Source organism: Excalfactoria chinensis, chromosome 1, assembly GCF_039878825.1.
Source record: "Excalfactoria chinensis isolate bCotChi1 chromosome 1, bCotChi1.hap2, whole genome shotgun sequence".
NCBI classification, from domain to species: Eukaryota; Metazoa; Chordata; class Aves; order Galliformes; family Phasianidae; genus Excalfactoria; species Excalfactoria chinensis.
The window spans coordinates 29,422,491-29,494,579 of NC_092825.1; the positions used below are offsets into that span (position 1 = coordinate 29,422,491).

The 72,089-nt window shown below is 38.7% G+C and overlaps 1 protein-coding gene across 2 annotated transcripts; it reads right to left on the reverse strand.

Annotated features, from left to right (window-relative positions):
- Window positions 1–13,524: 13,524 nt before the first annotated feature.
- On the reverse strand, window positions 13,525–45,697 carry SLC38A4 (solute carrier family 38 member 4). Of its 2 annotated transcripts, none has more exons than XM_072353201.1 (16): window positions 45,628–45,697; window positions 31,240–31,466; window positions 30,521–30,611; window positions 29,303–29,418; window positions 26,151–26,224; window positions 25,922–26,014; window positions 24,766–24,847; window positions 24,589–24,671; window positions 24,421–24,479; window positions 23,756–24,034; window positions 23,556–23,635; window positions 22,336–22,436; window positions 21,285–21,409; window positions 18,852–18,996; window positions 17,688–17,785; window positions 13,525–16,077 (listed from the first exon to the last, which is right to left on the reverse strand). In XM_072353201.1, the coding sequence occupies exons 2-16, from the start codon at window positions 31,380–31,382 to the stop codon at window positions 15,976–15,978; spliced, it is 1,671 nt and encodes a 556-aa protein (XP_072209302.1). In that variant the 5' UTR covers window positions 31,383–31,466; window positions 45,628–45,697; the 3' UTR covers window positions 13,525–15,975. The 2 variants fall into 2 exon arrangements, with proteins under 2 accessions (XP_072209302.1, XP_072209293.1); XM_072353192.1 differs by lacking the exon at window positions 45,628–45,697 and adding an exon at window positions 35,441–35,525.
- Window positions 45,698–72,089: the final 26,392 nt, after the last annotated feature.

Genomic DNA, 72,089 nt, shown 5'->3' on the forward strand with positions numbered 1-72,089 from the left:
TCTCTCAAAAACCTCCAGGGAGGTATTTAGTATTCTTCCAACCTCTTCATTTTTCTGTACTCTGGAGGAGATGAAAAGCAATTTGATATCCAGGAAGAAATGGGAAGTTTCTACACTGTTCTTCTAGAGCAATGTCAAGGTGATGCAATGATAATGCAAATGCTTTCCTTTGAACAGGTTTCAGGTAAAAGTCCTCACAGGTAGCTATGCAGTGAACAAGTGGATAAATCTAACTGGTTAAAAAACTGGGAGAAATTGATCTGATAACACAGGGATATGTCTTGACTGATGTTTTAAAAACTATTTCCTCTTAAGCTGGAAGAAGATGGAGTAATGATTGTCAGATAAAAATCTTGCCAATAGCATTTTATCTAGGTTAATATGAGCACTGTAATTCAGTAGTCAGAGGATTCCAACTAAGCCAATAAACTCAATGATACAGTAGCACATTAAATGCTGCATATACACCTGGGAAGCATAATTTATATTGGATGATTGGTAGTTACTCAGGAAATCAGATGTCATTGTGGATAACTCAGTGAAAAGAGCTGGTACATAGGATAAAAGGCAAATTCTATTTTAGGTTGGAGTACAGCATTATTGAAAGTAATATGATAACATAAATTTTCAGTCGATATTGTTTGGTAGGTTGTGTTCAGTTTCATATGCAGATGTACAGCCAAAGAAGCACAGTGGAAAGAGATATTGTCAAAGTTGGTGGTGCTGAACAAAGAGGTCAGTTCTAGGATCATGAGCTGGCTGAATTCTCTTCCTGATACTGCTATTGGACTGTGGGACTCTTACATCAAGGCACCATTTATTTATCTGCAGTAATGCAAATAATCTTGGAACTGGTTGCTTATGAATATGGCAGATATTCCAGCACTAGGAATCTTTCCAGGTCTTGATTTCTTTCCCTCACAAGATTTTAGGGATTCTTCTGCTCTGAGTTTTAATAAAGGCAAATAGCAGTCCCTAGCCTTTACATATATCTGTTGGGATGGAATAACAAGGGAAATAAAACCTAGGAGGTTTACATAAGAGATTAGGAGTATGACGTAAGAAATTCAAGATACATATTTGAAGTAGAGAAATAAATTTGGATAATTTTTATTTATTTATTTTAATGAATAAGACTATTGAATCATAGACTCAGGAGAACACTTGGGTTGCTAGTTTATCCACATTTATCTGGATGGATTACCCAGGCTTTAAATCTCCAAACCCAAAGTCTTTTGACCAAATTAGAAATCTTTTCCTTGTCCTAAAGTGAAATGCTTCTTATATGCCAAAGAAGCACCTGAACTGTTTTCACTTGTCCAGTCTATAAAGGATAACAGAAGGCTGAAATATTTCATGTGTTATTTTATTTTTTTGCAATTTTCTAGTTTTGACACAATTTTATCACTGAGGAACTCAGAGCAAATGGACTAGAAGAGCAAATTTTTTTCTCAATATTTAGCTATCGCTGTTGAACTTTGGCATGAGTTAGTGGAGATGTGCAAGTCCTAAGCAGTCTACAAGGGACGAGGATTACCATGGCAAGCAGGAGACTTCTAAATTAAATCAACTGGGAAAATATGTCAGTATGAAAGTTCATCTGACTAATGTCATTTCAGGTAATAAATGCTGTGTCTAGAGAGGCAACATCAAATGTAGCATTACCAGTAAGTTGCAAGTGTTTGTGCAATAGCAAAGCTGAAAAAGGCATCTGGGTGCTACATTGGATCACAGGCCAAACAGCAGTCAGTCACTTGTAGAGTTAGAATAAGAGGCATGGAGAGGTATTGCCCTTTCTCTGCCCTCTATAAACGAAGCAAGAATGCTGTGGGACCTGGAATAGAAAATATAGGTAGATGAGATGGAAACAAAAAGTAAGATAAACTCTTAGATGGAGACAAGAAGTGAATAAGATAAACTGTTAAAGATTAGGATAAAAACTCCTGTGAAAAAGATTGGGAATACATAATTCTTTGGATTGGATGTTCTGTTTTAGATGACTGAGAGAGAAAAAAATGAGTAGGGAATGGCCATATTAATAAGCTACTCTGAATATTTAGTTAGGATAGCACAGTCTTCAGCATTTCTTATGGAAATAAGTCCATTATGGTTGATGTCCTGCAATTGGTTAGGGCATGTGTTTCAGAGGGGCATACCATCTTAAAATAAAACCTTAGAAGGAAGACTGCACTGCTGGTGTTAATGACATGATCTCTGTTTCCTCGCAGAGAACAATTTTGAGGTTCTAGGTTTTGGTTTGGGATTTTGGCCCTTAAATGGGGGTGGGTATAGCTGATTCTGTGGCCCCTGGCTGCATGCAGCATCTAGTACCCATGACAAGGAAAAAAGAAAGTTATTTTATAGTGTTGGTGCCATATTGGTGCATCAGGAAATGGAAGTTCTTTGGCAGTGGTTTCTTCCCAAGGCAGAGTCATTAGAAGCTTGGCAGACAGTGACCACTGCTAACACATGGGATATTATCTTCAAAGGCTCTTTTTAGGTTATTTTGTGTACTGAAGTTAAATAACTCAGGAGAAGGATATGTAAAATCTAAAGGGGTTACGTTGACAATTACACGCTGTTTGAAGACTGTTCAGCAACAGCTTGCTCTGGAGTGGTCAACCTTACATAGCCTGGGAGACTGAAAACAAAATAATTAAATAGCATTAAAAGATGATGAGTCTTAAAACACTCAGTTTATCTTTTCATGGATGTTACAGATATGCCACATGCTATTCACTGGGTCTTTGCTCTCTTTGACTCTTTATTAAACATAGTTATTGGATGTTTATATCCACAAAATCCTGGTCTTGACTGCAAAATCATCAGATGGAGTTATCCAGAGGCAGAAGTATGAAATATTTCACCTAGGATTCATTCACCTATGATTAGTTTATCTGTGACAATTTTATTCTACCCTGCAGCACCCATAAGGCTGAAGCTCAGTACTCAAACTACTACTAACTAATACCCAGGTGTGACAGCCTCTCCTTGAAGTACTTGGACCCTACATCCTTACTTTTAAGTGCATGCACTTATTGTTTTAGCAATTCTCAGATGCTGTAAAACATGGCTTCCTCTGCTCTCCAGGCTGAAAGAATAATCTTGAGCTGTCCATCCAAATATAAACACAGCGGAGAGTAGTGCAAGCTCAGGCAGTTTTCTGCGAGGCTGACCACTGCCAAGATGCAATGCGGCCTCAAAGTGCATCAGGGATGACAGCAGTTGACGGTCAGCAGTAACACTCTTTCTACCAGGACTTTCTTCCTGTCACACTGGGGATGTGTCAGTCCCAAGGAACATGATTCAACATGTTCAGCTGGGGATCACTGAAGAAAAAAGCCTCATGTGTTGCAGTGGTTTTATTTACGACATTATTGCACACAGTGAGAAAAGCCCATGTGAGACAACAGTTACAGTGGGCTGTTGTCAGGCATTTTCAGAAGCAGTTGTTGCAGTAGTATTTCATAAAGCTGATTTGAATATTTCTCCTTGTTCTGCAAAATGCCATTTACACATGGAAAATGATGGATTCCCGTATTCAGAAGAAAGGCATACTTCTCTGAAGAATCAGACATAAAGATCTGACAGAGACTTCTGGTTACTTTTCTCAAATTTGGTCCCAATTTCAGAATGAATGTTTTTGAGATTACAGTAACCACATCAGCTGTAGGGACAGCCATCACCTGGGAACCTCTCTTCAGTCTCCTGGTGTAAAGGGCCAGTGGCTTACCCCTGAGCTGTGCAAAGTATCAGCAACCCAGGGATGGGCTGAGCTTGAGACCTGAGCTGCAGATAAAGTCATTGGTCTGGTACTCAGTGTAGTGAAGCCCAAGCTAGCTGGAGGCTTTTAGCATAGCTGCATTAAGAATGTTAATAATAAATCAGTGAATGGCTGAGACATTTGCCCTAAAAGGAAATCTTTGGAGCTCTGTTCTTTCCATCTATGTTGTTTCTGGGAGGTTGGTGTGCTGTTTTTCTACAAAAAAAGGCCCTTTTTTATGCTTAATACAAGATGCCAACTCTTGAGGTCCCACTGCTCTGAATAATTGGGAACACAAAGTCCTTTCCTACAGTGTGATTTAGGTCTTGTGATCCGTTATGGTCTTCTCATATCTGATTCTGACTTGAAATGAGCAGATTTTGAATTCTGTACAAGGCTGAATAAGTAGTTACTCATACATGCAACCTGATTTCGTTGAATGGAGCTAGCTGAGCATGACTGTTTAGCTGCTGGCATAAAGAGCTCATGACCTGCCTGAAGTGGCAGGATGGTCATTTTTAGCAACAGTAAATTTTCCTTCCTTTTCTTACTTGAGGCAAATATGTTCGTGGGTGCAGAAAAAGGAACACAGCATCTGATGTCCCTTGCAAAACAGAAGAACTGAGTAACCATAAAAAAAGGGGGAAAGAATCCACAGTGGAGTGTGTCAAACCCATGAATCAAGTTACTACCTTTCATTTTGTTTTTAAGCTGGCATGCTAACACGGTGAGTCAAGTGAACCTTACAAAGCTGAGGAGGGCAGCTTGACCTCTTCTAGCCCCTGAGGGACTCCACAGCTCTTTTTCCAAAGTGGCAGGTGTTAATTCCAGAACCCTGGAAAAATAAGAGCTTGGGATTAGATTTTACTGAATCAGTAAAAGCTTTCCTTTACTAACAGCCAGATGTATACTAAAGACAGTGTCAGGATGTGATTGCGGAGATCCTACTTAAAATCCTTTTAGGTTTCAGTTAACAAATCTATTTTGTGGCTGTTTTCCTGCCTGTAGTGTTGCTGTTGCGTTGTGCTGTGTTTCAGTCCAGAAATGGTAACGCTTGCTAGTGGCTGAAATGCCTCATCTGTTACCTCATCAGCTAAATAGGTGTTAGATAACGATACTTTGTCAGTTAAAGAGCAATCCAGGACACTTTGGGTTTCATGTGAAGATATATTTGTAGATGTTAAACCTGTTCATCAGAGTTACTTTTTTTTTTTTGGTCTTAATTTGATGATAGAAGTAAGTTTTGCGTACTCAGAAAGTATGCATATCTTGCATAACTATTGTCTGGATCCCTGTGAGAGACAGAAGACAACCTAATGGGACAAAATTGGGAACAGAGGTATCTGGGAATTACTCAATGTGAATTCTCCCTATTATCAAATTTCCTTGTTGGTCCCACAGCCAATAGAAAGCTCTCTATCTATAGAAAAGCTTATGGACAGCTGCCAGTAGATGGTTCCTGGAAAACAAGAATGGGACAGCTGGTGTGGAATACTTGACCTTGCTTTATATGATCCTGATTTATATATATATAAAAAAAACACGCTGCAAATCTCAAGGCTCCCATAACTCCAGTGGGAATCACCACTTCCAGCTAGTGGAGCAAACTTCTTGCATGATCCAGAAGCCACAAGCAAAGTTTTCCATGTTCACGGGAGCCTTTCTTACAATTGATTCACACCTCCAATGGAAATATCAAAGATGCTCATTGCCAGTGTTAGATTTTTTGCAAAACTTTTGTTAGAGACATGTAATAAGCCATGAAAATGAAGCTTGAGTAAATATACCTCATAGTCATGCAACAGATTCAGCACATTACATGCACGGTGAGATTTAAAAAATCTCAGCATATAATCTGCGTGGCACAAGCATTTTCAGAGGTGTGTAAATAATGAAAATAGTAAATAGGGTACATTGAATATAACATACAATGAAGTGTATAGGAGTTCTCCAATTACTTAAGGTACAGCTGTTAAGCAAAAAAATCCACCATTATAATTCCCCTCTTTCTCCTTCATCCTATGCTGCTTTGGTCTCTCTTCTCAGTCAGACAAAAATAGCTGAGAAAAATTGAACACTTCAGATTAAATTCCAGAATTCCTGGGCTTTCCAGTAGAGGGAAGTATTGTTTCATTTCCATTTGGCTTTGAAAGATTTTGCCAAGGTAATAAGGCAAAAGTATAAAGTAGATGATCGATATTATACAGAACCACAGATGAAAATGGTTACTTAGATCTTAGGAGCGTGTATGCCATGTTGTCTAGCAGGAGCAGACACTCAACATAAAAGAAGGCATAGAAGCTTCAGGATCAGGCCCCTCATCATTTAATGTGCATATGAAGGATGGAGAAACTATACCAAACAAAATTCCTGCAATGGAAGATGGAAAAACAAATTAAAGTTCTATTTCTTCTACAATAAGTTATTTCCTGGGTGACAATTGGTGTCTTAAGCTACGACTTGTTTCCTTACTGCTGTGGATATATCCTATAAGAATTTTACTATTTAAGGATAAGTGGGTCTGGAAGACCCTCCCAATACAAGCATTACAGTTTCCTGAGGTGGCTCTGCATAAAGCCAGCTTGAATTTCTGCACTGTGCTGCTAGAAGTGCTTGTTTGAGGAGGATGTCCCATCTGTCCTGTGGGTGCTAGGAGGCTGTCTCACATGGGCCCAGAGACATTGTTCCAGAGAAAATTATTTTTATATTTATGTACATATTTGTAAATGTCCTCCTGCCACAGAACACAAGGGAACAGGGTGTAACAGTACAGAGGTAGCTCAGGTTCATATGCTCCTGGGGCTGTGGATGTGCTGATACCAGCTGGCTCAGCCTACAGAAAGCTGATTTAGGAACATCAATGGGACTGAAAATATTAGGGAAAGAACATAGGCCTGGACAGCTGCCCTTATTTATTCAAGTGCTACTCTGCTAATTATCAGTCCTGCCAAGCAAGGTGAACTGAGACAGCTTGGAGGGTGTGGGCTGGTGAACATCCCTGGAGGCAGTACGGATATGATCATCTTGCCTGGATATGGAAGTGAATTTGTCACAGCATCACAATGGCTGAGGCTGGACGGGACCTCTGGAGGTCATCTGGTACAACCCCTCTGCCCAAGCAGGGCTGCCTAGAGCAGTTGCCCATGTGAACATGAGCTGTACAGTTCTGCTTGTTCTTGGGTATATCTCAGAGCCATTTTCTGTGCTAATGTAGCCACAGACACATTACTCTTAGTAGGGCCAGCTTGGGTGTTTCTTTCCTGGAATGTTCTGTCTGTAGAGGAGATAATGCAGGCTGGCAATGGAAAGCTGTCCAAATTGTTGTTGCTTCTGACGAGGGGAAGCCAGGAAACAGCTTCTCTGGGCCCTGCATGATTGTACCCTATGTGGCCTCACCTTTTCAGGTGCTGATATAACATGAGCCCCTGAAATATGGGCTGCAAACCTGACCTGGCACCCTGGGTATGCTCTGGAGGGCAAGCTGCCTGGGGATCCCTTCTTCTGCAACCCTCTCTGCATGGCTATAGCTTTTATTATCCTGCCCAGCCACTCTACTGCACAGCTCATTGAGGCCCTAAGTAGTGTTTAAGCAAATATCCCACTCTAATTTATTATTTTTTCTTAACTTGGCAAGTATTGAACACAGTCAGACAGGAACTGTCTTCTTCTCAGAGAGTCAAGATAGACTCACCTGTTCCCTCCTAGTTTAATAGTACATGAGCCAGGATTTAATAGTGCATAATATAATAGTGCGTAATATAATAGTGCATAATATAATATAATAGTGCATAACCTACACCCAGGAGGGGAGTAAACTCTTTGAAAGAGCTGACAATAGCAGGACTAGGAAATTTTTTTATTTTATTTTTTTTCCTTCTAGCAACTATTGTGTTAAATTTGTCATTTTAAATTCAGCTTTGTTTCTACCACACCTGTGTTGACTGCCTGATGCCTCAGGAGTGATGTGAATGACCCTTGCCACATGATGCAGAATCCTCAAAACATGAGTCAAAGTGTTGGACGGACAGCAACCACTGCTCTCTGCAAGCTGGTACAGAACAACAGTGACTATGTGTGATCTGTCATCGTAACATTCAATTAAATGTTGATGCTGTTAAGGATAGGAGTGGATATGGCAGAAATTCCTCCTCAGATTATTTGTAGTAGACTTTAGAATTAGTAAATCATGCTCCGTTGGAACTCAAGAACTTGTTGTGCTCTTTACATGAGCATGAGTAATCAGGAAGCAGTAATGTGGAGATTATTCAAAAGTAGTCATTTATCTCATTTACACTGTGTGTTACCATGTCTAATATTTTTGGTTTCTGACTGGGATTTTACTGATATTAAAATCTCTTTGTATGTAACTGAGCCGAATGCTTTTAAGGGACACATTGATATTATCAGTAGATTGCTGAAAACTCAATCCAAATGTACCATCTGACATTCATTTCAATTCTGGATTTGGCATAAACGTAACTATAAAGAGAGTTAAACTCAGAAGTCAAAAACACTGCACATTTTGTTCCATATGTCAGGTGCTAGGCACATCATATTTTTGGTTTATGATTTCAATGAATTCCAAAGAACGACAACACTCCAGATAAAAAGTCCAGAGGATTATGCTGTAACTCTTTATACAGGGGTGATAGGCTTTATGAAATAAAGCACATGCTTAGCATTAATCTGTATTAGTGTTTGTATGATTTTCTTCCATTAAAAGATAACATATGGGGTCTTCAGAAGGAGGGAAATTATTTCAGGAACATGTTTAGTGTGTTTCTTCTTGTGATTTGGTTGCCACTTATCTTTGGGTGCATGTGAATTTGTATGCTTGCTTTTTTTGGAGTAATCTTGTGCCAGCCAGTACTGGATATATGGTGCATGAAGTCTGCATACCTCGGCAGAGATGATCTAGTGGTTCAAAGAGAAGAGTAACTCCATATTTACTGATTCCTGTGCACTGACACAGGAGAACTTGAGTTTTCATGAATACATTTGTTATTTATTTAGTTCTGGACAGTTTTAGAAACACTGAATTTCTCTCAAATTATTTCCCATCCCTTGTTTTATTCCCAAGCGACAAGTAATTCATGCAATATACAGTGCATTGGCCATCTCACTCTCATGGGGTTGTACCTGCTCTCTTATTGGTGAGCTGAAACTTTTCATGAAGATTTGAACAAGCCTACTGGGGCTTAGACCTCTGTACAAACATATAGCAGTGTGAGCGTTGCTATAGCAAAATGTGTTTGTGTATTATACATCACTGATTGCATGTCTGCCTGAAGCAGCAGTAATCATTCTGGTGAATTCATTTGTACATCAGCACTCTCCAGGCAATCTCCGTGCACAAGAATTGTCGTCAACAAAGTATTTTTGCATCCTGGAATGAGGAGAGCAGACAGTGCATGGTTGATATTTAAACAGATGTTGGAGAATAGTTATTATTTTCCTAGTTTCCTGCCTTCTGTACTTCACCTGAAAGAAAGGAGTTTCATATCCCTTCTTCAGAGTGAGGGCTTCAGGTGGCAAAAACTGTCATTCTGATGACTTTTCACTCCTGATCATCAATTTCAACATGATTAATAGACCAGTGTGAAGGTACTTGTGGATTAACTGGAGACTGGCTCCATGGTGCTAGAGAACAATACTTAGCATGCCCTGTGAGCCCTTTTCTCTTAGAATTCACATTGTTATATTACTGATACCCCGTTAAATTCTTATTATTTGCTGACTCTGGAGCATAAGGTAATATTGAAACTGGAACAGGAGTATGCCATTTGTGAAAGGAAAAAAAACAAATTTGACAGTAGACAAGAATCTCATTCAAGCAGGCTGATTCCTCATGATAATACTGTGGTAATCCCTCAAAACATAAACTAAGTATTATAAGAAAGGTTTTCACACATGCACATAACTGTGAGGCCTTTTTCTGACTGGGCTTTGAGTCTATAAAATGATGGCTAAAGGTTTAAGTGTTCACTTGACTCCTGTATTGAGTAAGTGACCCAGCCTTCATGCTTTGCCTCAGAGTGGCTAGAGCACAGATTTAGCTGATACTAACTGCATGCTCCCAGTTCCACTGGGTGTGAGCCCTTTGCTGCTGGTGGCACAAATGTCTATAACAGAGAAACAATTTTGGTCTCATCCAGTGGAAGCTGGTGATGACATTTTCTTTTGCAAGAATGTTGAGCTTGTCCTCATCTTGCTTTTGTACCTGAAGCCACGTACAGTTCTCCCATGTAACCAAAATGTCTGTTCATAACTCTGGCAATGTGTATGAATGTCTCTAAGAAAATGAGATGCCCTTAGATAGGTTGCCTGACTCACTCCACCATAATTACAATTAGATTGAATGTAGCTTGTTGCATTTACGTAGTACTGTGAGGTCTTCAGCATTCAAGTCAATTTCCGGGTGCATTCTTAGTCATTTTGTCTTCTATTTCCCAATAGCTTTCAAGAACATGGTTGCTCTAATTGCCCACTGTTTCTTTAGCTGCACATTCTGAGGATGTTTGCACAACTCACTGTGGGTGAAGTTTGAAGCAGTACTCAGTGTCCAGCACATTCTTTATGAGCAATGCAAGAATCCACACTCTTTGTGTCAGACTAAGGTTTGACATTATTTCCTGGAGAGGATAATGTGGAATATTTATTTCTATTGAGCGTGATTATTCAAAGTACAGGTAATTCAATTTATTTATTTATTTATTTATTTTATTTTAGGGTGGATTAAAACAGGTCTGAATTGTATGATTTGTAGAAAATTTATAAAATGACTTTTAGAATTCAAAGCACTATTAAGATTACGGAGTGCATTAAGACATCAGAGGCACCATGACTAGGTTTATATTGGGTCACTCCAGATGTATGTAGTTGGTGGATGGAAACACGTGGCTCCTAATCCCTTCAACAGGGTTTTGAGGACATAAGTAGGGCACCTATTTCTGTCCACTAGCAATACATCAGGCTAAAATGCCTCTGAATGGAGAGGAGGTATTTTTGCAGGCCAAGGGGAGAACACCAACTGCCCTTTAGGAAACTAAATAACATTGGATATTCAAAAAGAGGATCTGAAAAGAGCAGCTGTTGCTTCCAGAGTTAATTCCCAAATATTAGGCGACGGTGGCTTTTTTTTATGCTAAGCCTCTGATTTTTTTGGGATGGACCAATTTAGAGGTGAGGATTCAAAGGAGAGGTGTCTATGTCAGCACTTGTATTATGTAAATGAAGCTATTAGGTTAGTTTGACCACGGCAGTGTGGGAATTGGGTCAGTTGCTTATATGAAAGCTGAATCCACCAACCCCAGGCAGAGAGGGTGGGATGAGTCAGGTGTTCGGTGGGGGGAGAGGAAGAGATTTTCCCTCAAAGAAGGGAATGAAGGCTGCCACCAACCTCCCCTGAGAGGAGGTATGGATCCTCCTTTTGTGAATAAAAAGACAGCCTGTTTATTTGCAGACAACCTGTTATTTAAGACGGGGTAACTTTCCCAATACATACATGCTGTACACAAAGATGAATGAATGCTGCAAACACTTTCCATTTGTGCATGTGGAACTTGAAGCATCCATCTTGGTGTCCCAGACACCTCTGGCCAAGCAGGCATCCCATTATATTTATTTTTGCTTCTGCTGGGAGACAAATGTCTCCTGGTTTATTGTTAGTAACAGAACAAGGTCTTCATCTCATTGTAGCAAAATTAGGGCACTATATTGGTTTCCAAAGATATTTGTCACTTTATGATGTGTTAGATTTAGCACTTAGCTCACCACATCGGCAGGGGGATTTGGGCTCTGACTGACGTAACTCCTCACACACCACGCTGGTGGGGATGGCCACCCTAAGCCCTGTGCAGTGTGTGCAGGTGGCTGTGGTGTTGTTTGTGGTGTCCCCCGAGACACTGTAGGCCACAGCTCTTTGCAGATTTTTGTGCTTGTGAGACCAGTTAGCACAGTGATTATTTTTATTTCCTTGGAGTTTTTTAAGGTCTGAAATGAGCAGCTGGAACCACTGTTGTCTGCAAATACTAACCTGGGACTTCTGCTTGATCCAAGTGTGCAGTGGAAGATTACTTGAGACTCCCTCCAGCTTCATGTCTCTTATGAAGTATTTATGATCCATGTTCAGCACAAACTTGAAAATATCTTAAATAAGTTGCCATTTCATTAGCTAAGAACAAGCAGCAGCTTCTGTTTTCCAAATGTTCTGTTTTTGTAGGATGCAACCGGAGTGCACCATACAGCACAGATGTGTTGAAGGAATTGACGCAGATGCACCAAGGCCAACTTGGGTGGCAAAAATCTGACACTGCAGGCTCACTATGGACCCCCAGCCAAAGTGCATGGGCCAGAGGATGCCACTCTTAATGGAAAACTGCTTGGGTCTGCAGGGGCTGTACCACAATTTTGTGGCAATAACACATTTTTGGGAAAAAATCCACCGAAATTCTATGTCAAATGAATGGAAAATTCCAATCTATACCATCATCTAGTCCTTTTAGTCAGTACTTGCTGACTAGCTCTAATTACTATTATGTCAGCCATTGAGAAGTAGCCAAGCAAGACAACATTTACTGAAAATTAACACCAGAGCCAGCTGCTTTGCGGCTTATCTAGCCCTGCTGCCCTTTTTTCAGATAGATGTTGTTTAACATTGTCTTTGATTATTTACGGAGTAGGGAGGACTTTGCCCTCTGATGAGTGTCCCTTGTTCTGTTTTTTTCCAAATCCAAAACCGAAATATGCATTTATTGTTTCTGTGTTTTCTTTTTCTTTTCTTTCCAAATCAATCCTAGTATTCTTGTAATGTCCATTCAGTGATATAGCTTTTTGTCTGACAGAATCTCTAACACATATTTGTTGCTTTCTTTTTTTGTCCTTGAAGTCACATTTTTTTCCTTTTCTCTAGCTACTCTCATTCACTTGCATTGACTATATGAGTTTAATGAAACAAGTTCAGGACACAGGGAATTTATAGCTCAAGGAATATGAAGACAGAGCAAAGGAGATGATGATGAAGGGAATTAAGGAGGAGTAACCACTAGGAAAAGATCCATGAGGATTTCAAGGACTTCGTGTCCCAGGCAGAGGTGGCAGGGTGCGCTTTGGAATGATGAGATGGGATGAAGGGGTGGGAGGATGATAAGGGCACCTCTTGGGTGTAGTGCAGATACCAGTAATGTTCTGAGAGTCTGGCAAGTGTCTGGGTCTGCTAGCAGGCAGCTATGGGAGCAGGATGGTTGGCATGGGTTATGTAGTTCTCACATGATCTCATTGGTGCTGCATAGACCCATGTATTTTGGGCTACGATTATACTTCAGACAAATATGTAACAGTAGGAAAATCTATAGCTGTGACGATAGGAAGTATTTATACAGAGCGGTGCCATCTGGTGCACACTCCTAACAGCAGCTAAGTATAGCTGCTGCACTGCATATCTGGGCTAATCCCATGCTCCAAAGAACGATGCATTCAGTGTCATGCAGATAGCCTCACTTTTAAATGCCAGCCGTTCTCTACCCGATGATATCTGCAAAATTCCATGAAGAAATACAAAACAGAGTATGTATCATGGTTATTGTATCAAGGGGCTGCCAATTTGCTCTCTTGTTCATCTGTAAATTCATGCATACACACCTTTCTCTCTTAAAAGGGAGCATAGCTTTAGTGATGCTCATGTCAAGGCTTAGTTTGTCTCTGCTCAATTTTCAAAATATTCCTCCTCTTTCTAGCCTGAAACAGAAGGAAAAGATCTGCAGTCCTTGAAAAATTCATTTATTGTACATCAACAGATAGTTTTGTAATAAAAATCCTCATTGTCAGCATGACAGGACAAACAAGAAAATGCATCATCCTCCATTTCCAGCAGTGCTAACAAGTTAGTGTGCACTAACAGCTGCATGTTGCTGTGAGCAATGCTTATTAACTGGAATATCTGACTTGTTACAGACTCCCCACCTTTATGCTGGACACCAATATCTTTGTGCCATCAAAAGGCAGTGATTAGAGCCATTGTTCCATAGTTTTTCAGTTACTTTTCTTGAGGTCATCTACATTTTACATGAGACATTAATTTCTAAGTTTGACATGCAGCTACAGACAATAGATGTAAGTTCTCTGAAACAGATACACAGTTATAATTCAGTTCTTCCATACATGTAACTCACTAATGCTAACAAGAAGACAGATGTTTGGGCATACTGCTATTAACTTTTGTTCACATCAAAGGCTTTGCAGTACTAATGGAACATTATTGGAATTTATCTGCTTCAAATAGAACAAAATACGGGAAACGCTAAAAAATAAATAAATGCAAAACCAGTCAGCATTCACAAGGAGGTATTCCCTAGAGTATTAACGATGCAGTACTCAAGTGGGTGTAAAATAGTGCTCAGAAAGACAGCAGTTGACATGGAATATATATCTGATACACTTTTCCAGTCAACTGGTATGCCTGCCCACACTCATATGCAGGCACGCATGCAGACAGACATGCATGATCAATTTTATGTGAAGCTTTTGTTGGCTTTCAGAGTTCACATGTGTTCATGCAACAAATTTCTAAGTCGGAAAATAGAAACACCAATTACAGGAGGCTGGATTTTCCTAAACATGCTAAACCCAATAGTTGCACCTTCCCACTCGTTCCCTCTTCTACAGAGCTCCTGTCACCTCTCTGACTATTTTTCCTTGGAGAAAAACAGTACAGAGAGCATCTGTAGAGTTCCCCACAGATCTGACAAAATACAGTCTGGAGGCTACTAGATGCTAATTAAGCATCCTTATAACATGGAACGTCACATTTTTTTTTTCCCTCTTGCACAGCTGCGTAGCACAATACTCTTGAGATTATCAGTAATATCTTTTCCTTTACATAGCTTAATTATGCATGCTTTTGAATGCTGGCATATGCATAACTGAGCTGAGATACAGCCACAGAGCAAGTTAGTCCAATTCTTGGTTCATAGTGGTAATACAGAACTTTGATGCACATATTAGAAATTCTCAAGAGGAAAACATCTTGTCATTTATTGTAACATAAGTATTAAATGTCTGAACTTGTTTGTACACAGGTAACGGCCAGCGTTTGTGGCAAGTATATTTCAAATGCTACTGAATAAAACGAGCCTTTAACAAACCCAATAATCCAAAATATTTTCTTCAAAACAATATTAAGTTTGTGGCTGTGAAAACAGAGTGATATATAAAATAAATTTAAAAAGAAAAAAAAAAAAATCAGAAATCATGTACCAGAGGGTAACATTTTTATAACTAGAAGAAAACAAAGGATTATGTACATAAATACATATATTTATACATATAGCAAATTACAGTTTCCTGCACCGAACATTTATCAAACAGACAAGTGCTGAACAATACTGGATAGGGTGCTCAGCCACACCGTGTGGTCTCCTTAAATTCCCGTGACAATGGAAGACAAGCTTCTATGGAGGATGGAACTTGTTCAGTGATGCAAGCTCAGACAAGAATTAAAAAAGCTAAGAGAACAAAAAAACCCACCCCAGAAGTGCCTAACGTTTCCAGCAGAGACATCTTTAACAACAATACATGAATGCTCAGAAGTTCTTCAGCCACAGCACAGGGGCTCCTGTGCGAGAGAGCTTTATTCCATATAACAGCCATCACATGTTGAGGTTGACAAATATGGGCAACATATCTGATGTTTGGCTTTGTCCACTGGCTTGCCAAAGCTGTCGCCTTTCTGATAGTCCAGTCCATGGGGAGAAGTCACTTTTTTGATCCCCTACAGAAATCATGTATTTTCTCTAGGAGCTGGGCAGCTGCTCCTATGTGCTTCATGTGCAAAACAAGGCACTAACTGGTTTTCTGGCCATTACCTTTCCAGTGCTCTAGGAACTGTGTTATGAATACAATGGGAGAGGACAAAAAGGGTGGGACCAAACTCTTGTTAAGGACTATGTATACAGTTACTCTTCCATTTGTTTTGAAAATATAAAGCATCCACATCACACATTTTATTCATCCTGGCTAGAAATGCTAAGCTTGGGTTCCTAATGCATAAATAACCATCTTTAGTGACATGGACTCCATTGGGTTCTAGTGTCCTACCAGAAACTGTCTTCAAAATATTGCAGTTACTAGCTAGGAGTAACTGTGCAATTTTGGTGTCCTTTAGAGCACACAATACAAACATTATGTTAAGAAAAGCACTTGATTCTTTCCACAGGTTAGTGATGTCGGGAACTTGGCGGATTGTAAATCCAGTCCATTACAATGAGAGTCATACTCACAATCATGAAGATTATGCCAACTATAAGAAAAATAAGAGCCTGTAATAGGAAAAGAAAATTGTATTAATAAAGAAAATGACTGAGAAGACTGTAGTTTAGACTTTTCCAAGAGAATCACATTTTTATAATGCCAGAGCCCTGAATTTGGGCCATTCTCTGTGACTGAATTAAAACCATACAGGGCTATATGAATCAAAGTTAATTTTATGCAAAATTTCAATCCAAAAAAGTCAAGCTTTACAAGACTAAATCTAAAAAAAAATAAAAATAACCCAACTTGGTTTATCTAAATAATATTACAAATTATAACTGAAGAACAGTTGCTTTTCCTTTAAAAACTGGACAAATTTCATTGCATATGCACTGTTTCCAGTATCAAGAACAGCTTCAGAGTTAATCCTTTACATCTTTATTAGACAAAAGATAAGCCTATCTTCCTTCTCTGAAAGCATTTCTGTATATAGTCAAGTGATCTAGGTGCTTACATTCCTCCTTTGCCTCAGTGGGGCTTTAGCTTTCAGAATCTATCCACACCTAACAATAATCTACCTCATAACACAAAGACAACTATTGTATGTGATCTTTGTGCAGTGTGTGAAATTCTAGATATGCCTAGCATAGAGTCATGAAGAATGAACAAAGAGACATGGACAAATATGCATAGTCTACCTCTCTAACAACAACTGTTCCAAGAGTTATCTACAGAAATCATTTTACGGTAACAATCCTTTTCTTTCATACTTGCGTCATGTATGAATTGAACATCTTCCATTTCCATTTCCATTTCCATTTCCATTTTCCTTCTTTCTTTCTTTCTTTCTTTCTTTCTTTCTTTCTTTCTTTCTTTCTTTCTTTCTTTCTTTCTTTCTTTCTTTCTTTCTTTCTTTCTTTCTTTCTTTCTTTCTTTCTTTCTTTCTTTCTTTCTTTCTTTCTTTCTTTCTTTCTTATGCATATAAAGCTGTACTTACATATGTCTGTTTACATTATGTTCCTGAATACATACATATTTCATCAATATATTTTGATTAATTGTTCAAAGGACATATCCTCAGTGATACTGTTCAGTTTCAGGTGACTGTTAATGTGAGCATTAATACACAGATACAAGACACTGCTGTAGCAGTCCAGTATAAAGACATGATGCGTAGAAATGATAGACCTTCATGTGTATCTCCTGTCAGTGTATAGATCTATCCCAGTGAAGAACTCTCATCCTTGTATCACTTCATTATCTTTGCAGTACAACTTCCTTCTTAACCTAGGCCTTACATCTTCCTATTAAGTCATAGATAGCCTTCAAGCATGGAACAACAGCTTTGTATGCGCAATTTACATATCATTTGTATAGGTGAAGATGTTAACTACACCTGAGATCCAATTAAATAAATTCCTTTTTATACTGTTATGAGACACCTGGACACTTAATGTTGTTAATTTAGCAGTAGCAGTAGAGCTTTAAACAATTTCACTTGCACATCCTGGCTCTTCTTGCTATGATGAATCTCATTGTTTAGTCTGTGCTTTGGTAAGCCCCTACCATTTATGATCAGCTTTCAGACAATGCAAGTAAAAGACCTTGCATCTGTGGCCAGTGGAAAGCACACACCCTCCCATCATTCTTCCTCAAAAATTGCTGCCAGCGTTCTTACCCCAATCTTCTGGGGAGACCTCATGGGCTCCTTCTTAACGAGCCGCAAGTAGAATGCAGAAGGGAGGATGAAGATCAGCATTGTGGCAGAAGAGGCACCTGGAAGCAAGAACAAAGTTGAGTACCATGTTGTGTGACACCCTGCCAGCATGGCCCATCCACAAGGTGCAAAGAGATGGGGAATATGTGTGCAGAACTCTCCTGGGGTCATTCATGACCTTCAATTTGCATGGCTTCAACTTCAGAGGGCTTGAAAGCCCCCTGCAGTAGAGCTGAGTTTCTGTTTAAGGAATAATTTCTGTGGGTTTTATGGGGACTTCCTTTTTATTTTATGGGTGGCTTCCTTTGGAGTACAGTTATTCCTGTATGCTGAGACCCATCCTCAAGTGTGGCTGAGATATCCATGTACTTGGGTGCTCAGGGCTGAAGAAGCATTAGTTGCCTGTCTGCAAGTAGATGAACTTTAAGTTCATCCAGCTCCAACCCATCTGCCACGGACTGAGTTGCCAGCCAATAGACCATGCTGCCCATGCCTGATCAATACATTTGATCCAGGTTATAAATACTTCAGAATCACAGGTGATTTAAAAATCGTATAAAAATGTGTATACCTTATCAGTTTTTATACTGAATTTATGTTGAGTTCTTGGTCATCACCACTCACTCAAGGAAAAGGTAGATGCTGCACTGAGTGACATGGTTTAGTGGGCATGATGGTGATGGGTTGATGGTTGGACTTTTTTGACCTTAATGATTCTATGATTCTATGAAAAGTGAATAGCTTTCAGCTTAACCTGTCAGCTACTTGGGACTTCACATTACCCTTTTATCTTATCCTATATAAAATCAAATTGGCGTTTATGTTATTCCATTGTAAGATCCACATGGAGACTGTCATACAGTGTGCCCCGGTGGCGCAGCGGTAGAATTGCCGCTTGCAACACTGGAGGCCCGGGATTCGAATTTCCCCTGTGGCACAAGTGGTAGAAGTGCCGCTCTGCTACACCGAGGGCTTGAATCCCGGGAGTTGGACTCGATGATCTCTAAGGTCCCTTCCAACTCGCACGATACTATGATACTATGATACTATGATGATACAGTCCACAAATGTTGTATGTTGTCAAAAGTATCAACACAATAAACAAAAGGTATTTATGAAACCTACCGATAAATCCAAATATGTCTTTAATAGTTGGGACAAAAATCACAAGCATGTTATTAAAAGCAAGAATTACTGCTGCAATCAGAAGGTGTCGTATCCAGCTGAATGGCCTTTTGGGAAACAGTAATGCACTGATAGATGAACGAATCTGGAAGACAAAAATAATCCGGGAAAGTAAAACAGTAATTATTTTATCTTTGCTTCTCACTTTTTTAATGATCTACACCAGTTACTTTTGATGTGAGAAATTCTGACCAAAGAAATGTGTTTTAGTCTTTGACTCCCTAAATGTAATCTCACTCTGGTGTAGGTTTTTGAGAACTGGGTTCACAGTTTCATGCAGAAACTCAAATATTTGCTGTGTAGGAGAAAGATGAGTAAATAGAGTGTAAAATCGGGGAGATGAAATCTGTTCAACTGAAAGATGTGGTATCAGCAAAAACAAAACCAAGAAACAACAACCACAACCAAACCAGCCCAGAGATCCCCCCACTGTGAATACTAATCAGCAGGCAAAACACGCACAGGTGAAATCTGAGCTGAGTTGCTGTATTTCTGAATCTGATTCCCCTGAAAATCTCATGGGCGATCTGCAATTTACTTCTGTGAAATAAAGAACATTTTTGTTCTACTTTCATTAAACATACACACATATACATCACAATGAAATCTCTTGCCACGTGGAAAAAAAATAAAATCAAATTCTAGATAAAAAAGCTGTTGCAAAAGATCCTTTTTCTTTGCTTCACTTTCTCACACAATAGAGTTGGTTTGGTTTTGGTTTTTTTTTGCTTTTTCATCAGTGAAAACTGAAAGTAGGAGAAAGGTCAGCTGCAAATCCCTCTGGTGGCAGTAGATAGTGTTACTGTGAAGTACTGTGATAAGCTTAGAAGATTTGAAAGGTAGAAGTTGAAACTGAGAAAAGCTCAAGGCTCGCTTCTGCTTCTAGATGAGTTTGGCTGTTCAGTATCAGTACGGAGTTCTGTCATACTCAAAGCCTGTTGTATGAAAACGCAACATCCATCTGCATATCCATGCATGCTGTGTTTTTTCAGGCTGATGTGAGCACACATTATGAAGAAGACGGGTAGCAAAACTTTCATCTGGTCCCTGAGTTGGTGTAAAACGTCTTTACGCCTCTGAAGAAACACTGCCTGCATTCCTGTTCACTTGTCAGCATCCCGTGCATTATTCCTGCTGTCATACTGCCACTGAAGTGATGTTACCAGACTAAAAATTCACACTGAATAATGGCAAATAGACAAAGTTTTTTTATAGCAATGCACTGATTTCTTTCTTTTCATTATTATTTTTTAAAGAATAATCTCTGACCACTTTACAAAAATGTATCAGTTCATAGAAAAACTGCTGGTATAACTATGCTGCTTGACTGGAGTAATTGATTTATCACCGATGCTGAACAGGCTGGCCTGATGGGCCACATAGAGTTGTTTGATATGCAGGCTTTAAATAAAATGATATTTCCTCCACATATATATATATATAGGGCAATTAACTCTGCAGTATATATCTTCTAAGCCTTTGTATATTATTCAAACATAAAAGTAATCATATAGAAAGCAAAAATCATATAGAAAGCAAAAAATGCAAAATGCTGCTTCTGACAGATAGAAGGTTTTGCAGGGCTCTCTGCTTTCCCATGAAGAGATCTCAGTTGGTTAAGAAAAATTCAAGCACTGAGTCATTGGTTAAAACACAACTTTTAGGACAGATCATCAGAGTATTCTGAGCAGAATTACTTTGAAGGGTTTACCTCAGAACATATTTTTTGTCAGGCAACCTTGAATGATGACTGCTGCTCTGAAGTATTTGTCAGTGAGCCTGGAAACAATGCAAACTGGTGTTTGCATCCAGGACAATAGGAAAGCAAAACTCCAAGGCTGCTGCTCTTGTCAGACAGTGGCAGTCATGACACAGGCCAATGGGAGCCCACCAGCACATGGTGCTGGGCTGAGGCCTGCTCCACTGAAGAGCACACCAGCCCCCCAACTCACTGGCTGACAATGTTTTCTGCCTGGATTCATTGGGAAGTCATGGTGTAAGCTGCATGCATTCCGTTGATTTTGGATGCTGTAGTGGGTACGTATTAGGAAATCTTGTAGGTGGTTTGGGTATATCCCCAGTCTTTAGTGCTTGGACTGTTAAATATAGCTCAGAAAGTGCCAGAGGGAGACAGAGCAGTTGTTCCTGATTTATTTCTGATTTATTTATACTCATTTATTTCAGTCTTTCAAAGTTTGTAACCCTAGCTGCCTAATGTGGTTGCTGTGGGCAAGCTGCACATGGGACAACTTGCCACCCTGAAACAAAACCCAGGCTTGCTTTTCTTTAGTGTTAAAGCCTGTTTTGCTAAGCGTATGAAGTTCATGTCTACAGGCTAGCCCCGATTTCATCTCCAGCAGCTCTTTTACTTACAGGGAAAAGGACAAGGGGCACAGTCAGGGTGACAGCCACCAGCACCGCGAGGCGCACAGACAGAAGGAGAGCATCAAAAGTGTACACCCTGGTGTATGTGTGAAGGAGCTCATCTTCAACTTCTCCTGCAAAAAGGAAACAGAAGGGAGCTAAGTCCCTTAAATTGTATCTGCACATGCAAAAGTGAAGCCAGACAAGATTAGCTCTCTCCCAGCTGCTGTCATCAGATCCATGTTATGGGCCGGGCGCCAAAGAGGAATTTTCCCGGCATGACTGATACAAGTCCATCATTCAGAGATGATGAGTAAAGCACATCTATGAGGTGATGCTTTGTACTTCAGCTTCTCAAATGACATTCTCAAAGTCATTGTGTGGATGTGTAACCTGAGGCAAAAAATTTCTCTGATACAAGACAAAAAATGAGTGACTGAACTGGGAAGATCCCTGAACCTCCATCCAAATCTCCCAACCCTTTTGCCACAGTTGTACTGTGTCATTTACTTCTTTGCTGTAACAGAGGAACTAATGAGGTAAAAAGATGTGGTGTTTACATAAACCAGTGTGCTAATATAGGAGCTACTCTGTTTATCTACCGATTAGTCCAGTTCATCTGTATTTTCTTTATGCTAGAATGGTTTGCTCCTGTTTTTCAGTACAGGTGAGGCTGAATTAACAGCATCAGAGCCAGGGTGGGTAGCAGCTAACAATGTCATGTAAAACTGTTGATCATCAGAGTATGTTTAGTGTTTCACTCTTGGCTTTTTCCAAGAACCAAGTTTACAGCAGTTTGCTGTCTGAGCTCACAAAGCCATGAGATGCACAGCTGAACCACCTAAGACCCTGAAGAATGAGGACTGTGTGACCTGAGAGCTCAATAAGTCTCACTGTTTATGCAGGGGGTTACATACAATCTATTACTTTTAAAGAATACTAGTGCTTGGATTAAGGCCCACAGAAAATACATCAGCACTTCTGTCTTCATGTGGTTGATCCACCTTGTCTGTTTTGAAACAAGAGGGAAAATTCTGCAGAGAGCAGGCCTTTGACCTACCATAGAAGGTAAGATATCCAAAGAGACCAGCCAGAAGATACATGATGAGCATGCCAGTGATGGAGATGTTTGAGACATTCTGCATTCGCTTTCGGGAGCGACTGGAGTAGGAGAGAAGAAGAGTAACAGTACTATTCTTATAAGACTCTGTTTGTACAAGAAGTACTCTGAGGAGTCTCTACTGACATTCCCTCATTGGCTAGAGAGTTCATAGCAGCTCTGTGCACTAGACAAAGCTCCTGGAGCTTTGCGGCAATAGCTATGCACAGAAAAGCACCGAAAAAACTTCATTTCTACTGCTTACTGAGTGACAACATGTAAACATTTTTTAATTTTATTTTTTTTTTTAAATATATCATTATTTCTATACTGTAAATTTCAAATGGTGCATTTTAAACAAAAAATGGAGTAGCTAACACTATATGGCTGGTAACAATACTGAGACAAGAGTTTTCAGACAGCTCTATATGAATATTCCTTTTCATCTACATAGCACTGTTCTGCAGGTTCAAGGATCTCCTGTAAGTCAACTCCTTTCTTCAGAGAACCCTCGGTTAAATATTTCTTTATAAGGAAATCTTCAGCTTACGGAACCTGGAAACAAATTCCAAATCATCTGATAATTTTTAATTCTGAGGTTAAGCAAGTTAAAATAGGAGGTAATAGAGCTTAAATGGCTGCTTGAGTTTTGCAACACAAACTCCTATAATATAATTCTTGTTGCTGAACAAGTGCATTTTCTTAGCTTTTCCCAACTATCAGCTCTGTGCTAGTTTAAGCAAATGCATTTGATTTTGATATTTGATAATCAAAATGGGGTGGGTTAAGAGTCTATGTAAGACACTCAAACCAACGGCATCCCAGGGAACTTTAAGAGTAAGCAACAGCTGACTCTGACGAAGAAACTCACGAAGATATTTTTAGAGACCAGAATTCTCTGTTTCAGCACTGTCTGTCGTGCAGCCAAATTCTCCATCATATTTCATGTCATTCAAAGGACTGTCCAGACTCATCCTTTCCTTAGTAAATATTAATGCAGCTCTATGAACAGCAGTTCTTTGTCAGTTCTTTGACTAAAGCATGCTGATATCTGTTTACTATGGTACAATATAAATCATTATCAGGTAGGTGTCTATACACCAGCAATCAAGGCAGAACAGGAAGAAAGTGATCTCTGCTATGGTTAACTGGAAGTACGGGACAAAATTTAAGAACCTTACTCTTTCAGTTCACTGTATATTGGTAGCACCTCAGGGTGGCATACGAATGCAAATGCCAGGATGGGTATTGCATAGGCAGTCTGTAAAATAAAGCTCCCATTAGTAAGAATGGTCACTGCTGTAAGTCTCTGACTTTTGGCAGGCAGCAGTTTAGCTGTGGTACAAATGGAAAAAAACAAATTCTACAGAATTTCCCTTACCCGTGAGTTGAATACAAAGTATTTGGGCTGACACGTATCACTGCTGTCACTGTGTGCTTCATATTCTACACCACTTCTGAGGAAAGTATCTCTAGGCTCCTCAAGGCCTGGCACATGCCCAACTGTGTTGTCCATCATGAAATTCACACCAGAACTGAGAGACTCATTTGGTAACATGACCAGGTGCATTGGCAGTGTGATGTTGGTGGCTGTCCAGTTTCCAACCCCATGATCCATGATGGGGAGAGGACAGGGTACTTGAAATTTCTTGAAGATTACCTACAAAAGAGTAGACAACGTCATCGGTAGAGTACTTCTATGTGAGACTAAATTTACAGCCATGATAAACCAACAGGAACAAAGACAGGCACAGAGGAAGGAGAAGCGAAAGAGAGGGAGCATGAAATCAAATGCTATCACTTCTCCAGCAAATAATTGTTGTTATTCTGGTTCTGCTGTTGCTCTGCTTTATGTTTTATAGTTTCAAGTGCTACTTTTTAGTTTGATCTGTTTAATTCTGGTTTTATTCAGCACTTTGTTTGTTGATTTGATTCACTTGCATGTACTATTCTAACATCCACATTAAATTGGTGAGGGATTTATTAATGCTGTGCAGTTTACAGGCTCTATATTTGCTTAGAGGCAAGTCCTGAACAACCACCTACCACACTGACAAAGAAAACCATACACGTCAGCGAAAAACCACTCGTATAACCAAGATAACCTATGAAGCAAAAAATAAATAAATAAATATATAAATATAATTCAGCTACATTTAAATTCACAATCCTAATAGAAATAGGAAAGGAGATTTAGTGGGATATTAACCCTACCTAATGTTTTTAGAAGTGAAAGGGGAAGAATAATCACAACTGTTACAAGTATGACGAGGTAGTTCCCATTTAGGTACCATTCTCTAAAGAGGGGAAATAAAAGATAACAATCATTATCATTGACATTATAGTAAAATTTTTTTTTATCTTGGGCTCAGGTTAGGCAAAGGTACCTACCCAGAATTCTCCTCGAGCTTCATAAATGCTCTGATCACTTCAGGGAGTTCGTATTTAATGATAAAGAGGTAGCTTGACATTGCTGAAAATCAAGCAAACACTTTCAGAGAAAACAGAACAACTCCAACAAAAATAATTTGTTTTAAAAAGCATTGATGCTACATGAAAAACATACAGTTTCAATAAATCAGATTTTGCTAAAATAGAGAAAGAATTTTATTCAAATCACAATGCAAATAAAGAAATGTTAAAGAGATATTTTTCTCTTATAAACATGTCCTGAATGGCATTTAGCATTTAGTTTTAGACTACAACAGCTACTACTAATTAAACACCATATTCAAATCACTGTTATGAAATTTACATCTGTAATTTTTTATTTTGTTTTTCTTCTCTACATGTTGCTTTTCCAATGGACACTGTCCACCCACGTTTTGTGGAAAATTTGGCTGTCACTTTATCCAAATCTCTTTGTCCTTCTTATCCCTTCTATTTCTAATTTCTTTCTCCAAATACTCTACTACACATGTCTAAAAAGCTGGTTTTTAAGATTGTTGGCAGAAGGATAGACTTCCATATATCTCATTTAAATATATTGGCAGACAGCAGACATTTGGCCACAGAGAGTTCTTTGGAACACAGCCTGAACAATTTGAAAACCACTGGACTACAGGAAAGAGGTATTCCTCTCAATCAGGAAAATGTACATGTTTGGAGAATGAATGGAATATCACAGAATAGGATATTTCATGAATACAGTCGAAAAAAGCGATTGCAATAGATAGATATGAACCAGCTCTGTCTAGGTAGAAGAGTAGAACTATGTGCTTCTCCTTTTAGGTGAGATTCTTTTTTTCTAACCTCAGGCAGATGGCTAGCCTGTGCCACAGTCACTGAAAAGAACTGGCCAAGCCATTTTAGTCATCTCTGAAGTACCTGCATTGCTTGTGCAGAATTCTTGGGCAACAAGCTTTTAGCAGACACCACTGTGTCATCTAAAACCAGGCAAAATTTCCTCTTGCCTTCCTTTGTTAATAACATGTATTGTATCCTGGTCATCTCTGATGACATTTAGTCAGAGAGAAGGAAGTACTTCTGTTTCGTAGAAAAGCACAGGAAGTTAGAAAACTTTTTTCTAAAACCTTTTTACCCTTACCTCCAATATTCTGCATTGTAACTGAAATGAAAACGCTACACTTCCCAGGCCATCCAAATGCCTTTTCTCCCAGTTTTTCATATATTAATGAACCTAAAACAAAACCAAAACACCAAAATAAATATGAGCCATGGGTCACTACAGTGAATGCATGTGACAAATTGCATTCCAAGATAAAAAATGTGCACACAATAGGTATTTTTTGTCAGCCATAACCTGATCTTCATACCTCCTTCTTTTGATGTCTTCAGTAAGAGGTGGACTGAGTAGAGTGACAGCATTGCAACGCTGAGCAGCAGAACTCTGTAAGGCAAAAAAAAAAATCAGAATCTCATGCAGGACATCAGAGATATTCAGTTAATTTGAATGGATGCTAGCTTGTTTCTAAGTTCAATGTGTAAACACTTCTAGTAAGTATTTCCCTAATACCAGGACTCCCGGTACAAATTGCATAGGCATGGGTTAGCTGTAGGTTTCTCATGGCTGAAGTTGCACCTTAGACACTTCAAAAGCTTGTCAATGTTTGCTTAATTCCAGACAGGTGCCAATTTATTCCACAGAAGCAGAGTGCTATGTTTTAGTAAGACTCAACAAAAATTAGCAGATCTCAGGTCTCTGGACTCATCTGTTCAGTGGCCTCTTATTTTATCTCTCCTTATACAGATTTGTAAAAAAATAATCCACAAAATCTGAACTGTGGCTGTGACAAATTCACTGCCAACTTCTGCTTAGACTTCTATTTTACTGACTAACTGTGAGGCTGTAGATCTTAGCTTCAGATGCACGCTGCGCAAAGTATGAGTATATAAGGAATCTTACCTAATGCTAAAGTATGGTATGACAGTGGAAGATGTGCTTTTGCAGCACTTGCTGCGTTCTCTTCTAACTTAGTCTGCTTAAAAGTACCGGTGCCTGCCTTCATTCTTACTACTGCCATTTTCCTTCCATACATTTGCATTCTTGGTGATTTCAGATACCATCCTATTGCAAAATGCTGGTGAAAAATGTATTGCATGGCATTTTAAGTGCATAATATTGTAGTCAACATATCTTACTACCACAACCATCTTGCTGTCAGCCTGCATACACATTGGAAGGAGATGTGATGATAACATGACAGAGCTAGGAAATACCAGCTTTACTGATATGCTTTATTCTATGGCTGGATAGAGTTCCATTCTTCAGAACACAAAGCATCATATAAAAATGGGAGACACCGAAAGTCAATTCTTTGTAAATGAATTATAGCCCAAGAAGAGACATTTGTTTAGTAGTCGGGTAGTGGTCACCAGACCAAGTTGCTTTCTCTAAGAGAGATGGACAACACTACAGACTTTGGAGTGAGTAGTTTGTCTCTCTTGCTGTGGGCTCATGGTGTCCATTAAGGGGAGCTCACGTCTGAGTTTGCAGTTTATCTTTCCAAAATGGCATCTTCCTTGATGATATCCCTCCAGTTTCTATACAAAAACATGGCTTCTGAGTCCTGGCACACAGGGTGAAGCTACAGTAAACTAAAGCCATCCTGGTCAGACTTTCTAAACCCTTCAAGGCAGCAGAAGAGGCACTCTGGTGTGTGCTCCATGCCTGTGCAAACCTCCTCTGTGGGAGATGAAGGTGCAATGGGAGCTCCTGAGGAGATTCTGAGTTTTAGAAACCCTTTTCTCAACTTCACCCTGTAGAAATCTTCCACAAGAGCAGTTGGGCAGCATGAGAATTGTAAATTAACTGCTACCAGTATAGTCAAAATTAGAATTAATGTACAGCAGCTTCCATTTAGTAGATGGAATTTTTCTGTCCTACTAACGTCACAATCTGTGAAAACAGAGGAACTTCCAGCAAGAGTATGCATGCCACAGGGGTAACTATATCCTCACACAGCTCTTCAGTTTTAAATAAAACTCTTTCCTCTGCCAGAAGGAAGAATGTTCTCATGCACAAAGTATGGAAGTAGGACAGAAAAGAAAATGAACTGTGGGGTGGAGACATCCTTTGTTTTTGTTATGTGACTCCATAGGATTGCTGTAGCATAATTGCAGGCTTGCACTCTGCTTTAGCACTGACAGTAGAGCTAATGCCATTAGGCTCACTTCAGACTTTTTTTCAGACACTCCTTTGGATGAACAGATCCTGAAGAACAAAAATATTGCAAGGGTAATTTTTTCCCCTCAAATCTTGATATATCATGATTTTCTCTCTGGTGATAATCTGTGACAATACTGGTTAGCACAAGTGCTCAGAGAAAGCTGGGGAAAAAGAATCCTAAATTTTCCAGAGTCTACTGCACTTGGTTATAGAACAGAGTTTTGTTTTTGTATCTGAGAAAACTGTATTTAACCACTTGAGTACAGGTGTTGGGAAACACTTCTCCAGGAGTGTGGCAGCATTTGCATCTACAGTTAATGTTCAGTTACAGATTCTGCTGGCAAAAAAGATGTTTCTTAGCAACTGGGAGATATGTGTAGCATTGCAAATGTTGTTGCTGTTCTAGTTAAAAGACATCCAGAAGAAAAAAGCCATATAGAGATAGCCATGCAGCCTGATTTAAAGGCTTCCTAGAGTTCAACAATGTAAAACAATGACCTCATGTCATATGGTACCATCATACTGTGTTCTAACCTAATGGAGGATTAAAATTGAGGCCAGAGTTAAGATTAAATGCATTTATTAATAAACACAACAAACCCTACTAACTTTTTGTACAGCCTCTCTCATTTCATAGGATTATCCATAAATTAAAAAATCTTCATATGTCTATTTGTTACTGTCTATCAAATCTCATTTTGTATAGATACAATACCTCAGCCACATTCCTCTGCTGTCATCTGGGCACAGAGTATGAATGGACTGGAGGAGCAACATCAAATCTGAATAAATCTGTGCATGCCTTTGCAATCAAAGCCTATTGCCATTTCAGACCTATGTCAAATACTCTTCTCCCATTTCTAAATAGTGATTAGATAGTTAGGATGGTGTAAATGCATACTTCATGTGTGATTTATTGCCGCTGTGAACTTCCCATAATGAACCAGTAAGATTGGTGTTGTTATTTTAAGACAAGTATGCTGTTCTTCCTCCCTTCTTCCCCTCCCCTCCTCTCCTCCTTTATTTTTTTGTTTAACTACACAGCATCCATTGTCAGTTGTGTTCCTGACATAAAACAGAGTTAAAACAAGTTAAAAAAAGGTTTGTCTGCTGTGGATGGTTCCTTGTGGCGCAGCTAAAATATTTTCATTACAAAAGCTCTTAGAAAACATTTCAGCTAACAAAACCTTTCAGCTAACAAAACGTGATTCTTAAGCTTGACTTGCTTTTCTAACCACAAAAGGAAATTAGCTCTACATTACTGCTTATGTTCTATTCATTTTCTTTCTATGTACTTACACAAAAAGGATGATTCCTGTGTTGGCCATGGCATAGGACAGCCCTAGAATACCGCTGCCCATAATGGCATTGCTGAGGTTGAAGGAGGACATGCCAAAGGAAGTTCTGCCCCGGTGCTGTAGGAAGCAAGAACAAAGATGACTATTAGGTTGCATTTTACTGGGTGCAATAAGTTAACTGTTCTCACTACTGGCTTTTTCCTTTATTGCTCTCGATCTTTAGAGGTGGAGCCTTTTGAAATCAAAAGACTTCTGTGGTAACAGAGCCACAGCTGGTCATGTGTTGACCAACTTCAACAGAAACACATGTTACTATCAGGTAGCTTTCCCAGATATTGGCTTAACAAATTGATTATTTTTCTCCAGGTAGGATGTACTGCTTTCTCTGTGGAGCTAAAAATGTGTCAGGAGAGGCAGAAGTGGTTGAAGGGGAAGGAGATCTGTGTAGATCTGGCTGGGGAAAGAGAGTGGGAGAGGATGAAAACCGTGAGGGAGTCACATCTGCCACTGAGTGGGAAGGGATGGGGGGATATGGCTCTCAACGTTAGCTTGCAGTCACAATAATATATATATTTTTTCTTTAATCAGTTGCATTTATTTGAACAATCCTAATAAAACATGTAACACGACCACTAACATAACCCCTTACTTTGTCTTCAAATCCAAGATAACTTTGAATAAAGTTAAATGATGAGCACAGGTATGCACATGCCCACCCCAATTGCACATGGAGATGCCTAAGGAGCTGGAAGAGCACTGCTTGTGTCATGTTCGGCATCACAGAATTTATCAGGAGTGGCCCTTCTTTAACATGATGCAAATGGGTTTAGATTTGTTTACATGAATGCTGTAAACAAGCACTAAAAATGCCAGGGTCCACCTCTGTCTTAAATGGGAGAAAGTTTCTGTGAACCAGAACTCCTGTCAGGAATAGACGTGTAGATCCACCTTGGGCTGGATATCTTGAGTGGGACTCCATGAGTGCCGTACTGAGTGCGATCTGAGGAACTTTTTTGGATTCTTGGAAAGGGAAGACGTAGTTTTAGTTGCAAGACAACAGGAGTTTTCTGCACTAATGTAGAAAATGCTTGCTTACTGTTCTAAAGCGAAGATTATGCTGATCAAGCTCCAGAGTAACTTTGTTTACTGAAACTTTTGGAAAATGATTCAGGTTAATAGGATTTTATTGTAATTACACTTAAAAATTAATACAACTTACATATTCTTCATTATAGTCTTCCAATTTCTTTTTATCCAGATACCCATTTGTAAGGAACTTCTGACTTTCTGCATCATCACTAGCAAATGGACTAAACACAAAGAAAAATGAGAAAACGTAAGGTAAGGCCTGTGGCACCCATCTTGTATATGCCTTTTATCATTACGGGAGGAAAGTGCCTAGCATCGGCCTTGCTGGAAATGGATTCAGTGAGTGAGAAGCTGGAGGCTGATGGCTGGTTTTGAACATCTTCTTGAGGCTGCACAGAGGCTGGCAGCATGTTGGGTCCTGCTGTATGTGCCTGAGCATCTCCCGGTGGGAAATACTGCGCTCTGTCCCCTGCCCTGGACAAAGTTGCCTCCTCCCAGATGTCTGCAGCATGCAGGGAGTGTGCTTGGCTTGCACTAACCTACGTGGGTATCAGTTTCCACATTGATTTATGTGGGTGGTAGATGTCAAGATTGGAGTGAGGAATCTGCAAAGGTCACTCCAGGTGGTGGTGGCACTGAGTGCCCTGGGCTGCCCCTGCTGTGCTGGGTGCTGTATCTGTAGAGCAGAGCAGGGAGGCTGGGACTCAGGGAGACACTAGCTAAGCAATCACACTAATTTAAGCATATTACTTAGGAAGTGTTTTAAGTTCCAGATGCCATTAGTGAAGCTTGTTTATTGATTACTGCTTTTTCGCCAGAACAGATGAGTCTTCCCACTTAAATGCTTACCTCCTAATTGCAGCCTTTTCAGAGTCAATCAGCTCTGTGTAGTTGTCTTCCAGGCTTTCCCCGCTGTTGCTCTGCTCTTCGAGTTCAATGTTGACTTTTTGCTGCTCCATGTGATCCATGGAGTGGTCAGCGCTTTCCAACATACAGTCTCTTCTTCAGGGTAAACAGGACTGCAGTGACCGCCTGTGGGTTCTCCTTACCATGGGGAGCTGCCAGAACACTCTGTTCTGCAAACAACACACAACAGGACTCATTAGAGTTTTCCTCAAATTAGATAAATGACTGTGAATCGTTGGGCTTGTGTTTGTTCTTTGTAAATAGCATTAGGAAAGGAGACTGTTGCAGACTGGGAAAATTCTGGGCAAGCACAATGTTCCTTTATATGCTGACACTTGGCCCTTCTGTCTCCCTTGAAATGGAGAGTGTAGTGGCCAATAGACACATCTGGCAAAATTACAAATCCAGGTGAAAGTAGTTACTGGAATTGCTGATTTTGCATTGCCAGAGGATGGTGGTGCAGAAGAGCTCAATGTTAGAAGTGAAGAGTACATCAAGGTTTTGCTTCCAAACGTATACACTCAAAAGAAATTCTCAGAGTTTTGAATCATTTGTTGTAAAATGAATATTGTCACAGGTTTAGATGCCATGGCGATTCACCCCCTTCCCTGGATTCTATCCGTAAATATGGGCATCTCTGCATTATCACTATTTTGATAATTAGGAGGTGCAGTTCTCATACAGCAGTTTCTGTGATTCTGTATCCAGCCCTCACCTGCCCCACAGCTGGGAGCTCTGGCTCACACAGGATTATTACACAGATAAAAGTCTTATGATCCTTATTCTTATTAGAAAAAATCCTGCTTTTAAAAAATGGTATGGATAAATGCTCAGCTCTCTTTGTGTATGTCTATATATTCTATGGGCCAATTTCTATCTGAGTCAATGAAGCTGTGCAAACCAAAGAACTTCACCTCCGGGATTTCAGCAGTCTCTTGTTGCAGTCTGCAAACACACATTTACAATCATCTGCTTATTTCCACATTCAGGAGAAAAATACTTCACAAGAAACCTTCCAATTTTACAACAATTTTCCCTTCCCAAAGATACTCCTTGAGGCACGTCACGTCTCAGCCTGGTAGACAACAGAGCAGGACAGAGAGGGAGTGAGCACAGATGGGGCAGCTTTGCAGTCCCTGTTCCACCTGTGCCAACCCTGCAGCCTCCCAGCCCTTTGCCTCTGCCTCACAGGTGAGCAAACTGACTGGAGCCATTTCCTTTCTCATAAATACCAAACACTAAGTACAGACCAACACTGCATAACAACAATATCAGAAAAAAACAGCTACTAATAATTTCCACATCTGGTCCTCCGTAGCACTATATCTGCAGTTTCTCCTGGTTTTGCATTTGTGAGTGTACGATCTCTCTTGATGACCAGACCTTCACTATCACATGCTGTCCTTAAGTGCACCTGCAAATGTATCTGTAGTGGCAAAATGTTAGAGTGCATAGGCTTAAAATGCAAATGTAAACTTTAAACACTAGTCCTAGAGGCTAAAACTGACCCTGGGCCAGAAAATAGAGTCAGCCTCCTTACTTCTTACTAAAACCATCCACCCAGACCAGACAACCGAAAAGGAAAAGCAATATCAGAGTCCATTACAAGGTTTCCTACCAGAGATTGCAGCTCTGTTTACTCCTTTCTGCTTCCACTTGGGGAGTGCGAGTGTGGGTGAGAGCAGCAGGCAGTGCAGCTGGCAGGCTCACATTCCTGCAACCTGGGGATTCTGCCCAGTCAGGGTATGAATAACACCGGGAGAATAAAAAAAATTAAAAAACCCAGAGCCATCCCAACTGCAGCTTCATTCACAAAACCTTCAAATACAAACGCTGTCCTGTCCAAGGAAGAGAGTTGTTCCACTTCCTGATGCTTATTTTGAGTTTAATGCCTAAAAACCAAACAGGCACGTCTGCTTGCACTTAGCCCTATTCTGATCAAATCTCCTCTGTGTGCGCTGCCTGCTGCTCATCAGAGAAATGTCTTTTCCAGATGTGGCAGTCCAAAGCATACACATCTTCAAAGAGTTGGACATGGGAGAAGTAAGCAAAAAAAATTTGCTAGGAGTTGAGTTACACAGAGGTTAGATCGAGGAGGAAATTCTGTACAGCACAGCAAACAGTTTGGAAGGGGGAAAAAAATTGACTAGAAATACATGTTACAGCACAAGAATCGTTTGGACATTGTCCTGTCAAACATTTACACAAGTGAATAATCTGACTTATGGGCGTCATCACAAGAGGCTGTGGAATTACTGCATAAAACAGGAATTTTCCAGTGGAGCCATGAGCCCTCGGATGGCAATGTTAGGTCTACTGAGAGCACAGTGACTTGCAGTTGTCACTTATTAGGGAGCGATTGGTAGAGATCCAGGGGTCTGTATGACCATGAGATAAAAGTTGTTGACATAAATGGGGACAGGATGAGATCCACAGAGTTAGATTTGAATCCTGCTGCTACCTCCAACATTAACAGCAGCCAGGTGTGCCTTTTATCTTCAGCAGAACTTTGCAGAGCTGCCTTTTAGTTGGTGGAAAGCTGTCTTATGATATGATTAGTTTTGCAAAAAATCACAGAACTGAAGGGTCTGGGAGGATGCTGAGGCCTATTATACAAGGAGCATATTCTCCTTGTGTACCTAAGAAGGGGAAAGCAAGCAAAGAGGACCACTGACACCACTCTGCATGACTGCGCAACTCCTGGGTTGCTTCTGTACCTGTGAGATGTTATTTAGGAGCAGGGAGACATGCTAGTTGGCTGCATAAAGGTGGAAGCATCTGAACTTCTGTAGACTGGCAGTCAGGTGATTGTTGCCCCTGGGTGATGGCCAGAGTCAGGCGCAGGGCCGCATATCAGAGCATGGCCACCAAGGCCAACTGGGCTTGGGTCTTGCCAGAATAGAACTCATCACATGAGGTGATCTTGACATAAATCAAAGGTCATCGGCTTCAGCTCCTCTGAGACTTAATGCTTCCTGCTTCATAATCCTGAATTTGTCACCTAAAGCACACTGGAAGAACCTAAACCCATCATAATCTACCCAGATTCCTCCTCCTACAGAGGGATTCTATAAGTGTGCAAGTAACTGAAAATCTCTCAATTTCTCTTTCTTCCACTTAAAATTGATACATTTTCCCTTAGGCTTTCCTGTAAAAAAAACTCTATTAGCACTACAGTATTCCTTGAACTTGGCTTTATTCTTTCCTGTGTCATTCTGCTGAACAGAAAGAAGTATGGCATTAAAATGGAAATACTGGTTGCAAAAGTGATCTGCCCACTGTTAGAGGAAAGTTATTAAATCCTATACAACTATTTTCCTATTCAAGTACTGAGTACCGTTATTTGTTGCTTGTTAAATAATGGTTTTCAGAAATCACTCAGAAATCAATGAATTTATTTGGCATTTGATATCACAGTATTACTGATTTCCATCTGATCTGCAGTTAGAACATTTAAAGAATGACTATCAATCACAAATAATGTCAGGTTACAGATACAACTAACAACATTTTTGCAGGTTTTACAGTAGCAAGATTTATAAGCTCCACAGTGGTATCTGAATTAGCAGACTTAGCCAGATTCCTCATCTTCCTGACAGTTAGCTTACAATATTATTGTCTGCACAGCTATTTCAAAACGAAATGTGTTATCACTGTGAAATTAACAATTAAAATGCAAAGTCTGCTTCCACAAATTCATTTATTTTCTGGAATGTTAGCCAAGTAAATCAAGAACCTTGAGGTTAGGCAAGGGCTCCAAAGGAAAGCAAGCATTTCTTAATAGTCTGGTCAATTTTAGACACCTCCTGTTTCTGTGGTTGTTTACATTTTGTTCTTCTGTTGAAAAAAAAAAAAAAAAAAAAAAGAGAGAGAAAAAAAGAAAAAAAAGAAAAAAAAGAAAAAAACAAAAAAAAAAAAAAGAAAAAAAAAGAAAGAAAAAAGGCTATATTTCATTTTGGAAGAAACACCACAAATACTTGCCAACATAAATCACCATGTCAGTAAATCTTAAGGAGCCCATCTTTCATCTTGCACTTTAATTTACAGATTAAATTGATTGCATTTCTCATTTGTAATTTTGGAAGATGTGGACAGTGTCTAAAATGAGTTGATAATACATTATAGAGAAAATTGGTAGGTTTACCTGTGGGCTGAGCTGGTTCTCTTGCTTGCCGAGTGGGTTCTATCTTTTAGAATTTGCACCTGTGTTGAAAAGTTTGCTTGTGTGCAACCCACAGCAGTTGGACAGTGATTTAAAGACAAATGGGAGTGTATCAGTTGAGCCAATCAACAGCAGCTACACCCCAACAACTCCCTTTGACAAACTTGCGTCAGCTTTTTAAAAAAAAAAGAAAAAAAAAAGGTTTAAAAAAAAAGGTGAATCAGTTTATTGGAGCACACTGAGGGCAAACATCTCCCTTCCAGAGCTATTTGCTCTCAGACAGAACTTAGAGCTGTTACAAAACGTGTATCTGCAGAATGCTTCACCCAGGCTTGACTGTGCTTTCATTTGATAATCTGGAGTTTTGAGTGACCCACGTGCATTCAACTTGCATTAGCACAATAGTGATAAGCCTTGAAAGTGGCATCTGGGAGAATTAGCTTGGGGCTCCCACACAGCTTTTATCTCTGCGGTGCAGACACATGTTGAGATGGCCACGAGGTGTGCACAGCAGGGTTGGGTCGGAAGTGTGCGACTTCCGACAGGTGCATGACCTGTGCCTTAGTTTCCCAGTTGAAATATTTACCATAATAGCAATTGCAGGGTCATATGTCAAGTGTTATTCATTTAACTGCGATATAGAGCTGTGGAGTAGTAATTTCATTGTCTGCTGTGAGTATTTTCAACTTCAGTATTTACTACCTTTTATCCAATTAGATAATGATCATAATTAAAAAATAAACAAACAAAAAATCACCTCTCTTATTCCTTACCTCCTTCCCTCCCTCCCAGGTAGGCTCTGTGATAAAGCCTTCAGCCTGGCACCACCGAGATGGCTGGAAGGCCAGGATGACATTGAGTCTCTGTGGAGCAGATCATGTTAGCTCTGGCAGGGTGACAGCCTGGAGGGACTGGCTCTTTCATCTGGGCACTTTGCCATGCTGTGTTTCTCCTTGAGCCAGTGGAGCCACAACCATCCTGTACCTCAGTGGGTACCTTCTCGGTGTCTTTTCCTGGTTATCACAATCCCTGTGAAGCATGGAGGAGCAGGACTCCTTCTAGCTTGCTGCTACCACTGGCCGTGGTGTGTTGTTTCATGTTCTCCCCTTTAAAAAAAATCTGACTACTGACATAGCCCCAGACAAATAGTTTAACAAAAATAATCTATGTCTCCTCCAGTTCTACATTCCCATGAAAATAGGATTGCTAGTGATGCCAAAAGCAGATATTAGGAAGTGAATGGCTTACAGCCAGAGGTCCTATCTTGCCTAAAACCTGTGTGCACAGCTGGAAAGATGGACCAAATTCTGGACTGAAACTTATTGAGCAGACTTTGAGTCTCAAAGCTGCCTGTATTTTCCACTGCATCAAGTGGCCTAACAAAGAAAACAGGCTTTACCTCTGAAGCATATAGCACAGAATAGGTGTTAATGAATTAAAGCAGTTCTTAGATGTCTGAAAAATCATGGTTGGACACCGATGTGTTTATACCTTTGTCACAATGAGTGGGGCTGTGAGAGGGGCTGGGGGGCCCTGCCTTTGTGCCTGTTTGCATTGCATGCTTGACAGGGGTGTGGGTACAGACAGTTTTCTCCCCATGCTATTGTTCATGTGAGTGCCTTATGTAATGACAGGGGAGAGAAAAACATTTCTTTGAACAAATGAAAATAAGATTGTAAACTATAAAGCAAACAGCAGGGAGATTTGAGGACAGATGTACAAATCAGCAGCAGCTGTGAAAATTACTTTGGATACATTTTTTGAACCTAATTAAAAAAATAATAATCAAGACTAGAGTTCATTTCCTTTTCAAATACAACATATAGTACCTCTGTCTAACACCCACTTGTGTGGCAGTTCCCTCTGTAGCCACACCAGGGTGCTTGGGAAGATGTGGAGGGATGGAACTACCAAGACAGATGGTGCACAGGAGTACCCCTGCTGCAGCACCTGATGTCCCAAATATGTCAGGTGCTTTTGGGAAGCTAGGACTGAAACAAGCCATCCTCCTGCTTGTCAGTAATTTTTGTCTGCAGAAGAGGAGCTGCCTGTGTTAACATGGGAATTCTTGACATTGACAGTTCTATTTGTCTATTGACAGTTCTATTATTCCTATCTTGGAAATACTGATTAACTTTCACTGGGAAAGACTTCTCTAAGCATAGCAAATACTGATGTTCAGTCCTCCTCCAGAAACTGGACATACTGCAACACATAGGACTGCAGAGTCCTTTCTGTCATGTCTCCAATGGGGATGCATTCCATAGAATTACAGAATCATAGAATGACTTGGGTTGGAAGAGACCTTGAGGATCATCAAGTTCTAACCCCTCTGCTGCAAGCAGGACCATCAACCTCCACATTTAATACTAGAGCAGGCTGCCCAGGGCTCCATCCACCCTGGCCTTGAACACCTTCAGGGACAGGCCATCCACAAGCTCGCTGGGACCCTGAAGCATGTCCACAGAAGGGCACTGAAGCTGGTGAGGGGTCTGGAGCACAAGTCTTATGAGAAATGGCTGAGGGAACTGGGATTGTCTTGACTAGAGAAGAGGGTGCTCAGGGTGCTAGGGTGACCTTATTGCTCTCTACAACTACTTGAAAAGAGGTTGTGGTGACTTGGGGGTCAGCCTTTGCTCTCACATAACTAGCAATAGGACTAGAGAGAATGGCCTCAAGCTGTGCCATAGGAGATTTGGGTTAAATGTTAGGAAAAGTTTCTCCTCCAAAAGAGTGTTTAGGTGCTGGAGTGGGCTGCCCAGGGAGGTGATAATGTCACTATACCTGGAGATGTTCAAGAAACTCTTAGATGCTGTACTAAGGGACGTGGTTTAGTGTGGAAATACTGGTGGAAGATGGACAATTGGACTGGATCTTGGAAGTTTTTTCTAACCTTGATGATTCTGTGATTCTATAGGACAAAGTTTTTCATAGGCAGGTAATGCAAATTACTCAGGAATGCTGAAAAGTTGTGGTCACTGGGGATTTTCAAGATTTTGCAAGGAAAAGCCATGTCTGATCTGACCTGGTGTTTGTGACAGCCCTGCTTTGTGGAGGTATCTGGACCAGCTGTCCTCCACAGGTTTCTTCCAGCTGACATTGTGATAAGTCTGTGAAGCTGTGTAAAAAACAAGCCAAAATGTAAAGATGTTGAAGATGCCTTCAGTACTTCTGATGATGGTGGTGTGATAAAGCGTGGCATGGCCAGAAATTAGACAAAGATTGTACCATGCATCGCAAGCAGGTTAAAAAAGGAAAGACTTAGTGAGGAACTCAATAGTTTATTGATCACTTGAGGAAATTTTCTGGAGAAAGTATTGAAAGTTTTAGAATAAGACGTCTTTTTATCTTCACACACACACACTAGACACTCAGCCACCCATACACAGATGAAAGTGTTCTTTTAAAACATCAATATTCACAAATTTTGCAAAACAAAACAGGATAGTTGGCAAATGCATTAATCTTTGCATCAGAATTACTAGTATGTTCTGAAAAAAAGTTGCAATATCCTATTTTTCACTTTCAAACACATAATTTCTTCTTATCCCCAAGTTTAACTCAATCTCTCTGGCATCACTGAGCTTCACAGGACAAGTATGAAAGCTGCATATGCAATTGCCTGTGGTAAACTTAGGAAGAGCTAAAATAGAGTGTTTAATGAAACTTGTGTGATTCATTTTAATAAATAGAATTTCAGAATGTTGGCTATAATGTATAATATATTATTTAGTTTATTCTTGTGCTTTTTGACAATTTGCTTATCACATTCAACAGTGACTATTGATGGCACAGAATATTTAGTCTGGGACATTGCCACATCTCCCTGTTGTAACGATTCCTTCCAATGCAGAGTGTAAGTATTTATTAATATCCAATATTTTTAAGCAGAAGATGAGAGAGAGATTCCAGACACTTTTGTCCCCTGACAAAAGGCATTTTCTACAATGGTTGACCAAGGTCAGAATTTGTCTTGATGTATATATAACCACAATGGAGGGAAAGAGGAACTTCTCAGACAGTGATTCAGCCCACCTAGAAGGGGCTTATGGTCGCACGCCAATGTGATACCTGAATGATACACTTCAGTCAGATGCTTAAATGTTGATGGTATGAGTCTGGGCTTTGGGCAGGGTATAGATATTACATATATTATTTAAATGAGGGTCTGACCATGCAAAACATGTGTTGACTTCTTTTTATTTGAATGATACCAGGAATATACAAAGACATATTCTGTAACTTTTTTGGCGTTCTTGTTGTTCCACACCCTCACAAAAATGATGACTTCGGTGGTGTCAATCACCCCTCCATTATTTTCAGAGAATATTTGGGAACATCTTGCACTGTCTGGACAGTTATTATTGGCTTTGATCCTTATCTGAATGAAGACAGGGACTACCTAGAGATTTTCACTGCACGCTTGTGTCTATTGTTTGCTCTGAAGGTGTCCACGTGTGCAAGAAAGAACATATTGTCCATGCTCTGCATGGAGAGAGAGCAAACAAAGCTGCAGAGCAGAGGAATGATGAATTCACTTAGTGAATAGCCACTGCTGGATACTTCCTGATTTTGTGTGTTTTTTAAATACAGTATCTCACTGAGAAAATTTTCAGTGTAAGATCCAAATGGCCTACCCCCTTGCCAGACTGGTATATTTAAAAGTGTTAGCATCCTGATCTATCTACTATGTATTGCACTTTCTCTCTTTGCACTGTGACATTTACTTAGTGTAGAAAACTGCCTTTTAAGGTGCCTGCGCTTTTTCATAGTGGCTGCCACATTATACTTAGTTTGATATTTTGATCTTTGTGCTCATTTAAGGTGCCTAATTTTTCAGCGACTGCTATGACCTCTACATCCTGAAGTCCTCATCATAAGCAACCCAGCTCAGATATGACCTGATGGAATTCTTCATCCAGCAGTCTCCAGTCCAAGCTGCCATCTCCTGTATAGGCCCTTAAGAACTGAGCTGGCCTGATTCCTGACCCTTCTTCTCTGGGTCCCAAAAGGATTTGTCCCATTGCACGAGCAGAGGTATCCACTTTGACTTGTGTCCATAGTTCTCTACCATGAGGGAAACATACTTTCAGGCACAGGATTGTGGAGAGCTCAACATTTTTCATTTAACAGCAAACATGTACATGCAGTTTTGCTTGTGTTGACTCCTCCAGGTAAACCTATATTTGTTTGATAATGTAAAGCTTTCAAATGCCTCTATATATGCCAGCATGGTGTGGCAGAGCAGGAGAGCTGACTGGCACCACTCCTCAACTCAGCATCACAACCTGGAGGGCAGGAAGAGTTCTCATGAAGCGGTCTGGGTTGTATTAGCTAGATTAGAGCCAGCAGGAAAGAGATTATTCTGTTCTATCTGGAGCTTTTGAAAATATGTCTCAGTCTTGGGCCTCCCAGTTCAAGAAAAATGTTGGCAAACTGGAAGAAGGTGTACCAGGATGGTGGTAGACTGCAAGGCCTGCAAAGAGAAGCTGAAGGAACTATGCTTGTTCAGCTTGAAGAAGTCTATATTATTCTTGTCTGCAGCCACTTCACAGGGATATGGGGAAGACAGAGTCAGGCTGTCCCTGGAGTCAGAGAGGCACCAATACAGAAGGCTTATAGTGGGATTAGCAATATGTGGGTCGTTTCTGACTGTGACCTCAAGCATATGTTGTAGCTCCCATGGTGAAGTAAGGAAAAGAAAAAGGCAAAGGGATAGGACACAACTTTTATCAGACCAGTGACTTGGCTGGAAAAAAATGAGGAAGTCCATTCCAACAGGCATTTGTCTCATCTTTCTTTGAATGTGTTTGTGTTTATCATGATTTAGCTGATTGTTTTTCAGTAGTTGTAACATTAGGACTCAACAGGCTTTATAAAACACATGAAAAAAAGCCACTAGTAACTTAGTTTTAATAGGCATATTTAGGATCCTTTTTATTTAAATAACAACATATTAATTAAATTAGATGAGATTAAAATCAGTTCATGAAAAGAATCAGAATTCTCTTTTATTAGCAGACTCTGCAGGAGAGCAATATGGTTATTTGTATTGTCTGAGCAGCACATAACACTTTGTACAACATAATTACATTATTTAGACCCTGGAAGCAGTCAGCTCTTTAGAATAGGATAGGGGTATCTCTCTTAAAAAGGATTATATTTACATAGGTCACTCCAAAAGCAATGCTTGCTATTTATTTCTATGGAAACTACCAACTGTCAATGTATCTGCCCAAAACAAAACATGCAGACAAATTCTCATCACCTCAGAATAAGATGTCTCTATGTCCTTCATGGATCTAATCCACCTGCAAAACAAGTACTGTAGTGCATCCGTTTCACTTTAACACTGTAGAGATAAATATCTTCAAGGCTAAGCTGCAAAAGTATCATACAAGTCCTCAAGGAAAACTGACTGTCATTTATCCACTTATCCACTTATCCACTTATCCACTTATCCTTTTAATTTGTTGTAATTAATGAGATATAATAAAGACAAATTAAAAAGGTCAAAATATAAAAGGGGCTAAAGAGTTCAGAAACATACTCTGTATGAAACATTTTGGTTATTACTTCTTCTTTCTGTTGAAACTTTCTATCCAGAAAAGCTTTGTCTCTGTCAGAACCACATACTTCTATTGATAGTGTTTCTTACCCCATGGTAGTAACCTTTTGTAATGCTTTATTAGTTTATATAAAAAACAATAAATAAAATCATCAGAAGACTTACAACAATGATTCATGTTATTGTTATTGCTCATTATTATCATTTGTCATATGAGACAATGCCTGGCTTTGCATTTTTCCTCCTTTAAAAAGAGAAATCTGGCTCAGCTCTGAAGGCTCAAAACTGTTTATTGTACCATCTGAAAGATGTTTATTACATTATCATGTTTTCATATCCCTTCCACTGCCTTGTGAAGAACATACTTTTGCTCTGACCTAACTGTGAAAATTCTGCAAGGTTTTGCTCTCTCTGATCAAGCCATCAATCCAGTGAGTTCAGCAGTATCACGTGATGGCATTCAATATCTGACCCAGCAGATTGTCCTCTACCTTTCAGTACTGCTCCTAATCATGAGAGGCTCTGTACGGGGAAGGCTTCATTCCAACTTCCAGTCCTAATTCATGAGATTTCCCAAGTTTTGAGCTCTGTTCTTTACTAAAAAATTGAATTAGAAACAGTCATATATTGCCTATCTTTATAGTTGTTAGTGCAATAGCATTTGGTCAAAGGGAGAAGTTGTAGGAGACGTATGCAATAGCTAAAAATAACAACGATAGAGTAACAGTAATGAAAACCCTATTTTCATATTGCAGCTGCAGTGAATATGTGCAGAACTTTGGCTGAGAGGCTTTCCAGGCACTTACATGTGCCTTTTGGACTCCTGAGCCTCACTGACTCCACAGTTTGATGGCAAGAATGTTGCCAAGTGTCTTTCTGAATACAAATAGAAATCAAAGAAAGTTACCTTAAGGGAACTCAAGTGCAGACGATGCTCCCTGACTCTGATCTGTATTTGAAAGCCTATCAAGCTCTGCCTTTTGTGCCCAGCATATCTGGAGATATGTATGTTTTCTCCTGAGTTCTGCATCTTGTTCTGACAAATTGCACTGCCTTCTCCTACCAATCTTGTGCTGTCAGGACTGTCTATGACTCAATAACTGGTGGGATGTAGTTAAAAATACACTTCAGATTTGTTGTGGTATGAAAACCTCTCAGATAGTCTGCCTGGCTTTGTAGTGATGTCAATATTTATTGCCACTGTCACAGACCAAGGAAGGTCACAAAGACTTGGTGAGGATGTTGTACTTGTGGTTCGTGTAGGGTTACATAAAGCACTCTTCTTTTGCTTTTGAGTATAAGTGAAATTGCATCATAACTGGTGCCAGCAAGTCGGGTTTTTCAATCTCTCAAAACAGTGTTGGGAAAGGAAGGGAACTAGTGACAGACATATCTGATCACCTGCTTCCAGCTCCACAGACCCTGCTGAGTATGATCCTTAGAGGGGCCATTCTAATGCTGTAGTCCCACAGCTCCCTTGTGTCAACATAGGCAAATGCTGATGCTAAAAGAGGCAGTGCCAACTTCCCACAGACCCAATTGCAGTTTTCACTTTCTTTGTTTCCCCAGGGAAGGCAAATAGTCATAAATACACATAAGAGGAAAAAAAAAAGAGTGTAGTTTTAGCCCATCACATAGCCCTATTCTCCCTCATTATATGGCTGCACAAACATCTGGAAAAGGGAGAGAGAAATGCCAGGGGCAGTAAGTAGGCATAGTAGAAGACTAAAAAGTAAGCCAGCACTGCTTGTCCCAGCTAAAACTAATTGTGGAACTTAGAGCCCTTGTATTATGTTCTCTCAGGGTAGTTGTGTGAAAGCAGGAGGCAGATGTCCCTGGTTCATTACACCCATGTTAGACTGACAGGATGAACCCACATTTCAGCCTCCAAAATAGTGCTGTCAGAAATGCTTATGCTAGTCTAAACATAGCTGACATTCCCTTCACTTACAAAGTGCTTCACATTATCCACAATGTCTAAAATCAAGTACTGATAATTTCAAATGAATCGTAACCTTGCCAAGTTGCTCTTTTAAATCAAAATCATTCTCATCTTAAAACAAAACAAAAGGAAACAACAACAAAGACCCCACAACACCCACGTGCTTTACAAAAAGTTTTTATGCTTCAGAAAATGGTATTGAGAATCATATTTCTTAACAATGAATCATATAACAGCGTTACTTACAACAATTAGTTCAAAAAAATTCTTTGACTGCACTACAGTATTTTGGCACTGTGACCAGTGGAGTTCACTGCCTTTAGAATTAATGAACTTTTGATTCTTTTAGCAATTGTACTATGATTAGATCACAGCAAGAACCTTTTCCATTCCTCATCCCTCTCACTGCTATCAGAAGGCCTTTACTGTTGGCTTTTAACCTGCCTTTAACTCTAAAGTAACAGGTTATCATAATCCTTGCTGAGAATAACTCGAAGAAAATTTATTTTTTTACTTTTAGCAGTGGTAAAACTTCATCAACACAGGCAAATCCAAGAACTAATCCTAATAACCACTGAAGAATCATCCCCACCACAACCACATCATGCTTTTGGCTTTATTTTAAGGACTGTGATTGTGTCTCTTCAAGGACAAGTAAGAGTTAATATCAAAAAGCAGGACAAAAATATAATTGTTTATCACAGAATATTACAAAATAGCCTGAAGAATCTTTTCATAGCCCAAGTAATCAACCTTCTATCAAGGTGGGATAATTGTCAATCAAGCTTTCAATTCAAACACAGCTGCTAAAAATCAGAGAGAAGTGTTCAACCACTGAGCTCAGAAAGAGAGTATGGAGTCTTGTCACTAGCTGAGAACTTGTTATAACTCAATGCAGTTATAAAAGCAATCAGAAAACAACTGTTTTGGAAAGTTCTGTTTTACTGAAGATAAAAATGTATGTATTTATCTTAATGGTTAAAATGGTACCTAATGAGAAAAAGAGAAAAATGATTTTTTTTTCTTCCTTTCCTCCCCCCCCCCACCATAAATTAGCAAAGGAAAAAAGTGATTTTTTATCTCCAATAGCAGCTAACATTTATTTTAAACAAATCTTATTAGTAAAAGCCTTTTGCCTTTTCCTGGCTTAGTAGACTGAAAATAGGTGGCCCAGAAGACTATGAGCATGCTGCAATGACCAGTCACCATTTCAGCATATATCTATATTTCTTTACTTTGCACTTGTCTACCAATTGTAATTTAGAATTACATATATGAGTAATGATAAAACACAGATGTATTTATATCTTGCTTTTGTGAACTGTCACCAGTAGTTTACTTTTTTTTTTGTTTGTTTGTTTTGTTTTGTTTTTCTCCTAGGTTAATATGTATCTAGTAGGAGTTTTGTAATCTACTCTATTTGAACACTTGCTGTTAAGAAGAATTTGAATGAAAATCTGGAAATCAACAGTTGTCACAAGAAACTAATTTTTACTTTTATGTGCTGCACTTTCATATACCATTATAGTTTCCTATACCATTGTGTAATTTAGCTCAAATATTGATTAGTAATTTCGTAAATCTGAAAAACACAATTCCCAGGTGATGACCATGACCCTAGAAAAAGTTTTGAGAAAACAACCTCATTACGAGACGTACCTTGCAATAGATGTTTGTTTAACTGGAAATCCACCGGAGCAGCTGCCCAGTGCAACGGTACATATTTGCTTCTGAATCCTTTCTCAAAGGCGCTATTTAAACATGTTGATGAACTGGACTGGATTTCTCCCCACCTCCATTCCAGCAAAACAAGGAGGCTCAGAAGACAAAATTTGTTTTGTTATTGCAAGTAGTGCTCCGTGGTAAGTGAGAAATTTGCTTTCTATGATTCTGTTGAAATAGGAGTGTGAAAACTTTCCATATTCCTGCACAGATGCAATGTCTGTGTGTACTGCTGCTTAGTCACATTTACATTTGAAAATGAATATACTTCTATTTCTAGAAGTGTTTGTAGAAGCTCCTACTTGTCCATATTTGGCTTGATGTTAAAGATCTGGCTACTCTAGCTTCCCCATTTTGGGAAGAAGGAAACAAGAATTACTGTGCAGAGAATATAATTTCAATTCAAGATATACAACTTGTTTGAGGTCTGGTTGTGATTTTTAACCTGTGAGTAAGTGACACTGATACTAAGAATTTTATGATGCGTACAGCTGTACTAGCTATCACTTAGCTACACACAGCATCCTTAGCAGAACAACAGAAAATTTTTAGTCACTCCCGTTCTGGACTTAGTTCAGCACTGTGACCTACAGGGGAAAGTTTACATCTCCTGAGCCAGTTACATTTTACACTTCCTTTCTAGGCTCTGTTTTAGCTTTTCTTCTGCCAGTGTTTGCAAGGGAATCACTTCAGCCTGTCAGCACCTGACTGTAATTAGCTGGAGAAGCTTCTCAAAGGACTCCTCTCTTGGAGCAATTCTAGAAATTCCACAGAAAGGAGTAAGGAGTGAGAAAAAGGCAGATCATTAATAGTTGATGGCTGAGGTGGTGTCATTACTCCTTTCCTCCACCCCTGGCCAAAGATGTAAGTTGTCAGAAGGAGCTCGATCCAGTGTCTCTTCTACTGCTGTGGGTAGCATTTATACATGTGACCAACTTCACTCTTGCACGGAAGAAGACTAGAGCTAACAAAATAGTACATTGAGTGCCACACAAACAAAAGTGCTCAGGACAGAGATTATGTTTTTATAATAAAATGGAAACAAAGAGTACAAGACAAATCATGCTGTTAAGATGTGTGAGAGTTTGTGACACCTGTATCAAATCAAACTAGAAGTGTCCATCAGCTGCTTACCTATTTGTTTGCTTTGTGTCTCCACCTGCACTGTCAATGGAGATTAAATTGTGAAGTAGAAACATAGACTGCATCCTGATATACTCCTGTAAACTAAACACTTACTACTGGCAAAGGAAGGTCTATCTGAGTAACCCCATCATACCTTAATGTTTTTGCTGCAAAAGTGAAAAAAAAAAAAAAAAGAAAAAGAAAAAGAAAATCAATTAAAAAACAAACATATTTCTGCTGCATCCAGCATTTTTGTTCCACTAATCAGAAAGTTGCATATTAATCTGATTTGAAAGAAGGATAAAGCTATGCCCTCTTGACAGGACTTCTGTGGGGGGCTTGAGAACCAAAGCAGAATTTTCTTTTTTTTTCTTTTTCTTTTTTAAATTAAAAAAATTATTCTCCCCTCCCCTAGTTATTTTTTTTTTTTTTTATTTCAGTGCCTTTAACATTTATTTCTGAAGTATTACTTTTAAATCTTCCAATCTAATTTCTGTATAAATGAGAGAAAACTAATAGAAAATGAGCTATAGTGGGAATCAGAATTGTTCTATAAATTAAGGTCAGAGATGGCTAAAAAAAAAGCAGGAATATAGTATATTTTTGATGCAGTCTTATGAAAATGTATTTTTTTTTTGTTGGTGGTTTTTTTTTTTTTTTTTTTTTCCCCCTACAGTTTTTATATGGTTTATAGAGAAACTGGCCATGGTAGTTATGAAATCCAAACAGTGGAATGAATGATAGATAGTAATCTTGACTGTTACTGCCTGCAAAACTCATCAGTGGCAATGACGTGATACTTTAAGTCCCAGTTTTTGGTTCTGGTGATAGAAAAAGTCCAATATTATTTTCCTCCTTATTTCACAATGTGAAATTCAGGTAGTGCTTGGTGAATGTTTTTGATTGGTTAAAATCATCTATGAGTACTCATCTTTCAATTGCATATCTGAACTTAAACTTTCTTAATATATTTCCAAAGAGCATAAGTCTTAAATTTTTTATACCTTTCCTCAAAATCTGAATGCTTTAACTGTGATATGACCTACCAGCTGATATCTGACATAAGTCGATGCATTCCATGATTTGAAAGAGAAAATCAAAGTATTGCCAAGATGGTGAATCTTTCCCTTCTCTGAACTATACATACTTGGATAATACTATTTATTTTTTAATGTGGTTAATATTACCAAATACCCATATTATTATCTGAATTTTTGCTTTCTGGTACTAGTAGTTTATAGCAATAGGCTACAGTCATGTCAAATTATGTACTAAGAGTGTCTGTTGTGTGACTTTCAAGAACTAGAATTTGTGACCCAATTGTATCCTATAAGATTTGTAGTAAATATGTACATATGAGGTTGAATTTACAGATTTACCTGATTTTCTCTCATAAGAATAGAGAAGATAACAACAATAAGCTTTGCAAACCATTGAGGTTCACTAAGAAGCGCTTGATTTATTACAGAAGAAAAGCAATGAAAATGTTTGGTTGACTTCATAGTGATCCATTGTGTCTCAGAAAAGTGGTACATAAAGTAAATAATATCGCACAACTTCCTAAGCACAGATCTGGTATGAACTCCAACTCTTGTAGGTTTTAGACATTATAATAGATAACTTTGCCATCTGAAGGGTATACACAGAATGTTTTTGCTTGGTACTGACCAGGGAAGCTTTTACTTGTTCAACATGTAGCCACTGACCTCTCCACCAGATGATGGAGGCTGGAGCACACTGATGCATCACACTGGTATTTGTTGCTTTTCTCAAGACAGCACAAGTCTACTCCTTTGCAGCCACTGATTTGAAAAACCCATACATGTCTTATCATGAATGAGATTGATGGAGCTGCAGCTCTTTACTCTGCTGATATTATATGGAGTTTCATCCTTGCAGACTGAAAACCTTTTCACTGAAGACCACCAGTCTTCTCCTTCCAGTCTTTCTTTCTGTGGTGAAAGAAAGTGTCAAATATGCTGACTCAGTATCTTAGAGGAATTTCTTGCACACTGATGAATAAGCCTAATTGGTCATAACCTGAAAACACCGTTAGAATTACTTCAAGGATTCCTATGACTCCATTTTAGATGAATGGCCTTTGTTTATGGTGGGTATCACCCAGCTTCCAAGTTTAGTTAAGGCAATTTCTGAAACACATCTGTTGTGATTTTATGATTTGCTCCCTTGTGAATCAGAGTAAGATCTTTGGTTTTCAGAAACTCCTTGATTTATGAGCTTCAATCCCAATTAATTGTGTTTGTTGACTTTTCCACCAATAATTAATCCCATCATTTCCAAACAAAAATGCATGTGTACAGAAAATAGTTTTGATTCAAAGATGGTTTTGTTTCAAAAATGTAATTTTTGAAACAAGCCAATTTTGATTAACGTAGACATTTTCTACAAAAGTTATTTTAGTTAAACTCACAAAACAAAAGCATTTAATTATTTCAACATACAAATTTATACAAATGCATAATGTAAGAGTTATCCTGACATGCATGGGGGACTCTCATAGAGAAAAATCTTCTCAGAAAGTTACTTACTATTTTTCAAAATAAACTATTAGAAAAACAAATATGGGACAAAAAGTTAAACATGTTTTATTACTTTCAGCAACGCACTTCTTTCTTCTGTGTTATTCTGGAGAACAACTCAAAAAAAAAAAATAAAAAAAAATAATTCCTCAGGAAGAATACACCAGAGTCCACAAGTTAAATTTCTGATGCCATTTAGTTAAATTGAGCCTTTAGATACAAGAACTAAAGACCTGATTCTTCTTTACACAAAAGTCTCTTTGTACCACTATAACAGCACAGAAGGGCTGTAAAACAAATAATGCAGTGAATGCCTGATTAAATGCCTACTGGCACAGACTGGAACGGTGAAATGAAAATTAACCTCCCCAATTTTAGTAAGTATTTTTATAAATAGAAAGCATTATGACTGCCATGAAAATCACCAAGAACAGAAGGATAGAAACAAACTCACTAATTTTTTATTTCATTTTTATGGCAGAGGATTTCAGAAATCGATTGAAGCTGTGAAAAGATAAAATAGATGAGTGCAAAGGCCTCTGGATTTTGCAGAGAAACAGTTGTCTTTGTTTTTGGAGTAGCTGCAACATGAAAATAAGTGTTTATTATAGAAATGCTGACATAACATTACTAGCAGCACCTCTACCAGATTGTTGCAATGTCTATTTACTCAGGTGCAGCATTAAATAAGAGATGTGAACTCACCATGGCAACTCCTGCATCACATTGCAGATATGCTGCTTCTAAGATACAGCAAATGTTTCTGAAGAAATGTACCTGAATATGAGATAAACATCTATCAGTTTCATATTATTTTCAAAATACTTTGCTATACAGTATAACAAAAAGTTATATACTTAACTAGGGTTAAAATGGTGCTGCCCCTGAATTACTGAAATTTATGTCTTCAAACATGCATTCTTCTTCATACTCAAAGTGATGTTTTTTCTATGCTCAAAACTCACAGACTTGTGTGGATTATCAGAATTTTATATATAAATTTATATAAATTTATATTACATGGAGAATGAAAAAGTTTGCTATCATGGAACATACTTTTAATAACTTCTCTATGGCTAAAACTGTGTTTTTAGCTTACTGGTGAATGTTTATCACTGTCTTATTTTGCCAATAGCATTTGATTATTTTGAATTTCCAGACTTCTAATGACTTCCAAATAAATAGGGATTCTGTTTAATGAAGTTAATTCCACTGTCAAATTTTTTTCTTTTAGATACCTCTGAAATTCTAATCATGTTAAAAGGTTAAAACTACTGCTGCATTCCATAAAGCCCCTGCTACCATCCTGGAACTCCCAGTCTCTTCCTGTTTGCTAACCAGCGAACTCTTCATTACCTTGGCACGCTCCTTTCATTTGTCCTTAGAATTCATGACATTCTGAAATAAGAATGTTCAGGAAGGTCCTCTCCTATGATACAGAAATGCAAAAACCTTAATTATGATGATAATATTGTTAGTAACAAAATTGGAGATTTAGTTAATGGCTCTAAGTGTATATACATACATATATATGTATACACACAAAATAAACAAACATATTTCTTCCCCAAAGATGTTTAAAAATCTTATGTAGGAATCTTATGGGCTGCATCCACCTCAAATGTAATTTATTTCATTTACAGCAGTTTCCCTAATGTGTTTTTTATTTTCCTCTCATGAAGCATTATTTATGTCCACAGTAAGTGATGATGCACAACAACAGAAGGGATGATCCCCAGAAAAATGGTGCTTTCCATGCCCCAGATCCAAGAAGCCCTGGCCATGGCTCGTAAGCCTCTCCCCTGCCTTGGGACCTGGGTACTTCTGAGTGAAGCTCAACTCTCCATATGCCCCAGAAATCTGTGCCCTCTGCAGACCTCAGAAGGATGGATGTCTTTCCTCCCTGAAGTACTGCATTAGGATACATTTAACCTCTGATTATTAGTGGGTACAACTCTTGCTGCTATTCTGGTGAGAAGGAATGATTCAAATGGTTCTAGACGAACACCGCTGAAAGGTGCCTGTGCCAGGATTTACAACAGACTTTTCTATTCTATTGCGGTTCAAAATTTTCTTTGAGATGCTCATGATGCTCAGTTTTGACTGTACCGTTGGCCAGCCTAGGGATAATGTAAACCATGTTCCCATGGTCATACAATTTATTGCAGAGCACCTGAACTGTGCCTTAGCTTCCCATCTTCAACTCTCCTTTCCAAGCAGTAATACCTCTGCAATTCTGGTTCTGTGTAGAGGGTACCATTCGTTTCCTTCTTTTATCTTTGGTGTCTATTGGACTCGACATTGGCCTGCTGATTGTCACTTGTGTTGACATCCCCCACAAGTTTGCAAGATACTGAAAACTAGGAATTGTTGGTTTCAGTTCTCAGATTCTCAGATGATTGAAATAATAACCTGAACTGATTATAAAATAATTATAATCTAGATTATGATTAAAGATCTACTTTTATATGCTCACTGTAGTTGTAGACATGTAAGTAGCTTATCAAAGCTGGCTTTAATTTTCTTGTATTGACTTGAGATCCTTGTGTTTAGCAGTCATGGAGGTATATCTATGCTGTTTCATTTCCTTGTCGATGTAAATCCATGCCAGTAAACCCTCAACAACCCGTATCTAAGTGAGCCAAAGGTCTGTTTATGTGGCTACCCAAATAGAAGTGTACCGTATCGCTTCTGTAACTAGTGACAGCCAGAGGTGGGACTTGACCAGCATCACACTCAGCTGTCTTTGAATCCATGGCCTGAATAGACAAGTTTCTATTTATAACTGAATTTATTAAAAATGGTATTTGGCATGAGTACAGACTGTTGGTTGGACTTTGGTCTCTGATCTGAGGGGGAGGTCCCTGCCTCAACCTCTTCCCTGCATGAAACAGCAGCCACAACAGTGAGCCATGGAAATATCACATCTCACTATTCATTTTGGAGTAGATATTCACTGGGTGCAACCAGTCATTAAAAATCAAGTCATGTCACATCCCTTTGCCTTATTAACTTGCATCACAAGAATTTATTTATTCTTGACTTTTCTTCTACCTGCTTTACTCCTGAATTAAACAATCTGTTCCAAATATTATGAGATGTTATTAAAAATTACTCTTTTATTCTGCGTAGAGTTTTATTTTCCTTAAAATCTCATTTCTAGTTTTCTTTCTGAAAAAAAAAGTTTGTGCTATCTTTGTAGAAATTAAGTGTCAGCATTCATGTGGGAAATACCGTAAAACTTCAACCATTGCCTTCTTAGATTTATGGACAAGATGACAATTTTGTTCTAGTTCTGTGTTTGTGTGGTGCTTTCATTTACAGTATTTGAAATGGAATGATTATTTCCCTTTTGCATTAAACATTCCTGTTTGACATCACGTAGTAATTCATTATCAATGGCCTCTGAAATTAGTAAGCCTTAGAAACGGATATAGTATTACATAGCTTACTGCGGAGTATAAGCATTCCCAGCCAAGGGAATGGAACACACTGAGTCCTGAATTGATATAGGAAACAGCTAAACCTGTCTAAGAGACTTATTGATACAAATGGTCCATTTCAAAAATTGCATTTCAAAGCCACATCTGTGAATTCATATTTCTTCCTCTACTCCTTTTTCTTTAAAATTTCAGCTATCTGATTTAAAGGAAAAAAGAGATCAAATACTCTGCATTTATCTTTTTACTGGAAATATTTTGGGTAAGTTCTTTTTTGTCTTGTTTTCCCTGCCAGTGCAGTAATTTTTTCATAGAATATCATTACCGATATATTTTACAATATAGTAATGAGTAACACAACACAAGCACATCCATTCTCTTAATTAAATGAGGTACAGCTCTTTGGCTGAAATAAACAATAATATTATTTATAACTCAACTTGCATTACATAAAGTGTGCTCTCTTCCATAAAGAGACTGCAAATGACATGGTAGGGTTCCATGTTTGCTTTAGTACTATTTTTTTTTTCTTCCCAATGACTTTCTTGTAGAACTCTCATTTAATTTACAAATAAAACCTTGACTTTCTTGATTGCCAGCAATGAAAATTCACCCAGAGACCTGACATCAAGCTGTGTTCTTTCTGGTTTATGCCAAAATAGACTCCAGTTCACCTCCTCAGTACTGAGGTGGCTCTTGCAGGGCTGGTGGGAACAAAAAGCAATAACAGTTCTTTTGCCAGTAAAAAGATGAAGTGAACAAATTCTCTCAGAATTAGGAAGGCACCAATTTTCAAGTCAGCTTTATAGAAAACAGCTGTTGTTTGAAACAAATGCTCATAGCAGGACTGGGTGGAAAGGTCAATTTCTTGATGTTCCTCTGCAGCCTTCTCTCATCTCCCTTTTGATCATTCTAGCTCAGCATGCATTTCACAGCAATTCCTGAAGCTAAGCAGATTGTGGTTGTGGTTGTACAGCCTTTTTCCGTGGTGTAAGTGCTGGACTCATGTGTTTCTGCCCTCTCATAATTGCTGGCATGATTATATTTGTGTTGGTATGGCTGTGTCTGGGGCTGTTCCACACAGTTGATGGAACTGATTTCTGTGGTAGTCCTTGGGCTCATCACTTTGAAGCCAAGTCCCAACACAACTCTGCCAACAGTCACATTGCCAGTTCTGTAGGGTATCCTTCTTGCTTCAGGATTTGTGGGACATCAGGTGGAATCTAGGGAAAACAGTTTCCCAATCATTTTTCTCAAATCCCAACCAAAGATGAAATTGTGCTCAGTTCTTCTCACTTAGCTGTAAAACCTCCCAAAATAGTATGTTTTCATTGTTATTATCATTATTTTTTAAGTCACTCTGACTGACAAATTATATCTTTGCTGCATCTGATTGAAATACCATACTTTGGAATTATCTATGAAGTGAGCTCCACCATGCTGATGGAGTGCCTACTTTCCTTTGGCTGTGGTTTAGTTTATTCATAGAGAAACACACTGAAGGCAGGAAAACAATCTTGAAAAGTATATTATCTGCTTTTGTGGGAACCACTGATGTGTGGACCATCAGCTGTTGCAGCATGTAAGTGGCCTGTACCCTGCCAGTCTGAGTGCCACTAACTGTTCTGAGAACACTGAGTACAACACCTGGTGTCATAGAACTTGTGGAAAGCCTGAAGAACATTGAAAAGCAAAGCTGAACAATTACTCATGCTGCATAACATGATGATTCTAACGAGAGAAGAGATACTCAGCCACAGGTGATGTGTGCTGGCATTTACAGTTCCCTCTGTTGACATGTCCCCTGTGAAATGTGACTCTCTGCACCATCTCCTTGGGTTAAAGGAAAGTGAAATTTCATGGGGCCTGAACAGAAGTAAACACACTCACAGTAAACACATTATCTTTTTTTTACCTCCTGGATCAATATAATTTATGTATTATGGCATTTATTATGTAAGATCTGTTGAAAGAACTTGTGATATCTGATGAATAAGGGGCAAAGTCTAAGTTTAATTTTGAATATTTGGGGTTTAGTACATTCTGTGGTAACCTCCTCCCAGGTCTTATTGCTCTAGTTGATACAATTGCAGATGAACTCTTTCTTTGATTCACGGCAAAGGGGTAGTCACTAACCCTGAGGTTGCAAGACCTGTGTGTTAGTAGCTGTACAAATGTAATCAAAGGATATTCCTCATGTCTAAGTGCCAGAATTCAAATACTAACAGACCACTGTCCTTTTGATTTGATGAACTGCAACTTTACATTAGTAGAGGCAATCTTTGCATTATATGAGTTGTGAGTCATCTAAATTAGAATAACGATCCTCAGAATCAAAATTCTCTCCTTAGCTTGATTTTTAATATTCATATTACATCAGTGCCATTTTGACATCACACAAACTTGTTAGTGATCAGCAAGCTTAATCCTGTTCATTTGATTCACATGAGTTGTCTCACGGGGGTTAACTGAAGCACTAATAAGAATGGTTACTTAATTCTTGCCTAGACAACATTAGATCATTTGATTAGATTCTTCTCTTCAAGGTCACCAAAGGAACAAATTAACAAAGACTCACAAATATCTAGTTTGATCTACAATCAAATTTACAAACCACACACATTTCAAAGGAGAAAAATAAAACATGAACATCTTAGTGCTCTTAATGACAGAATGAGGACAGAGAAATACAAATAGATTAGTATAATTAATTAGGCAACTTAAAAAAATATGAAAATTGTATTCATAAGGGAGTAAATTCTGCATACTAGTTGAATATTTTGCACGTATTATTTGCAAATGAATGTTTTTCACAAGGAAAAATGTGTGCTCATTTAGTTAAGACAGACATCTTACTACATACCTAAGAACATTCAGAACAGATTAAAGGACAAAAGAAAAATCGATCCTAACTTTTCATGACTTCTTATTTATTGACATGTCAACTAAAATTTTTATTATTGTAATTTCTCTTCACAGATGAAATGCAGTTTGGGAAGACAGATGATATACTCTCAATTGCTATTCATCATTTTACTGGTGGATAGTCTAGTTGAGGTAATTTTTTTATTAGTATAAACATATACTGCATACAGTAAGCTTTATGAAAAAGCGCTAAGATTTGTGGAGTAACTTCTCCACATCAAAGAACATTTTTAGCAAGCATTAACTTTGTGAAAAACCTGACTAACAATCATATTTTGATGGTTATTGGTCAACAAAGAATATACAAAATGTCTTCTCCTCTCCTCTCCTCTCCTCTCCTCTCCTCTCCTCTCCTCTCCTCTCCTCTCCTCTCCTCTCCTCTCCTCTCCTCTCCTCTCCTCTCCTCTCCTCTCCTCTCCTCTCCTCTCCTCTCCTCTCCTCTCCTCTCCTCTCCTCTCCTCTCCTCTCCTTTCCTCTCCTCTCCTCTCCTCTCCTCTCCTCTCCTCTCCTCTCCTCTCCTCTCCTCTCCTCTCCTCTCCTCTCCTCTCCTCTGTTATATATTAGTACTATATTCTATTGCAGCCATAATCAGCTGAGATACTGGTAAATAAAATGATCTGTCCCACAGACAAATCTCAGCAATTGCTCCAGACAGTGCAGTTAGAGGTGGCCAACTCTGAACAGTCTTCCAGTGCTCACAGTTTGCTGAGCAAACATGAGGTAGGGAACAAAATCATTTATTTTGACCAAATAAGCAATAGCTGTGGTTAGAATAAAGATTCAGTGAATTAAGGTTAAACACGCAACCTTTGGCATTTTCCGCCTCTTGGGTAAATAGCTATTACACTTTGCTCATTTGATTAAATTTTGCTTCCAAGTCACCTTTCTTATTTTCCCCTTCAAAAATCACACCAAAATCAATCAGTATGAAAAATTTGCACATTTTGGTGCTTTAACATTAATTTATTCTTGGGAAAGTGTGATTTCTCTTCACTCAGTCCAGGCAAAAAACTACCACTTTGTTTTGATCAAGTTTTCCAGGAACCTGAATGGAAATTTTTAGAAAGAGGAAGTTTTTTGAGGCTGCTGCTGTGTGCTAATACAGCAGAAGCAGATAAGGGACTGTTGTGGCATTCTGAGCTAATATGTTCCAGCACTTATTACACTTGGAAAATCAGCCTGTGTTTTTCTTTGTGAATCTTTCATTACTTTGTTTTTCTTTTCCTATGAATATATGTTAGTAAGAAAGAAATGGTAACATCACTTGGTGGACAAAGGAAAAATGAGGTGGGTAGATACATAAGTAGAAACGTGCAATAAAAAGATGGTGTAACAGACCGAGGAAGATAAGTAGGCTGTAACTAAGTTCAAGCTGATTGGAATGAGGCAAAAAGAAAATATTTGATGTGTGCCTGTGGCAACTATCAATATTAATATGAATTTGTAATGGCTGATAGAAGCATAAAACTAGGTGAATAAAAATTGATCATAGGATTTATACAAACCATTATGGTGATTTAATTCCTTATGATTAGTGTTTACTTGTGTCCTTGGGTAGAATAATGAACCTTTAATTGCAGGCAAGCTATTTTATGTCAGAATAAATCAGAACTTGAGTGCAGCGATTCCATTCATCCAACAGTGCAGTTGATTTTGGCGCTCATTCAGCATTCTTTAAATTAAGTTTAATGCAAAGCATCTGAAGCACACTTAATAAAGCCATTAGATACAACTCATATACAATGAAATGGTCCCCTATCCTCCCTTTATCTTCTTTTGACCCACACAGAGCTTATTTTTACAGTAGAGATCTTTTTTTTTTTGTTTTTTTTTTTTTTTGATCTCTAAACCAAGGGAAACAATGAGCCAAATAAAACAAAACACATGTGCAACAAAGGTGGTTGATTTCTTAGGCTGAAAGGGTAAAATACAGAATGAATTCTTGTTCCAAGAATGTTTAGTTAAGCACTGAGAAATGTTGCTTTCTAAAGGAATTATACAGATTAAATGGTCTGGAATGATATCATATCAAATGATTGATGAGTGTATTTTAAAAGAAGAAGATCTTAATTTAGAATGGAAAAGAAAATTATATTTTAGAATTTATTTTTTCTAGTTTCAGTGTATGTTAAACAAGATGTGAACTGTCCTGAACTTGAGACTCACTTGAGAAGTAATACAAAATGTTATTAAAGTACAGGCATACTAACAGGACAGCATAATTCCATCTACATCAATGCTGAGGCTCCTGAATGTCTCAGGCAGCCCCTGCTGGAGGTCCAGAGCAAACTCCCTTTGTGTATTACCAGAAACCTGTCAAACACCTGAAGCAGAATGACCTGGAGGTCCTATAAGCTTTGTTGTTGTTGTTGTTTTTAACCATTTAAAATCAGATTTTGTGGCCTTTTCAGTGCAACTGGAAGAGCACATGCATGTTCATGGGAGATGTTCTGGGCAGTGAGTGAGCTGCTGCTGGGGAGAACATAGGGTATGGAGGTGGTGGTGGGAGCTACTGACATCCAGTACATTGGAGATGGCCATCTCACCTCAGGTATGTGGATGGGTCCTACATGACAACTATCTCTGGTAAAGAGATAGGAGTACTTTTGTGCACCTCAGCTGGGGTCACTGTGGTGACAACACTGTCTTCCTCCCACTGAGGAAGACGAGTTGCAGGGGTTTGGGCTAGGGATACCACAAGCATCAGATGGCTGTCATGCTCAGCATGTAGGCAGCTGAGATGGTGACAGTGAGGAGTATTACAGTATTCCGTATTATGAAATCTTGAGACAGGCTGTTTGGGTGCAAAGGCACAGTGCACAGCAGAGCTGTGTTTCCTGATTTCTCTAGCAGCCTCACATGAGCTCTGACACTGAGAGAAAGACACTCTGGGATGTACTGCATTTCTTTGGAGCCTCCACATGATTTCTGATTCTGGGTGATCGGTGAAGTGTTCTCATGTCTTTTCTAGGAGGTGAACCGTGAAGGGCTTGCCGATAAAGACTCAGACTGACTCTCTCTCCTCTGGTTTTATTTTTGATTCGTTTTGATATATTGGTCTGAATTATTCTGTATTATCTCACATTCCTTTTAATAAATTAATTTCTCCTGTCTCAGTTGGGTTTTTCCCCCCTTCTTTTCACCTCCTCACTTCCCTTTCTCCCAAGGGAAGTGGGATGTGTCATGTTATTAACTCTTCACACCATGACAGCCTTCCTGCCAGCTGCAGGGCTCAGAACAATTTCAATTTGCTGTGCTGTAATACCACTGCCCCAGCAGCTGTCAGAAGCATCTCAGCTTTCCAGATATCAGGCAGAGAGATGACTGGCAGCAGAAAGCTGAGCATCTTCATCAGCCTTCTTACCCTTTGCCCTGTCAGAAACTGCTTAGTGCTCTGGAAAATAGGAACAGGTTAAAGCATTCCTTAGGAGAATGAGGCAGGTTTTGATCAGCATGCTGGTTAAAAAAAAATGCATGTTTTGGGGGCTTATTGTGCAGCTGTTAATGTCTCTACCAGAATTATCAGTAATTGCTTGAGCTAGGAAGTGGAAAATCATAAGACAAAAGACAGTTATTGATGCTACAAATCAAGGAAAGACAATTACAGTGACCTTCCAGAAAGTAACAGTCTAAGGAGAATGAGGTAATTCTAACTTTGTGTATGAATGTGGGAAGTAAATCAGAGGATATTAGCAACATTATCTAAAAAATATATATTCTCAGGTTCTGGTGACTGATATTTGATAATGGCAAAAATTCCCCCGGTCACCAAACACCTAGCCTCCTAAAAATTGTATTGATGTTGATAATAAATTGCAAATGCTTTGGTTAGAAGTAAGTATTGAAGACATAAATAGGACGTTTACTCTTTGTAGTTCCTCATCTACTAATCATGCCATCTGCAATGCCTAATTATATATGTTTTTGTTTGTCTTAGATTAGACTTGGGAAATAGGCAAACATTCAGGAGAAATTCCTGAAATAAAAAATGTATCATTTCTGTTTCAGTTTAAGATTTATTGTATCATCAAAATATTGCCACTTGCAGTAACCGGAGAAGACAATCAGAATGAACCCCATGATTTTCTAGCATTATCAGAGCAAGGTCCTTCATATGCATGTCACTATACAAGTAACGCCTCCTATTTATTTCCATGCAAACTACAACAATGAGCACAATAACACTATTTGATAACACAAATTCTCAGCTACAAAATAATATTTTTCAGCACAGTCACCCTGATTTGCTGTGCATTTTCACAAGTGATAAACAAGAACCTGAATGCCACGCTCACAAAAATCTGCATCAGCAGAGGTGACCCACTGTTTCACAGCAGCTATGGTGATGTTGCTAGGAAAATGTTGCTGATGTAGTCCATCTGTATTGGCCTGAACAGATGGAAGTCAAAAGGCACCAAATCCTGATTATATGGTGAGTGTTGTAGGACAGACAGTCCATCCAAGACTAGAAATGTGCTCCAAGGTCTTCAGAATGCTATGGGGCCTGGTGTTATCTTATTGCAAGAGAGTCATTGTCTTCTTCTCTGGCCAGACTATGGAATCTTGAACCTTCAGCTTTGCAAAGTAGTACTCAGAATTGTTGGTTTCTATCCCAACGAACAGTGAACATTGCATTACTTGTTGAGAGCTACAACTTGAACTTTTTGTTTTATGAGGAATTCTCTCCATGGACTGCTGATTTGACTCCAGCTTGTAATGGTGACACCACGTCTCATCACCAAGAATGATGCAATCCAGGAAACTGTCACCTTCAGTCTCATACTGGTTAAATAGATTGTGAACAACTTGTATAATGTGTTCTTTCAGATCCTGTGTGAGCATTTGTGGGACCCACCTGATGAAAACTTTGTACTGAAGCTGTATTCTTCTCCATGCACAGTTCCCTGGTCACAAGCATGCGTTCTACGCAGGTGAGCTGATTGACACACTTCATCCACCTCCTAACTGTGCTCATATTCACCATTTGTTCTCCATAAATGTTCAGTGTTGAAGAATGCCAGTGGGTGCAATTTTTTCCTGCATGGAGGAATTCAGTGAAACTTTGATTATACACTTTTCCATGTCAGACATATTTTGTCTGACTGCCCATCTGCTGCCATCTGTTGCATGGCAACAAAATGTAATGGAATATCGGTGGGAATTTTCAACCTAGGATTATAGAATCTTTTGAGATGAAAGAGACTCTTACAGATTATCTAGTCCAACCCCTCTGCAATGAACAGGGACACCCACAGGTAGAACAGGTTGCTCGGAGACCCATTCAGCCTGACCTTTAATATCTCCAGGGATTGGGCTTCCACCACCTATCTAGGCAACCTATTCTAGTGCCTCACTACCCTTATATTAAAAAACTACTACTTTATTACCAATCTAAATATTCCCTCCTTTACTTTGAAACGATCTCCCCTCATCCTGTCACCACAGATCCAGCTAAAGATTCTATCCCCTTTTTCCTTATAGCCCCCCTTTAGGTACTGAAAGGCTTTTATGAGGTCTCCCTGAAGCCTTCTCTTCTCCAGGCTGAACAGCTCCAGCTCACTCAGCTTGTCCTTGCAAGTGAGGTATTTCATCCTTGGGATCATTTCTGTGGCCCACCTCTGGGTGTGCTCCAACAGATCCACATCTATTCTGTGCTGAGAACTCAGCATCTGGACACAGTGCTCCAGGTAAGAGATCACCAGAGTAGAGTGAAGGGGCAGGATCACCTCCCTCACTCTGCTGGCCACACTTCTTTTGATGCAGCCCAGGATGCAGTTGGCTTTCTGGGCTGTGAGGGCACACTGCTTGTTCACATCCAGCTTTCCATTCACCTGTACCCTGAAGTTCTTTTCTGGCAGGGTACTGATCAAACCTATCTAGGTCTCTTTCCGGATAGCATCTTGTCCCTTAGGTCTGTTGACTGCTTCAAACAGCTTGGTGTCATCTGCAGACTTGCTGAGGGTTCACTTGATCCTAACATCTATTGCCATACCACCAACATTTGCCTCTAATGTCATGGGCAAGCATAATAAAATAGGAGGCATTACTTTTGGAGCAGCCCTCTGCAATTCTTATTCTAAAATTTTGAATGCCTACAGTAATACCACTCCAGTTTATCTTTTAACTGTCAATAAGTTATCTTTAATTGTAACAGAATCCTACCAATTCTACAAAAAAATTCAACAACTGTTGAGTGACATAATTGGGGTAAATGCAACATTAAACACTTTAATTTGGAAGTGCTTATTCACAAATTGACATGGGGTCTCAGCAGGACTTCAGGACTAAAACTGATGTTATTTGGCATACTTTATGTATAATTGGGCTAATTAGCTTCAAGACTCAGCATAAGTCACATTTTCCAAGTAAGATCCTGATGTACCCTACTTTACCTGAAGACTTTCTAATTAATACTGAAATACATATACAACACCCAGCTCCATTCCATTGCCCAGCCTCTATCATTCCTTAACAGAAGTTTAAGGCTTTGTGATCAACCACCTGTGGGGTCATGCTCTCAGTTCATACCCATTGCACAAGTGTGCCTAATGTTCAATGCTCTGATGTTTTCATGTTCAGTGTTGCTGTGCCCACCAGTATAGAGGTGGCAAGTAAATCCTGGAAAGTCCCGGTAAACTTTTATCAAGCAGATTTGGAATATTTGGCTGCCAAACACTGTGAATATCTGTTCTGTGGACTGAGACTGCAGCTTTCATGGAGCTTGTAATCTTCTGTGCTTTCAGACAAGTCAGTATATGATCCAGCATGACTTGAAAATGCCTTATGAGTTCAGTTGAAACTAACTGTAAGTCAAAGTCCAGTTTGTCAAAACATCTGAGCCTAAAAATACCTTTAGAAACTGTATAACATGGAAATATTCATTCTGCAAATATTTAACAGAGAGAATACAACTTTTTATTTTGAAACCATTGCTTTGTTTCAAAAGTGACATACAGTGAAGTCAAGCAAGAGTTAAGTAAATTCGGAATGAAATGACCAAGCACATTTAAAACATCTAGCCTGGTTGAACTACCACAGGCTGCTCTATGGCCATTATGCAGAAAGCAGTAATGTGTCAGTCTATCAGGGAGAAAAATAAAAGAGACACATTTTGTGTTATTCAGCGCTGTTTCAAGTTATGCTTTCATAGAGTTGAGTCTGTTAGAATACTTCTTTGTGATCCATCTGCCTCAGCTTGTTGAAGAACAGAATGCAAACAGGTTCAGAAGAGAAGGCCATGACCTCGTCAACTTGAATACCCACCCAACCTTGTGGTAGTCATTAACCTGTAGTTGTTGACCAAAGGGATCATAAACGTTCTATTACAAGTAGTGACTGATACTGAATTTAAAATCCAGAAACATTCCTATTAAATGAATCAGCAACAGTTATTTTGACTGTAGTTACTCAGGCTTTATTTTATTGTGAAATACGATATGGCCTGGCACCTATTTCACTTGCCTGTGTTGAAGTAATGATAATCAAGAATGGGAAGATAATAAAATACACAAAACATAGCTTAATGATAATTATTCCCAATTATTGCAACTAAGGGAACCGTGAAGATTTTGGAGTAGAAAAAACCCATTCAGGCATGCAGTCTGAAAAAAAATTCAATGCTCTGCTTATATGTGGAGATAAGATTCTAGTCCTCAGCTCAAAATTATCTCTTAAGTGGGAAGAGCATGTAGACACATCCTTGATTATTATTACTTCCTTGAATCAGGGACGTGATACAGTACAAATAATACAAACTTAAAAAAATATTTTAATACTCTTTTAATAGAGCATGAAAACAATCTCCTATATGCAAAAGAAATTGCAAGGTGATGTCAGAGAAACTAAACACATTTCAAGGAAGTTCCAAGTAAGGTGGTGCATTACTTGTAGCATAAGATAAAGAAAACATATTTAAAGCTCTTTAGAGTTTGCAATATATTTTGGTATATTGCAATATAATTTGTTATAATTATTTTATTTTCAGTTCATGTGTTTTCTATAACATACTATTTTCTTTGTTGTTGAAAAGTTGTTTCCCCTCCACTGTTTCTAAGATCCTATTTTATCAGTGGTTGTTTGAAAAATCAGATTTCATTGATGTCTGAAATAGCAGAGAAAAATATCAATCGTAATCACTTCAAAGCGATTTCACATAGGTGTAAGCTGATTTCTAATACTGATTAAAGAGTTGAAGAATAAAATGTTTCCACATAAAACAACTTTTTGCTTTAATAGAAACACAACTATTTCTTTATTCCTCACCATAAAATGTGTCCAAAATTTTATGCATGTGGATGTTTCTATAAATCAAATTTTCTCCATCTGGTGTTGTTACAAAGGAAAACAAAACCAAAGAAGGAAATGTAAGCCACTGCCTACACAGCAGATAAGACATCATAGACAGCATTTCAAGACCCAAGACAATAACTGAAAGTGCCAGAAGAATATGAATATGAAGACATGATGGCCATCAAGATTGTGACCCAGTAATTCTCTCAGGGAACTATGGATGTGACTTAACTTCTGCTAAATGTTGATGTGTGCTATTAATCCACTTATTTCAAAATTGTACAAAAGAAAAATTTAATTCTTTCTGTTATCTGTATCTTTGTTATATATATATATATATATATATTTGTACATATATATGTATATAGATTAATACTTCCAAGTTCAAAGTACCAGATGCAAACAATTCCTGCTGAGTAAACTTTGTGTATTGTGCTTTGAAAGACACTTTCATATTCATTAGCATGTATGTGAAAAGCCATTACTTTTATTTCCTTTATCTTTTGGACTCCTGTGCCTTGATACAAGGAGAACAGAGACTGGGATGCCCACAGGAAGAGGAAGAAAAAAACCTTAGCAAATGAAAGGATTTATCACTATTGAAGGGTTATGAATGCTGGTTGCATTTTACTTAACATTTCATCTCAGTGCTGCTTCAGAACTGGTTATTATTTAATAAATCATTGAAAGATTATTTTGATTGTTTGTTAAAACCTGTCATTCATGCTAATTTCTATTTAACTGAATTCTAATGAAAATTTCTTTACATGCCAAGGATCCAACAGAGCTTACTTTTTCTTCTTAGAAGAAATGAGCACCTAAGAGAAAAACAAAAAAGTACATTCCAGGCCATTCCATTTATTCACATTCCTTTCTCATGAATCATCTCTCTCTCTCCCCGTATATGTTAAAAGAAAGAGAATGTGAAAAGTTCATTGTTACATCAGCTGCCATCTACTCAGTCAATTTGGCAGCACCTTGGAGTCAATAAAAAGTAAAATATGATTGTACAGCCTCGTGTCTCACTTGTTTTTAAATTATGTCAGCTCTTTCAAATTAAAATTCCTCAAAAAGTGGCTTGCTCTTTGGTGCAGCTGTTTTTGTTTAGGCTCCTTATTTCTTTAGCTGGTTCAATCCACTACATTTTGCATCTCAAATAAATTCTTTAAGTTCTAGAATTTGTAATGGACCTATTTTTAGAAAATCTGTATAACCTGATAGAGAAGATAAGAATTCAGTAAGCATGTTTAGCCCTCTGGCCTGATGAGCTCATAGAGCTTCCTTTGTTTATATAACAGATACATTTTTCAAATTTCTATTTATATAAGTTACAAAGCCAACGACTTCTTCACAGTCAGATCAATAATTATGCAAGAGTTATATGTTTAGATGGATTTCTGCAGGCAGAAATTTCTTTGCTCTACTTGTGGCCTGAGTCAAACAGGAGCTGTATGGCCCATGTTAATGACTGTCAAGCTTCAGTTTGCACTAAATGCACACACACAACTTTCATTTGGCTCAGCACTCCCGGAAGGAAGCAGGTGTACCTCCAGAAGACCTTGTAAATATTGATGGGGATATCATCTTGTTTTTATCTCCATGTAATATAATTAATTGATCAAATGGTACAGCAATGTGTTGCAACATAAGAAGAGACAAAATATTGTAGTCTCTCTCCTATATAAAGATATTAAGAGGAGGCATTCGAGCTAGGATTATTCTGAAAAAAATTCATTTCACTTTGAAGTCTACTTAGGTGTGTTTAAGGGAAAACAGTTTTTGAAAACCTCAGCTATCTATAACTATGCAAAAATAACTAAAGAGGCTTTTTGTCATCTCTATGCACCATGGACTGTTTCTCTTCCTCTTGATCTTGCACTGATCTCCTTGGATGGAGCCATATCCTTGATGAGGCTTGTAGGTTCTGCAGAAAGCAGCCTGGGATAGTGGTTCACACTTCCATGGATGCGTTGGAGCTCCTGTCTGAACAGAGGGGAGGAGTAGACCTGGGACCACTGGGTCCACAGCAGCAATGGGGATGAATCCAGAGGGCAGAGCAAGGGCACATAGGAGAGCATCCCTGCCATGGGTCTTCTTTTGACCTTCGTCTTCCTTCCCATTACTTATTATTTTATTTTAGCTAATGCTGGTTTAATGCAGAATGCAGAAATGTTGCTGGGAGTCACAGCCGTCCTCTCACCAAGTGTTAATTTACACAGTTATGTGGGTTTTTTTGCCACCATTTGCTTTGGTAAATCACAGGTGTAGAGGGAGCCATTGGCTCATCATATATCTCTCATACTTAGTTAAGTTTCATTTTGCCCCTTCATCAAGTAGTCCTGCGTCACCAAGATAAAAGAAGTATTGATTTATGTTACGTATGCACTTAACAGGATAACTTAAAATGCTTTCACAAACAAACATTGGACCAAGAAATCCTCTTTAGACTTTGGAGATCATACAGAAAATTAATTTTAGACATGTTTGGTTTCCTTGTTCTGAGATGAAACTGAGCGTAGACTTCAGCACCTTCCCACACGGTCTTATCTGGATTACTTATGACAAATTATAATTCAAGAATTGCAAAAAACACAAGTGGTGAATACAGATGATTTAATTAGACTATCCTTAGCAAACCATATTAAGAAATCTAAATTCAATGCCTAGTGTGCCTACTGTAGCTTCATACTAAAAGTTTCACTACCTCATAGTTCAGTCTATCAGATAATATTCAGTAATATATATTTTTCTTCCAAAATGTTGCTATCCTGCTCCAATGGTGTTGTATAACATGTTAGTTTTAACAGGTCAGAGGAAACAAGAAATAGAACAGGTCTACACCTAGGAATCAGTTAACTGCTGATACAGTTTTGTTAAAGATTACCTCACAAAATAGGAAAATCTCAAATTCCTTACTGACATCGTCTGCTTCCCCAAATGTTGGAGAAGAAAAAGAAGCTGTTCAGTGGAAGAGAACCTCCCATGAATGATTGGCAGGTGCTGCTTGTGAAAGTACTGAAGATTAAAGGATGGCATTTCGTAGTGTCACAGAACAACGGAAAGGGAGCTGGTTGTTTCACATCCTTCATTCAGCACAAGGACACCTTTGGATCTGAACAAATCACAAGTGCATTTGATATAAAAATAGATTTGCTTCTCAGTGCTTAATCAAACATAGGTTTTGGTACAAGTTTATCAGGCAAATTTTGGTTTTCATTGTTGAAAATTGTTGGAATTTTGTACATATCTAGTATTTCCATACAAACAGGCAAAGCCATTCCCATTTTTTCTTTACCACTGGCATTAATACACGACCATGCTGAAGAGGTTATGCACATGCTACATAGAGGAACCTGTGATGCCTGGCTAAACTATCTTGGCATAGGCAAGTGTGATCTGGAAAAGAACAGACATTTCCTTTGCTAATGAATCAGTGCAAGCAGTTGGACAGAAACAAACTGTAAAATGCCAGCTCAGCAGGAGCACTTCCTCGAACATATAAAAGCTGTTCCTTTATACATGGCACAGCAAGCTCTTTCCAAGAATTTCCAGGCCAGTATTTTTGCTTTTCAAAGTGTTTTCAAATCCTCCTTTCTTGAATGCCCCAAAACAAACAGAAAGGGATGTAAAAATTTAGAATCATCAGAATATTAAAATCATCAGTCATGCAAAGCATGAGCACAGCTGGAAGCAGCGTCTCCTTCAGATTTTGCTTCTATCTGGAGTATATTTAAAAATAAAAGTGTCTGTTACTGCTGGGAAAACAAATCTGCTAAATCGCAGAGTCATAGAATATCCTGAGATGGAAGGGACCCTTAAGGATCATCGGGACCAATGCCTGGTTCCACACTGGGCTCCACTCCTGGAGCACACTGGGATGTCTTAGGGGTGATCAAGCATTCAAGCCTACAGCAGCTATTACTGATTGCCTCTGGGATCTGCTGTCAGAGCACCACCTGTGTCTTCGGATTGAATTTTACAGGAGATTCATCACTTCTATGTGAAAGAAGGATCCTCTGATAGCTTCCAGGATTAAAACAGCTCCTGCTATTTGTGGGTAAGCAAAGTGAATGGTTTGTAAAGGACTTGTCCTGGCATCACCATTGGCTCTACTGTGACCATCTCAGGTAAACCTGCTGTGCTAGTAAGTTCTGAAAGATGGTCTAGAAGGTGACCTGCATGAAGATGTCCTGTATAAAGATGTTCTGAAATATGTGGAGACGGACAGGCAATAACAAGATGGAAGGAAAGATAGGAGACCAAGAGGAAGAGAAATCTGTGAGGTATGAAGATGGGGACACCTAAGGAGATTATACCTACTAAAAAAAAAGTTACATCATAAAATAAGCAGTGGTAAGGCAAAGAATGTGCCCTACTGTCATCAACAAAATGACTTCAATATCCTCTTCTGATCATAACAATTTTGTCTTACGTGCAGATATATACATGATGCTCATTATAAGAAGTGCCTATTTATTTATTTATTTATTTATTTATTTTGTAAAAATGATTCCTTAGAAAAACATGTATTCTATTCCTGCTGGAATTTTCCCACTGAAGATAAAATTTATCTGAAGAGTTTTCACAGGATACTTCTATATCATGCTCCAATGATGGAAGTTTTTCTTTGACTGTTTTTAATGGTATTTTGTTGAGTCATTTCAAGAAAACATTTTTGTTTTCTTAACTGAATCAGTGTTCATTTTTAATACTTTAACTGCTCATTTCCATTTAGAACAAAAATGGTTCTGGGATAGGCTGTGTAGTTTCAATTTGCATAGTAGTTACATTGAAGATGCTATTAAAGTCCAAGGTATTGCTTAACAGAAGAATGATCAGAAAAGGTATCTTTAAATGTTTTCTGATAATGTAAATAAAAAAAACAACAACAACAACAACAAAAAAACAAAAAAAAAACAAAAAACAAACAACAACAACAACAACAACGACAAACCTTTCCAAATTTAGAGGGAATAGAGTTGTAGCTAAGCTTTTAATTAAAATATGCTTCATGTGTGTATACTTCATATTATATGATTAAGCTCCTGTCAAGAATATTAGTGGAAAGTGGGAATCTGCCTACACACCAAATTCAGTTCAGATTCTACAACCAACCTTAGGGACACTCAGCTATAGCTGGAGTCTCTGTGCCTTTTGGAACTCTGGTTATCTAGGGCCATCTTCCTAGGCACAACTATAATTTTCTGTGCAGAGTAATTCAGTGCCAACCTTTTTTTCCTGAAAGCAGTTGAGTTCTAGAAATGCAGTGAGCCTCTGCATACATAAATTGTCAAATTTACCCTGCCTGACAAAAACAAGTTTCCTTCAAAGTTAAGATATTGCAAGTTTTAATGGAGGTAGCAGTAGATTTTATTATTATTATTATTATTATTATTTTTTAAAATATAATAACCTTACAAGGAGTGAGAACTTTTGGTACAGATTTCTCTTCAGCAGGCTCTCTTCTGGATCTTGGTTAGTTCAAACCCCTTTTGCCTATTGACCAAGGGGTAGAAATCACTGCAAGAGAAGTGAAAGGGTAGGGAGGATCTGGAAAAAGTTCTGCTGAATCTGTGACATCTTTCAGGAAAGGATGGCTCTTCATGGGCCCAGAATGAGAGGGATAAAGAGGTGGACATAATCTGTACCATAGGAGGGGTAATCTATATAAAAATACTTGATTTGAGATTATTGCAAAAGTGGTGCTTAGAGTGGAAGCTGTAGCATTCACATCCCCATTTTCTTAAAATACGCACCTAAATAGGCTTTTGGAATAAATCTGATTCAGTCCTTCAGTGCATTAACTCTCCGTGTAGAAAGATAGGAACAGTAACAACTGCCACAATGATGATGTGAAAATGCATCCTTGAATGCATATGAAATACTATTCTGACATTTTTCATAGTGATAGTTGGGAGGAAATGAATCAATCTGTCTTTAGATAAGACAATGAATAAGTGGGCTGCAAGTAAGAATAAAACAAAAAATTAAAGAGCTGCTCATTGCTTTTCAGTGATCTGTTATTAAAAGAGGTTTAAGTGAAAATACTGTGACAAAGAGTGTGATGTGATAAAAATCTTTACTAGATAGAAAACATTTCTTTTTAGTACTTAATGTCTCTAAAAGCATGAGTGAGCTAAACTCTGCTTCTCAGTGCTGATACTTAGAAACAGACAAATTTCTTAAAAAATCCAAGAATGTCTGTGTTTACCAGCTAGAAAAGCTGGCTGGCACAATCCTGTCAAAGCATTTTTCTGATCAACTGCTGGCGTAAAATGACAAGCAGGAAATCATAGTATCTCCTGCAAATGGATAGAAGTAAGTTGCATCTTTTTCACTATGAAGTCATGTCTCTGTGACTGAACATGCCTGCATTCCCATATTCATTCTTGATCTGCCATCTGGCCTGTATCTGTGTGACTTAAGCATTTCATCCATTTTTAGACAAGAGTGGTCAAATAGGTAATATTTGAGGACATGGAAGGTCTTGTGACAGATGGAATCATAGATAAGAATAAAAGGCACACAAAGGAGCTACTGAATGGTCAGACTACAACTGTTAAGAAGAATTATAATACCATTGCTGAGAGAACCACCCACTTCCAACTTATTCAGCATTTTGTGGATAGCTTTTTTTATAGAAGTGGTTGAAAATTTTGACCAGTCTCATTTAGTTGCATTCAAACAACAGTTCTGCATATATAAATCTCATTTACTGAAAGTTGCCTTTAAAGTTTCCCAAACCATTAGTGTACATCCATATTTACTGATAAGTTTAATATTTATAGATAAGAACTTTTTAGTACCCCAAAACAAATTCAGTAGGCCTGCAGTAAGCTGGAAATCGAATAAAATTTTACTCTCAGTAAATTAGATTATTCCCTTGTTAAATTCTGTAGTAATTTGCAGTCTTCCCTAGGCAATGTTGTCATTGGCAAGAATCAGAAATGCTTTCTTGAAGTTAGTCTTTTTTTTTTTTGCTTAGCACTTAACACATACTAACATATTTTACCAGATAGATATCAAAGAATTTATTCTTTTTGAGCTGCAAAGGTCAAGATTTTTGGCTTTTAGAATCCAGTCAACTATTCCTGTGTGTCAAATCTTTATTTTTTTTAAAGTAGAATATTAAAATGTTATTTGGAGAAGTAATTATGCTGTTGCTGCCATTTATTTTTCACTTTTTTTTTCTGGTGGTTTTATGTATAAAATGAAAATGCACCCTGACCTGTCAGCATTCTTTTAGCACATAGATATTCGGTATATTTATTATTTGAGAACAATCAGCAGCATCTGATACACTTAAAGGTCCTGGTATTCTAGCATTTTACAGGGGCCCTGTGGACAGTAGTTGCCTGGGAACGTCTGTCCTCTCCTCCTTTGGAGGTCTAACAGGAAGAGACATCAGGACAAAGTGATCTTCAGATCCTAGGTCCTAGCTGGTGGGACCAAAGTGGCTCGGGGCACAAAGCCACCACTATACAAAAAAATAGCTCTCCTTTTTTTTTTCTTTTCTTTTAATGCCCCTGGATGCCCCTCAAACATGTCAGATGATGCAGTTCTTGCAGTTCTTTTTTTCTCCCAGTGTCTAAATGAAGTTAGTCTTGGATGTGTAAGGACTGTATGGACTCTTGAAAAAAAATCATTTTGGATATCAAGATACCTCAGAAGATATTCAACATGCAATGCATTTGCTGTGTTGTCATTAATTGTTCCCAGAATTCTAGACATCTTCAGAAGTTAATATCCTCTTTTTCCTCATCTGTTAATACTGACACAGGATGCAACCTGACATGAAACTCAAAATTTTCCATCAGCTGTGGAAAGTGTCTTCTGACTGGCAGGGATTTGAAAGAGTAGACAATTGCAGTGACTATTCGGCCAATATTCTTCAATCCAGTTCTTATTCTTTCACTAATGAAGCTGTAATGAAGAATAACTGAGGTATTTTTTGCTAATTCTTTTGACATCTGAAGTCTAAATATGGGATATTTATGGCAGGCCATATGATTTAACCAGTTGACACTTGGGGAGTCACCAGAATTTCATAATCTTTGGAGTATGATATGGAATTCATCCT

Bases quoted from the DNA above. Each gene is read 5' to 3' on its own strand.
- SLC38A4 (XM_072353201.1), bottom strand. From the start codon at position 31,382: ATGTTGGAAAGCGCTGACCACTCCATGGATCACATGGAGCAGCAAAAA. The intron at 24,672-24,765 runs GTAGGTACCTTT...TCCCCTCTTTAG, and splicing joins AAGCTCGAGGAGAATTCTGG to AGAATGGTACCTAAATGGGA. The intron at 17,786-18,851 runs GTAGGTTTCATA...TCTTGCTTCCAG, and splicing joins AGACATATTTGGATTTATCG to GTGCCTCTTCTGCCACAATG.